The sequence below is a fragment of the Ananas comosus genome, linkage group 9 (genome assembly GCF_001540865.1).
Source record: "Ananas comosus cultivar F153 linkage group 9, ASM154086v1, whole genome shotgun sequence".
Taxonomy (NCBI): Eukaryota; Viridiplantae; Streptophyta; class Magnoliopsida; order Poales; family Bromeliaceae; genus Ananas; species Ananas comosus.
The window spans coordinates 1,862,150-1,933,751 of record NC_033629.1 but is presented as its reverse complement, the minus strand read 5'-3'; the positions used below and the strand labels follow the sequence as shown (position 1 = coordinate 1,933,751).

The following is a 71,602-nucleotide window of genomic DNA, read 5'->3' as shown; positions in this document are numbered from 1 at the left end:
GATAAGAGAGATTTTTATTACTGACCGTTCCTAGAGTAAGTGGCAAAAAGGGTGGTGGTTGATATCCGAGATCACAAGTTCGAATTCTAGTTGATTCACATTTCCAACTAAGTTTATTTCTTAATGAAATAAACGAAGCAGGTAACGTGCTACCTATCTCTCTCTCAAAAAAAAGAGAAGAAAGAGAGATCTTTATTAAAGTGATGCAATTCATGAGCAAAATGATAATTATAATAGGCGCAAATTAAGAAACTAATAAAATACTTTATATATATATAGTGTGGAGCTACCGTGCTATTGAAAGTATAGAAAATTTGATATTTTCGACTTTTTGACCCTTAGATTAAAAATTAGACGGTTGGAATGATTACGGTCTCCCCTAGGGTTAAATAGTACTCTTAGAATTGAGTGGTCCCCACAGGGTAATAGTATTAATCTAAAAGTTAGAAATGACGAAAGGGATTGATCTAAGACCTAAAAATCCGAAAGCACCAGATCCTCTATGCTTCCGATAGCATAATAGCTCTACTCTCTCTCTCTCTCTCTCTCTCTCTCTCTCTCTCTCTCTCTCTCTCTCTATATATATATATATATAGAGAGAGAGAGAGAGAGAGTTGAGCTGGAATGCTATCGGTAGCAATCTAGCTCCGTTGCCACCCATTTGTTTTTTATGATGGAGCTTTTAAATTGACGATCGGCACTGTTGAACATGATCTATACCACTTGAAGTATGTAGAAACCAAATTTCAAATCATTTCGATATCATTGGCCTAATGATCAAAGGGTTTTAAATTTATAATTTTAATGGTAGATATAAGGCGTTTTCTCGTTTAACGGTGTAAAGTTATCCAAATCAATAGAATTTTGGTTAGAAAATTCTTTAAACTATTTAGAATATGATCTATACTTTCGATCTTAATTACAAAATTCCTATCATCACTTTTCAGAGGATATTTATTTTCAGCCGTTCATTTTAACGCTCACTTGATGGACAAGAGAACAATATCAAAAAAGCATGAAATTTGATTTCTAAATACTTCAAGTGGTATAGATCATATTCAACATTCCGATCATCGATTTGGAGGCTCCATCATCGAAAACAAATGGGTGGTAACGGAGCCCGTTTGCTACCGATAGTATTCTAGCTCAACTATATATATATATATATATATATATATATTATATGATCCAATATTTGAGGACTTTTTACCGACCGTTCCTAACGCAAGCGGCAAAGGGCTTGGTTGGTACCTGAGGTCCTAAGTTCGAATCCTAATTGATTCACATTTTCAGTTAAGTTTATTTATAAAAGAAATAAATAAACCGGATAGCATGTTACCTATTTCTTAAATTAAAAAAATTTGAGGTCTTTTTCTCTTTGGCCCCATAAATATTTGTGCTATATTTATCTAAGTAAAAATGCTCTACAAGGATAAGAATCTCGTCCCATTGGACGAGATAATTCACTAATCCAATGAGAATCAAGGCTATTCACGAAATTTTCCAAACACTTACATTGTTTTGCCTAGCACGATATTTAAAGTTCACCGCATTAATTTTTGGTGCTCGTGCACCAATGTGAAAGGGACCGTGGGCTCCACGTGTCCACGTGACACATGGCCCACAAGATCTTCTGCTTCAATAAATTCTACCTTAAATTTTGGGCTCTCATGTCCATATTACTGTTACGTGGTCCACAATATGGATTTAAGCTTATAATTTATTTATTTTATTTTCTTTGATATTAATATATAATTCTAGGCTCTCCACATGACTCATTTCAGTATTCATCCGTAACAGAATAAATTTAGATAACTCAATATGGACGGTTCGAATTGATACTGCTATGAGCAGTAGGGCTGGCAAATGAGCGAGCCGGCTCGCGTTCGACTCGCGTTCGACTCGATATTTGGCTCGCTCGAGCTCGACTCGAAACTAAATGAGCCGAGCTTGAACAAAAAAAAGGCTCGAAATTCATTTCAAGCCGAACTTGAGTATTACTCGGCTCGTTCGAATTAGGCTCGAAAAGCTCGAAAATACTCAATATCATTGATATTAATATATATATATTACTATATATATTATATATATATACTATATATATATAGTAATATGCTATCTATATTGGCTATCGAAAGTATAGAGGATATGGTGTTTTCATTTTTTGATTCTTAGATCAATGCCCTTTATACTAATTTTTTGAATATAATACTAGGGATATTATTAATCTGGGGGAATCGCAATCATCCCAATCATTACAATTCTTAATTCAAGAGGTCAAAATTAAACTCAAATCCTCTATATTTTAAAATACATAGTAGTTTACACTATATATTATAATATATAATATATAAGTATATTAAATATATATATATATTAAAAATATAGTAAATATAATATATTTAATATATATAGCTGAGGAATAAGTTCTGAGTTTAGTTACTTTGCCGCATAAAAAAAAGCAATAGACAAATAAGAGCTAAATTTCACTAAATTTATAAATTTTTCTTTCTTTCTTTCACAGAACCCTAAATTTTCAATTTGCTTTCTCTCTTTCTCTTTTTCCTGTCTCTCACCCTAAGCGGCCAGCCAAAAGCCCTCAAAGTTACCAAGTAACAGCATATATTTGCCCGTTGGCTACCTTGCTATTAATTGTATGCTTGAGAAATATTATAGAATATTTAAGCTAAAAAAATATATTATCTAGTATAAAATTTTAAATTTTGTTTATATATGTTGAGGTTTAATCCAATATTTATCTATATAATTTATTTATTTTTGACTGCATAAATGAAAATGAATAATATGGAGATTGAAGGCGGAAGAAAAGACATGTGAGGCTGAAAAGATTAGATATTTAACTCATAAATTATTATTTTCATATTATAATACTATATTTTATATAATTATTTTGTGCTTATAACTATTAGACATATTTTTGTATCAAATTATAGATAATGTTCTATACAAATTAAACTATTGATCGTATGATGTTGAGAATTTCAAGCGGCTCGTTTAGGGCTCGAGCTCGCTCGATTCGAAATTAGACTCGCTCGAGCTCGGCTCGAATTAATTTCAATCCAAGCTTGAGCTTAAATTTAAGCTCGAAATAAATTTCAAGCCGAATTTGAGCCGAGGTAAGCTCGCTCGAGCTCGGCTCGTTTCCACCCCTAATGAGCAGTTCAATAATTTGTGTACATAAAAATTCTGCGCATAAAATTATATAAAATATAATATTTTTTTTTCTTTTAAAGGAATGGCCAAATGGATTTCTTGGTTTTATTTTTCTTTTTTTAACTATGCTTTACCCATTTATTACCTGTTGTCTTGCAGCTAAGTACTAATTTATCTTAATTTAAGGCAAAGTATTTTTTTGGGAAAAACTTTATGCAAAGTTCCAATGTATATATCCAAATATTCTCTTGAACAACTCTTTTTGGTAGGACTCATATGCACACCCAAAATTTATTACCTTGTTTCCTATATTTTTATATCGGGTGAAAAAGAAATTTTGATTGGATATACGAGGATAAGAAACTTTATTAGCAAAATTGGGCTTAAGGTTTTCGGGCTGGTTGTTTAGGCCCAATAGTTTTTAGTGTAAAATGAGTTAGATCATTAAATTTGAAATTTAAAATCGGTTTGTCAGTCAAAATTGTAAAGTGAATCCTATATTTTCTGATAATTTTAGCTTAAGGAATGGCTAGAAAATTTGATTTGATGACTACAAACATGTAAAAACTCATTATTTTATTAATAATAACTGAATTTAAGTATTTAGGACCAATAGTTTGAGTCTAACAAGTCATTAGTACTAGCAATCGTTACACTTTATCATAAAAATTACTCTACATGCACCTGCATGATCGTATAAGGTTATAACCTGTAAGTACATTCTCAAAAATAGTATATAATTTTCGACACGGATAAGGTTTCGTATCCTAAATGTTGTAATATGTCAGTTTTATACATATCGCAATTACTCGCCGGTTAATTTACTTTCTAAAATTTCAAACACGAAAATGAGTTACGATGTAAGCTGTGTTCCAATAGGTCTAACTAAGATGCATCAAATTGATGTTACCTTTGAGTCGACTTCGCATTTTCCGAGAATAGACCTGCATTTTCCCAACTTGGCAAGCTTGATGTGGATTGAATAATGCAAGTAGGGAAGTGAATGGAACTGCAATTCATCTTCAGCAAAAGTCAAAATGATGAGTGAAAGGGCTCACAAGTAGTGTTTGGCCATGATGCTTAGTTAATAGTTGAAGAAAAGGAAAATTAGTGTGGGAAGTTGACCTTCATTTCAATAGATATGTAGAGCACAGTGGATAATATCTTATTTATTAATTATTATATTGTGCCTTGGTCCCTTGAAGCTATGTTAATGGATGCTATATGTGTTTGCACTAACCCAGGAGTGCCTTTTTGGGTGCTCGAAAAAGGACCGGTGAACGTGTTTACGGATAGAATCAAGTTACATTGTGTTGCTAATAAAATAGAATACTGATTGACTGGATATTAGTTGGATGGCAGTTTGACGTCAGAAGAGCGCTCTTATGTGATGGCTTGTTTGTTCCCGTCGAACAAGTTGGGGGACAACAATTTGCAAGTTGTGTTAGTTCGATCGTGACGATTTTGTGATGATGGGGCTAAAATGCGTCTCGCTTCCATGCTTCGACTTCCACTAGTTGAAGTCCTTAGTTTCGATTGAACTTTGGCATCCCGAAAGCCGCGATTTCACGTGGCTCCACTTCGTAGTGAAGTGAGACATGTCCTTTTCTTCCATTTAGAGTGCACTTCATTTGCGGAACACCCTGCAGTGCTGTGCCCACAAGCATCGACTGAGATGCTCCTGCAGGACGGTACGTTTTTCGCAATTGCGGGCTGTCATAGCCGTTTACATCAACCTAGTGTTAAACTCGTGTCGTGATGCTGCAAAAGCGGAGCTAAACAGGCCCACTGTCGTATTGCAGCCAAATATGTGATGCGTTAACACCTCGTAAACTTTTCGCACATTCGCAAAAATCAAATCCTTAAGTTGTTAATTGACTCTTACAATGTTTTTCAGCAACTTGAGGCCAAGAGGAGAAGCCTCAACCAGTAAACAACATAACTTCAAGGGGCAATAAATCTGTAATAACAAGACACAATAGAAAAAAAGAGAGGATAATATATATTATACCCTTTAAAAATTCACAAATATCTAATATACTCCTAGTTGACCAAAATATCCTTCTTAATTTTCACAAATTCTTTCAAATATTCTCAAATCCCAAAGGTTTACTAATGGAATTGTTACTTTATAAAGCCATGTCACTGTGTAAAGTGTGGGACAATCTCAACATAGTAAGCTTACAAGTATAAATGTTTGTAATAAGTGCAAAAGTATAAATAGTCCTATATCAGATAATTATAAGCAAGTAAAATAGTTGATACACACTGGTGAGCTCAGATCCAATAAGCTTAAGTTTTTAAATTGAATGAGCTCCATTGTATATATCATATTTTTGCACTCATGTGGATTTGGCTGGATTCAGGACTGGCTAACCAGTATTATTAAAGCCGATAATTTGATGATTCTAGGCTATTTGTCTAAATTGTGTAGTGCAATCAAGTTAGTAGCTCTTATGAACATGATTGAGTTACGACGGTTTGGCGCACAGGCTATGATTTATTTATTTATTTTTTTTTTTGGGTAGCATAAGTTAAAGCCCATAGTCGGGCCCGAGAGGCACAAGATTAGATGCATGGACTCATAAAATTTTCTAGTGGTGTGGGTTAAAGTGCAAAGTCTCAGAAGAGTGAGTTCGTAGTAAATTATGAAGAAGAGCCGAAAAGTGATTCACTGCATTGGTAAGAGAGTAACATACGAGAAAAGAGAGAAGAGTTGAATGATTCACATAGAAAAAGAGAAAAAGGATAAGAGTTCATATATGAATAATCCCATAATACACGAATTGTCTCACTTCGAACAATTATAAGAGGGTAAAAGGATATGATATAATCATCTTACCCACATGGGTCTCGAACTCCCAAAGAAGAACATGCTGGTGCCTACATCGCAATCTTCATTGGTGCACTTAATTAGTTTGTGTAGTAATTTGATATTATCACTTTGCCCTGTTTATTAGTTGCCTCTTCAAGTGCTTACTTATTTGAGTTCAGTGATCAAATATATTCCCTTTTGAACAATTTACCATGGATTCTTGGAATATTTGATTATTTTTTTTGAGAGAGATAGGTAGCATGCTACCCGTTTTGTTTATTTTATTTAGAAATAAATTTAGCTAGAAATGTGAATCAACTAGGATATTTGATTATTAGGAAAAACAATAAAATGTTTCAAGTCCTTCACAGAAGCCCAAACTCTATTCACTCTGTTTAGGTGTTGGAGAGGAAGCACTTCACACGAACTTAGAAAAGAAGAGGAAAAAATGGGCACCATCATACATAAGAATTATGTAATGTAAAATAATAATAGTAACTTGTTATTCTGAGTAGTATCAGAAGAAAAAAGAGAAGCTTCGGGGATGGGCCCCCTACACTTCATTACACACGACACAGAAAACAAAAAAAAAAAAAGGAAAATAAAAGAAGAAGAAGAAAGCCAACGATAGATGGAAAAATAAATGTAAATACAAAAACCATCTATCATGGTCCGTATCAAACTCGTCTCCTGAAATACAAAAAAAAAAAAAAAAAAAAAGAAAAAGAAAAGCAAAAGACAAAACCATATGACTGCTATAATTGTAAAAACCCCAAATAGCAAGGGGTAAAATGCAAAAAAAGAAACGGAAAAATCCAACTGAAACCAAGAAACAGGGGAGGCCCCCTATTGGTGTACCCTGCCCTGCAAAAAGGTCGTAGGTCGGAATAAACAGCGGTATTGACTGAGCCATAGACAGATCAGATATACTAAATCTTATAAAACCAGCCGAGTGGATAGAGACTAGATTTAGTAAATCTGTCTACCTGTCTGACTGTCAATAATAAAATTAGCTCTGTCTATGGCGAGGCTGGCTTATTAGGCCTGCGACGCCAAGTCCTTGGCGTCGATGAATGTGCCGTGGAACCCGTAGGGGACGCGCGACGGGAGCTTGACGGTGGCCTCGAGCCGCATGTCGGCAGCATTGACGATGACGAGCTCGGACACGCCGGCGCGCTCGTCGTGCACGAAGGACAGCACGTAGCCGTCGTCCTCCCGCGGGGCGGCGGCGTCCCTGGGCACGAAGCAGGGCTCCCCGCCGAAGCGCCCCTCTCCGTAGAGATAGTTGACGGTCTTTCCGGTGAGCAGGTCGACCTTGGCGAAGCCGGACACCTTGGGCCAGGGCTCGGCGATGGCCAGGTAGGCGAACCGGGTCTTTCTGCCGAGGCGGTGCTTGTTGACCATTCCGGCCTCCAGGTTCATCTGGTCCTGGGGGCTCTGGATGTGCCGGCGGCTGGACTTTCCCGTGCGTAGATTCAGCCGAATTTCCGTCAGCGCGCTTTTCAGGCTCTCCCCGGAGTCGTTGAACACGGCGTCGGGCGGCGTCATGCAGGAGCCGATCACCACCACCTCGCCGGCCGCCGGCTCCTCCCACGCGTTCCACAGATGGAAGCAGAAGCAGTCCGGCACGTCGACCCACCGCATCTGCGAGGCGTCGGCGGCGTGCTTGGGCAGGACGCCGAACCGCGGGGTTTTGGAGCGGTCGTAGACGACCGGCGATCCGCCACGGATCATCTCCGGGAGGCGGAACACGACCTGCTGGTCGGGCACGACGATGAAGTTGTGCGTGATGGCGAAGTCGTGCATCATGGTGGGCTGGTCGAGGGGGATGTCGACGTCGGGGGACTTGACCCCGTCGGGGGAGAAGCGGAAGTACTTGAGGTAGGGCTCGGCGAGGATGCTGTAGCTGAGGGCGAAGAGCTCGCCGGAGACGGGGTCGAGCTTGGGGTGGGCGATCATGGGGGAGCTGAGCTGCCCGGAGAAGTCGTACCTCCCGACGGTCTCGAGATCGCCGGCGGCGGTGATTCGGACGTGGTAGGGGAGGTCGTCCTCGGACATGGCGAGGAGGCGGGAGTCGAAGAAGGCGAGCCCGGCGTTGGCGACGCCGCAGCCGCGGGAGGGGTCGACGAGGCCGAGCAGGGCGCGCGCGCGGAAGAGGAGGAGGCGGGCGAGGCCGGAGTGGCCGTGCAGCTCGCCGATGGCTTTCGGGAACAGCGGGCGCCCGGCCGCCTGCTCCTGCGCGAGCCGCGCGGTCTCGGTGTGGCGGCACGCGTAGGACGCGGCGGCGCCGTGGCGGAGGCGCACGGCGTGGACCATGCCGTCGCCGTCGAAGAGGTGGTGCCCCGCCGCCGGCGGGAGCAGCGGGTTCGCGCCGTTGCGCGCGTAGACGCCGTTCAGGAAGGGCGGGATGCGCCCCGCCACCGGCAGGTCGCGGCGCGGCGGCTGCTCCCCCACCGGCGCGAAGTTCCCGCAAATCTGCACCGCCGGGTCGGCCGTCTTCGGCAGCGGGCGCGGCCGCTCCAGCAGCCCGGAGATCAGCGCCCCCTCCGCCGCGTCCAATGCGGCGGCCGCAGCCCGCTGCAGCGCGTTCCATTTTGGGGGATGGAACCTGCGACCTCTGCACTCGTCGAGATTGTCATTGCTTCTGTTCGTCAAGATTGGCGCTGACGACTCTTCATCGGCGTCGACGTAAGAAGAAGAAGAAGAAGGGGGATAGTAAGCGCCACTCGCCGTATCGGTATCGGTATCGGTATCGGTGTTGGCGGCGGAAACGAGGGAGCGAGAGGAGGCAGAGCAGCGGACGGCCGCAGCCGCACGACTGAGCGAATTCTTTGGAAATTGGACGGAATTGGGCCGGCTGGGGCCGAGGAGGAGGAGAATATTCGATTTGCGAGTTTTGGTACTTGGTGGTGAAATGGCGCTGTTGGAAACAGCAGTAGCCATAGATATCCTTATTCTTTTCCCTATAGTTACTTGCAGTGACTATGTATGATTGATTTATTTGAAAAGGAGTCGAAGTGGAAAAGGGCGCTAGAGAGAGAGAGAGAGAGAGAGTGAGAGGGGTAGGGGGTTGGTGGGAGCAAATTTACTCCTCCTTGTGTTGAATTTGGTTTTGTCGGGTAGTGGAAGGAGCAGCTGCTGTTGGGAGAAGCGCCNTTTGGTAGTTGGTGGTGAAATGGCGCTGTTGGAAACAGCAGTAGCCATAGATATCTTTATTCTTTTCCCTATAGTTACTTGCAGTGACTATGTATGATTGATTTATTTAAAAAGGAGTGGAAGTGGAAAAGGGCGCTAGAGAGAGAGAGAGAGAGTGAGAGGGGAAGGGGGTTGGTGGGAGCAAATTTACTCCTCCTCCTCCTTGTGTTGAATTTGGTTTTGTCGGGTAGTGGAAGGAGCAGCTGCTGTTGGGAGAAGCGCTTCTGAGTTGAAGCCTTGAAGGGGAATGGTGTGGGGGAGGAGCGGGAATTTATAGGGTGCGGAAGTGGGGAGAGAGAGAGAGAGAGAGAGAGTGGGGCGGTTTGAATGGGGTAGTCCACCTCGCCATCTTGGAGAAGCACACGTGGCGGAATAGGTAGGAGCGGAAACGAGCCGAGCTCGAACCAGCTTATTTCGGCTCAAATTCGGTTTAAAATTAATTTCGAGTCTAAATTTAAGCTCAAGCTTGAATTGAAATTAGCGAGCCTAATTTCGAGTCAAGCGAGCTCGAGTCCTAAACGAGCCGTTTGAAATTCTCAACACCATAAGATCAATAGTTTAATTTGTATAGAGCATTATCTATAATTTGATACAAAAATATGTCTAGTAGTTCAAAGTACAAAATAATTATATAAAATATAGTATTATAATATGAAGAAAAAAAATTTATGAGTTGAATATCTAATCTTTTCAGCATGACATGTTTTTTTTTTCCGCCTTCAATCTCCATATTATTTATTTTCATTTATGCAGTCAAAAATAAATAAATTATATAGATAAATATTGGATTAAACTATCCAATCATATATAACTAAAATTAAAATTTTATATGAATAATAATTTTTTACTTTAAAAATATTCTGTATATTTTCTCAAGCATACAATTAATAGCAAGGTAGTCAACGGCGGGCATATGCTGTTAGTTGGTAACTTGGAGAGCTTCTGGCTTGGCCACTTAGGGTGAGAAACAGAAAAAGAGAAAGNCCTAAACGAGCCGTTTGAAATTCTCAACACCATACGATCAATAGTTTAATTTGTATAGAACATTATTTATAATTTGATACAAAAATATGTCTAGTAGTTCAAAATACAAAATAATTATATAAAATATAGTATTATAATATGAAAAAAAATAATTTGTATATTTTCTCAAGTATATATTACTAACTTTCAAATCCTTAATATATTACTAACTTTTAAATAGTATATATTACTAACTTTCAAATCCTTAAATAAATATATAGAATTTATTATTTAGCTGGAGAGTTCAAAAATCCATAACATATATATTCATATGCTATCATAAGCATCTAAGATGGACTCTTTATATCATATCATAAAAAAAATTAGAAAAATATGATTTGTACACTGTGTAAATTATAAATCTTATGCTCATCTATTTAAAAAATATTTTTTAGAACTTCAAGTAATAAAAAAATGATTAGATTAGTGAGAAAATATTAGTCTTAGTGTGATTATCATTCCAGTGAAAAAATAACAGCAAAAGAAAACTTAGTGAGTGTAATGTGAGAAAACATGATTTTAAATGAATCTAACTTTTCTAGAGATTAGAATTTTTATTCATAAAAAGAGAAGTCATAATAAACATCAGTAGGGTAGTGTTTATTTTATTTTAGAAATACTAATAAGCATGATAATAAAGTGCTATATATTATAAATCACAAATGAGCAAAATACGATTCTGCAGTCCATAAATTCTTACACTTTTGTGTACTCTAATTTAATTTAAGGCATGTCTTTATAGTCCAGGAAAGATCATTTAATAAAGCAATCAAGTAAAACTAAATATTAATTCATTAAACACATTGATACTAATAATATACAAGCCCATAAGCCCTCGAGAAAGATAGTATGTTATACATTTCATTTATTTCTTAAAAATTGCTATAATTTTTGTTTTGACTTTTGAATTATTATAATCAAATTTTATAATTCAATTTGGTTGATTAAATATTACTGCATCACTAATATAAAAATAATACAGGATATTAATTATTGGGGAATCATTAATAACAAAACGGCCACGCCATTTCTCATTAATGTTGGCTAATTGGATTGTGAATTTTGATTGCAATAATTCTAAAATTCAAGTATGTAATTATAGTAAATTAAAAGTTAAAGGCTAAATTGTCGCTCCTCACATAATTTGAGAACCAAAACTTGCAATTTACCTAAATTTAGCAAAAAATATATGAAATAATTATACATTGAGCTTAAAATCTTTTTCTTTGAGAGAGAAAAATAGCATATTATCTATTTTGTTTAATTTTTAAAAAATAAATTTAGCGAAAAATGTAAAGCAACTAGATTTTAAATTTGAGACTTTGAATATCCACCATTAAGTTATTTGCCACTTGCGCTAGCAACGATCGGTTACGAACTCAAAATCTTAATTACCAATTATCAAAATTTTTATCAATTATGAATATTCGATTTATTAATTATTATTAATTAATGGTTTAAAATATCAACCAACTGCGTTAAGCATCGTACGTCAGTAACATATGATTTCTTGTAGTACGGTTGTTGACCAGCTAAGTGGCGTGGACTTATGTGGCAGTGATGGGCGTGTTGTGCTCTGGTGCCTCGAGATGGTTCGAACACATTCCGAGTGTTGTCCACTACCCCTCCGACCGTGATGTGTCACTGCTTACGACTCCACACGCCGCCACGCGGGTAGGGTAGGTTTTTAGGCCCTCACCCTTTTCATGGTTTTTGGACGAAAAATGCTATCAGTATGTCTATCTATAATAGAACCAGGCTAAAATATTATTATTGGAGAATATGAATAAAAATTAAGTAAATCATGATCTTAAAATATATAAGTTTATTGAATAAAAATTAAGTAAATCATGATCTTAAAATATATAAGTTTATTTTCTTTAAGTTAATATTTATTTTCGCTCGAATGTATGCTGTCAGATTACCAGCAAATCACCTTCAGAATATAACAAGATCGTCGAAAGACTGCAAACAACACTTTTGAAAACTTTCTCTTAAGAATTTTACTATTAAGAATCAATATAAAAAAATTAGGAAAAAGAAAGATTAATTGTATTACGTACCCTTAAAGCCTTCAAATATCTCTTATTTATAGGAGGTACATGGTTATGATAAAAGCACATAACTTTTAAAGTTATATTTTTTTACAAAAGGACACGTCCTTTGAAAAATAGTGAAAAGACATAATTTTTCATAAAAGGTTCACCTTTTCGTAAAGAAACGCGTCTCTTTGTAAAAAGATATATCTCTTTGCGTCAAATGAAAAGGCGTATCTTGTCATAACTAATTTATCAAAGAGATGACTTACACGCCTCAAAACCATAATTTATTTGATCTCCATTCATATTCCTCAATAATTTTAAGGTGATATTTGTCCCCACTCGAATGTATGCTGTCGGGTTACCAGTAAATCACCTTCAGCATACAACAAAACCGTCGAAAGACTGCAAACATCATTTTTGAAGACTTTTCCTTAAAAACTTCTCTCTTAATAATCAATATAAAAAAATTAGAAAGAAGAAAGATTAATTGTGTTATCCTTCAAGTTTTCAAATATCTCCTATTCATAGGAGGTGAATGGTTACGATGAAAGGACATAATTTTTAAAATTATATTTTTTCACAAAAGGACACGCTATTTCAAAAATAATGAAAAAACATATTCTTTCATAAAAGAGATATCTCTTTGCATTAAATGAAAAGGTCTATCTTTCCCCAAGGAGAATAGGCAGGGAAGATTGCTCCCCCAATCTTCCCTGTAGTGAGCTTAAAGCGTGTAAGCGCACGGGTGTGTGCTTGCACGTTTTCGTAAGTAATTTATCAAAGAGACACGACCATTCATATGATATCAATTTTAATTTTTCAAGTTATTTTCTCACATCCATTATTACAATCTATATTAACAACTATTAACAGCATAAGTCATTGGTGCGATTAAAGTTTTAGCCCTTAGATGAAGCGATATACAGTTAAGATGATAGCAGTCCCCTGGGGTTGAGTGGTTGGTTGATTGAATAATATGATCTAACAGAGAAAAATGGTTAAAGGAGTTAATCTAACGACAGAAAATGTGATAGAACTAAGTGTTTGATGCTATCAATAGTATCGTAGTCGGACTCCTATAATAATAAATATAAGATAAATTTGTGCAAAATTTATCCGAGATATAAATCATTTTGAATTGAATATTCGATCTTCCAAAATTTGATTTTACTTTGCAATTGTTCACTTTATTTGATTTTGATTAGTCAATGGTATTTTAGCTTTAAAATATAAACTAATTTTTTATTTTTAAAAATTTATATTTACAAAAATTGTATAGTTCAGCGCTAAAAATCAAAATTGGAAAGGTCGGATAGTCAAATCAAAATAGCCTATAATTTAAATTTTTGTTTAAATTTTTATCGAAATGTAAATCTTGGTTACCACTCCGACCGTGACGTGTCACCTTGACTACTTGACACGCTTAATAAATATACTCTTATGAGTACGATCACAATAATATTTATAAATCGTTTTTGATGATTAAACTTCTGAATCAACCATCCATACTATTAAACATAATTTAAAATATTTAAAATTTTTAGAAATCAAATTTTATAATTTTTTGACATCATTTATCTTATAGTCAAAAGATAAGGATATTAGCTAGTTTAACAATATAAAAGAATCAAAATTTATTGAATTTTTAATAAAAAATTCTATTCACTATCTAAATAAAGTTCAATAACTCCGATCTTAAATTAAAGAATTTAATCATCCATTTTTAGGATGTCGTACAATTTTGACTATTCATTTTATGCTGGTTTGATGAATTTTATTATAATTTTAAAAAATTACAAAATTTAATTTTTAAAAATTTTAAATACTTTAAATCATATTTAACAGCATGAATCGTTGATTCGGAAACCACATAATTACAAATAATTTATAAGTACAAAAAGCTCTACACTTATAAAAGTATAGTAGCCTCTACTCTATAAATTTATCAAAACTATCCTTGTCCTTGTACTTAACTTTTCTACAGCCCAAGTTTTTATCTCCAGCAAAAATTAATCCGATCCGAGGACTAATCAATCACAGAGGATTAAACAAACAACATCTGAAAAATAAAGGGGTAAATTTGTTGTTTTAAAAATTTAGGAAACATAAAGTGATGATATGTTTCTATTTATTTTTTCTCTCCCCTTACATATATGGTGTTTCTATTTTGTTTCTTTGTTTTTTTTAATCTTCTTTATATACTTTGCGTGAAATTTATAACTTGTTTAGCTGTCGATGGTTACATCTCTCCTTAATTTTTCTTTTTACTTGAAATGTGGTTACAGCTCTTGGTTAGCTGGGGCATAGATTAAGACGACCTTGTGATATGATGCTTCTAAAAAAAATAATATAAATGTTAATAAAAATAGTGATAATAATGCTAAGATGGATTCATTTGTGCTCCAAAGTGTACACGGAATTGTAAAAATGTGGGGAGCCCTAGTTTTCAACAATCGACGTGGAACGTAAAAGCGAAAAGTGTCAATTTTTTAATGAGCAATACTTTCTTTGGAAAAAATATCTTGCCAAATTTCTAATGAGCAATAATTTTGTTAAAAATATCATATTACAGCTCAGAATTTGAATATATTTAGTACTCTCATTCACCTACACAGTAAATATAAAAAGTATAATAAATTAACCTATTAAATATAATGTAAAATTTTAACTTATTATATATGCGTCATGAAAATAAGAAAAATTAGAAGAGTCCACTTTAATTAGTGGACCATATATATATATATATATATATATATATATATAGAGTAGGGCTAGAATACTTGTAAAAGTATCATGGGGGTGATACTTGTGTGTTTTTAGCCCTTGGATGGAGAGATGTGAGGTTGAGATGATGGTGGTAGGTGATGGTAGGTGGAATATGTGTTTAATTCCAAAGGCTATTAATAATCAAAAAGTAGATCCAATGGCTTAAACCTAATAGCACCATGATGGTGATACTTGTAAAAGTATCATAGCTCAACCTCTCTCTCTCTCTCTCTCTCTCTCTCTCTCTCTCTCTCTCGTCTCTCTCTCTCTCTCTCTCTCCTCTCCGTCTCTCTCTAATATTATATATATATATATATATATGTCTTCTATATTTTCGAAAGTACGGAGGCTTCGAGTTCGTAAGTTGTTTTCGATGGTGAGACATTTGATTTGGGAATCGGCTTCGTTAAACATGATCTATACTATTGGAACTATCTAGAAAACAAATTTCATAATTTTTGAACTTTATTTGCCAAGTAAACGAATAGTCTCAAAATAAACGGTTGAAAATAAAAATCTCATAAAAATAGCGATAAAAGACTCAAATTTTAAATTGGAAGTGTTGTTCTTATTCTTGATGTTAGTAGAATTTAAAGTTTCATGGAATTTAGATACTTCTACACAATTGAACTTAAAAACATGCTATGTCGCCGTTAAAATAGTCATTTTTGAGACCCTGTGATCAATTGGTAAATGATGTCAAAAAATTATGAAATTTGGTTTTTATACGGTTCCAATAACATAGATTATATTTAACGGAACCAATCGTCAAATCGAATGTCTTATCATCAAAAACAACTTATAAGTGCGGAGGCATCCGCACTTTCGAAAATATAGAAGTCAAGTTTTCTCTCTCTCTCTCTCTTTTATATATATATATATATATATATATATATAGGCTGGGGCTACTATATTCTTATGAGTATAGATCCTCTTGTACTCATAAATTTTTAACCGTTGATTGATGGGATGTGTGGTTAGAATGATGGTGGTTCCGACTTATAATGATAGTGGTCCATTAGGGTTGAGTGGGTAGTTGGTTGAATAGTATGATCTAACTGATAAAAATGATCAATGAAATAAATCCAATGGCCGAAAACTTAAGAGTATGAGAAAGCCAATACTCATAAATGATGTCGAAAAATTATGAAATTTAGTTTCCAAATACTTTTAATAGTGTAAATCAAGTCTAACGGAGCCGATCGTCGATTTGGAAGCCGCATCATTGAGAACAACTCGGTAGCATAGAGGCCTCCGTGCTACCGATAGTATACCCGCCTAGCTCTATACATGTATATATATACATATATATATATATATATCGCTAGCAATTTTAACTCCAACACTGCATTTTGTTTTTGAATGATAACTTTTTTTCCAAAAAAAAAAAAAAATGATAACTTTTTTTTTCGTAGTGTGTTTGAGGCCATTGATTTTCACTAATGGTGCATTAAAATTTAAATAAAAAAATATTTAACTCCTGAAAAATGCTCTAATATTTGAAAAGAGTCAAGCCAACTCCGCGTTGACGAAGTCGGACTCCGAGCTAGTCACATCTTGATTCGTGGCAGTGCAATTTGTCTCCTTTTTGATCCTTTGTAGGTCCCTCGGGCTCCTAATTTATGTGGTTATTCTTATTAAAAGTTTGGACTTAATTAATTCAAACACCGACAACTTATTGGAAAAGTTTCCTACCAAATTAAGCCAATAATCAAAACACTAATTTTAAAAAGCTTAATCAAGTGTAGAATAAAAAGAAATAAAACAAAAAGTTATTTCTCAATAATTCATAATTGGCGGCCAGAAACTTCAAATTCATAATTTTTCTTTTGCGATTTATTTATAATTTCAAATATTTTTATTATGCGAAGACTCCTAGAGGTTGTTCGTTCAATTCTAATTAACTGCTAATTAATTGTAAAGTTAAAAAAAAAGAGAATATTATTTGCTACTGAAACAAAAATTTTTCATTAATTATATAGAGAAATACTTTCATACACCGGCCAATTTAAATCCGACCATTCAATTTTTGAGGTTAAGATTGACTTTTACACAATGGTAACCTGCTGGACAGGTTACCAATCAATCATAAAGATAATATTTGAAAGTATGCATTAGCTAATTACCAAATTTGATAATATCCAACAAATCTTCATTTCCTAATTTAATTTTGTTACTTACCAACTTAGATAATGGCTAATTTCATAAGTGATAAATCTTCATAAATTCGAATTCAAAATTTAACTTGAGTTTAAACTTTGTATTTATAATTGTATAAATTAAATTTAAATTTTAGAAAGAAAAATTTATATTTAAACGAGTAAACATTTCAATTCAAATTATCAATTCAATATTAAACTAACATGAAAGTTCAAAAATTAATGTTACTATCTTTAAAATTGTAATTTAAGTTATAGTGTATTTATAAACTTTTATTATTTATTTAAATAAAAGATTTCTACATTTTAAAGTAAGTTGAAATTGTTAATTCAATATTGAAAAACAACATTAAATTTCAAAAATATTGATCAAATTTAAATTATAAATTTAGATTTAATTTATATTATACTTAAAAAAAAATTTTGTTAACTATTTAAACATAAAGTTTCGATGTTTGAAAATTAATTTTAAATTATAAATTACTAAATTTATGACTCAAATGCGATCATAAATTATTATTAAAATCGGCTTTAAAAATGGATAATTTAATTAAAAATTTATTCTCTCCATGATTTAAGGGTAGTATGCAAAACTTTCCAATATTAGTTATTTAATTTTTTAATATTAGCTCTTTTTTTTCCAAAAACACTCCTAAATCACATACCTGGTGACCGGTACTTCTTGTGCAATAGCAGGTCATCTTTTTTTATGCATAAATCTTAATCCTTCATTGATTAAAAATAAACGGCTAAGATTACAACGGAGTATTGAAGCATTGCTCAATTATATATACTCATTAAACTTTATAACTATTTAATGCTGTAGTTATCGAGTCTCAGTAAGACACATTATTTTATTTATTTAATATAATAGAAAAATGACACACACACACACACACACACACACACACATATATATATATATATATATATAGAGAGAGAGAGAGAGAGAGAGAGAGAGAGAGAGAGAGAGAGAGGTTGCCACTATAGCATATAGGGATCATGGCGAGGTGTAACGCTTACATTGGCCGCAGTTCTTAATATCACTTTAATAACATCTTTAATAACATCTCACGTTCCGTGTGATTAGTTTTTAAAAGCACTTCTCTTCGAATTTAAAAGTGCTTTTCGATCCACTCGTTCATCGAGTGTAGTATGACCATGTACTAGATTGTTCCTCCATTAGGAAAGTGAAGTTTAACGAGCACTACTAATTATAATCGTAATACTTAATAAAAAAAAACTACTTGTCCTCAGAGCAAGTGGCAAAAGGCTTGGTGGTTGGTATCCGAGACCCAAGTTTGAATTCTAGTTGATTCACATTTCCAACTAAGTTTATTTTTTAATAAAATAAACGAAGCGGATAGCGTGCTACCTATCTCTAAAAAGAATACTTAATAAAAATAATTTTTTTTTAAAAAATGGAAAGCGCTTTTCTTAGAAGCCCTTGGCCTACAACTAGTTACTATTACAATGATTCGTTCGTATTATTTCGATTTTGATTGTACCTACCAATGTACTATACATTCACCTAATTTTGGCCAAAAATTGGTACGAAGTTTTCGCATGAAAAGACATTAAAATTAAGTGGTTTTTTTTTTTGGCATAAAAAAAGTCTAATTCAAATCTCATATCTCTAACTTTTGCGCAGGAAAATTTGATTTTTCCGGAAGTTTTATTAATTTGACCTCCTAGATCGAGCTTTCGTAAATGTATTGCTAAAGTAACTCTATCTTGAAAAGCAAGAATAATGTTGTTTGAACCTAAAATTTCATTTTAATTTTTTACTAATTTGCCAAATGTCGTATTCAAAAACATTTTTGGAGAGAATCAATCGATCAGTGATCACACGCAGATGTTAAGTCAAAAATATACATAAACTTTGACTATACGCTTCCTAATGATTGATCTTATACATAATACGATATCAGACTCAATTTTAAGCGTTCTTAGTTTTAAAAATTAAGTTCAGTATTCGGTGCCTTCAGATCCGCCTGTCTTTGTCTTTCTACTATCTTCTAATAGAAAGATTCTTAGATCTACGAAGCGAAATTAATAATAAATGTGATCTAAGCATAAGTTAATCAGAGTAAACACATCCTTGATTATTCAATCCATGCGAATGTCACCCCTCACGCATTGCTTCACCTGAGTCATCATTTGTGGAACAACAAAGTCATAATTAAATCTCATATTCTCTCCTACCACGTAATTGTGTATACTTATTAGTACTATTTTTAGTTTTTTTTTACATGTTTTTGCTTTCCACGCTACTAATTTTGGAAAGCATTGTAAACCCTCACGTGTCCCATAGATAGAGGAAGGTCAATAGATTTTCTAATTTTAATTAAGTGGCCAATCATTAGTGGGCAAGTGTTACCTTTTTTTAAAATTCACTCATCTCCCATTTATTATTTGTTTACTATGGGCAACTCAAAAAAGTGCCCAAAAATGAAGTGGCCTTCTTTATACGTAAAATAAGCTGGAATGCTATTAGTACCAAACAGACTTTAATTTTGTTATTCATTTTTTTTGATGATGTAGCTTTCAAATCGACGATCGATAACGTTGAATATGATCTATACTACTCGAAGCATCTAGAAACTAAATTTCATATTTTTTCGATATTAAATCGACACAAAAATGAACAGTTAAAAATAAATATTCTTTAAAAATTTATGATAGGAATTTTGTAATCAAGATCAAAAGTATAGATCTTAGTTTAAATAGTTTAAAAAATTTTCTAACTAAAATTTAATTAATTTGGATATCTCTACACCATTAAATTAGAAAATGCATCATATTGACTATTAAAATTATATTTTTTTGTATCCTTTTGATTATTACGTCAATAATGTCGAAAGATTTAAAATTTGATTTCAAGATATTTCAAATAGTATAAATCATGTTCGACGGTGCTGATCATCGATTTGGAGACTTTATCATCGAAAATTAATGGATAGCAACGAAATCCGTTTGTTATTTATAGTATTTCAGCTCAACTTAGTATATATATATATATAGAGAGAGAGAGAGAGAGAGAGAGAATTAGGCCGGAATATTATTAATAGTAAAACACACTTTTTGCTATCAAGTTTTTAACCCTTGGATAAAAAATTGTAGTATCAGGATGATATTAGTCGGTTAGAGTTGAGTGGTTCCCCTAGGGTTGAGTGGTCCCCACTCGGTTATAGTATTTAATCCAATGGTTAGAAATAATAAAAAGAGTTGATCCAAAGGCTAAAAAACTGGTAGCAACAATGAAATTTTGCTACTAATAATAGCACAGTCCAACTCTCTCTCTCTCTCTCTCTCTCTCTATATATATATATATATATATATATATATATATATATATAACTAGGCGAAAAGGTATATAAAACTAAGTTATCAAAGATATATAAAATTAACTTATCAACTGTATATGGTACCATTATGAAACGCGCGCATCATTATTTTTATTCTTATTACATTAATGGTTTTTTCCCTTGGGCATTAGTTCTAGTACCATCGAAACTATCCACGTGGCGTCGCGAGGTAAGATACACCTGGTAATTGCCTATTTAAAATATTTCAACTTGTGGATTTCTTTTTTGGTTATTTTATTTTCGCTTTTCGGCACTTGTCTATTTCCTATTGGTCGAGTTCCTTAGATTTTTCTCCTTCCTAATCTAAGAAGGAACAAGCATAGGAGGATGTTAACTATGTCATGTTCTTCCTTATTTTGAGGGTCAAACCTTCTAATTAATATGATTGGGATGTGGTGTACGTGCCTTGTGTACTACCATGATGTGTCACTTAGATTATGATGATCGCATCTTAGGCGCGCACTCTAAACTATTGTCAATAATAAATAATTAAGGAGAAATAATTAATCTGTAGTACGTTTTAGATTCTACGCATGAAACTGCACGCATAAAACACATGAATAAACAAAATGGATAGAACAATTAATGTGGTTTTGTTTATTATTATTATTATTATTTTTAGATTTATTTTATTTCAAGAACAAAGAATCATGGGATCACGATATGGAGCGCAAGTTGGACTCTAAGTACTACTCACGTAAATGCAATTTAGAAATTGCGTCGAAATCTTTATATTTTGTGGTAAATGCTCAAGTGGATAATCTGTTTGATAATATGCTATATTTTTTTCAAGTTATACAAATTCATATATCTTGCACTAATTTTGAGTCTTTCTTAGTAATGTTTATCAGTTTGCGTCGTGAATCGTTGCTTTTGTTAAAGAGAGTGCTTTGCCATGCGTACCAAAACGGCACAATCCAAGCCATTAACCTCCTATTTTATTTGTATATTAGTCGTCGATGTGGTGATTAATGGTGTGATTAGTTAGAATATCACCTCAATCTTATGATCCCTACACACTGATCAGTTCATTTTAGGTACATCAAGTGAGAAGTCAAAAGAATGACTTAGTCTAGATATGCTTTTAAGCCTAATAATGTATCAATTTTATACTTAGTACTTATGTACTGTTCTATATATGTGGCTTAAACCTGGAACATGTGAACACCTTTAACTTTAGTCATACAAAAAGCAAATTAGAGATCACTATATATACGTTTTTAAAAGCTATTTGTTGCACTTTCGTTTCCATTAGGATCGTTAATTACTTCAACTTGTGCGTTGTCACTTGTTTCGACGTATATCAAATGTTTTAGATTGTCTTAATAAACAAATGCACTAGGATTTGCGTGGCCTCACTTTTATTTTTCGCTATCAAGTTCATTCAGTAGCGCACTTGGCTAGGAGAAATATGTAAAGTGCTTGTGAGCCACAAAAGTCGTAGCGTAGGCATTAAATAATGTAGTGATGTTCATTTTGCCTTAAAAGAAAACTATTAAGAATGTTTAATTTAATACTTCTCTAATGGTATCATTTAAACAAAACTTTCTCAAATGTCGCTGCTTCGTTAAACATGGGTTTGATTTGGTGTTGTATGGCTTGCGAAAAGATATTATAAAAAGTGAAAATCCAATATCCATTGTTTCATATAAAAGGCACCAAATCTAGACAAATTGCATACTTAATTATCAAATGAGAACATAGATCATTTTTTCCCTTTCTTTTAAGAAAAAGAAAGCCATTTTGTTTTAGATAACAAATTAACATGCAATTATACAATTAATGTAAGCTTCCAAATTAACTTTTCAAATGAGTTCCAATATACCTATATAGTGTTTAATGAGCTCCTAAAACAACAATTAAGCTCTATCTTATTCCTACATTTGCTAATTGGTTTTATAATTAGGTGGAACTTACCTTCCTATGACCTAACCATTTGACTCTTAAGCCATCACTAGGTAGAATATAGCTAGAGACTTTTGCTCTTCATTTTTTTTTCCATGCATGCTTGCCTTTATTTGTTCATGGATTCTTTCTTTTTTCTTTTTTTTTTCTTTACTCTTTTTGAATTATGCATCCTCTTATCATATTCTCAATGAATCTATCTAGACCCAAAGAAGAAAAAGATCAACCATAGTTTAACATTAATAAACGATTAACTTCAACGATTCGGCGGAAAGAGGTCAAGCAACTTGGATTAGGAAATATGATATAAGGAGAATCTCTTTTTAATATTAAGGATATTGTGTTTTAGATGAGGTTGGAGTGGTTGGTTAATTTTAATTAATTAGGTCCTTGTTAATGCTAAACAAAGAACACTTAGGGCTCTAATTTGTTGTAAAGTGTGAAATTTGTTAAGTGTGAGCAAATAAGACCATTCTTAGCCGTTACCTAAACTATAGTATATTTTGAAATGAATGCCCGAAATTTAAAAATTTTAAATTTTAGCTTTTTAATCTTATATTTCTTTTGAGATCTAAATATATTTCAAAAAACTTTGTCAAATTCTACTAAAATTTATTACTTTCTATCAAAAGATTTATAAACTATACTGTCAAACAGCGGAAAATTCAAAAAGTTTAGATGCCAAAATTCAAAATGCGCCAAAATTCGGGCAATGTGCACACTTTTTTATATTTTGCCTTTGTAGGACCATTTATATTTTACAACTACAAAAAAGAAGAAGAACAATAAGAAGAGTTCGTGCTCGGCCATTACTTAAATTTTTTTTGGGTCGGATCTGAGCCTCTGCTCAAATTACGTGTACTAAATCCGGCCCATTATCTTTGACCTGGACCTTAATGGGCTTTTACTGAAATTGGGCCCAGTGTTTCGTCTTTTATTTTTATTTTTATTTTTTGGGACAAATCTAATCAACTTCTGAACTCTCGCCAAACATATCTAAGGACGGAAAGGTCATAAATTCTATGTTATTCCGAGCACAATTCGGATCAAACCCACAATATATAGCTTCACACTGAGATATTTTACCATCATAACATAGATTAGAAACTAGGTTGTTACATCTCTAGAGTCCCTTGTGGAGTACATAACTCCTGCAGCCATAAACTGTGTCTTTTTTAGGCTCAGCTCCCTCCGCAAGCGTGCAACTAATGGCTAGTTTAAAAGTATGATTTCAAAACGTTTCGAAGTTCTAGTGTAAAGATAGGATTACATATTGAATTTCATTTGGTAGGACCGACCGTCCCTAGTACAAGTGGCAAAAGGATTGCTGGTTGGTATCTGAGCTCCGAAGTTCGAATCCTACTTGATTCACATTTTCAGCTAAATTTATTTTTAAATGAAATAAACAAAACGGGTAACATGCTACCTATCTCTCAAAAAAAAAAAAAAAAAATCATAAAACGTTGATATTGAGAGACAGGAGTTTCATTCCTGCGTGACAAGTTCTATATTACACCAGTACAAAGAGGCAAATTCAGTGGAATACAATAGATATGTTTAGAGCAGTGCTCCTATGTAGTGCGCTAATAATAAACAAATTTACTTCATATATTTAGCCTTTCCAATATCACTCAGCATGCTCAAATAGATATATATCTTACATAAATTCAAATATTTCTGCTTTAAATTAAAAAAAAAATTTTAATTTAAATATGGATTTTGAATTTAGATTTGTAATTTACATTACCAACTAAAATGTTGACATCAATTGTTTAAAAAAGTCTAGCATTTTGGTACAATCTTATGACTGAATTTAAAAACCATTCCAAATTTTTTAGGTCTCACTTAAAAAAAAAAAAAAAAAAAAAAATTGCAACCTGCTGGTTGAAACGTGAAATGGTTATCAAAAGCAAAAAGTTCATGTAAAGGTTGAGTTTGTTGGGAGTAAGGTGGTTTGGTGTTAGTTTTGATTTCTTATTTCTATTTTAAATTTTTATTTTCAACTTTTTGTAATTTCAATTTTATGTTTTTAGCTTTAATTGTGAACTCTAGAAATTTAAATTTAAGTTTAAATTTTAAGTGTACGCTGAAAATGTTAATTTGAATTCAAGAATTAAGTTTTTAAGTTCATATTTGGACGTAAATCTAAGTTTGTTTGCAAAATTAAGTGTCAACTTGAACTTCAATTTTTAATAATTTATTCAAATTATGAATTCAAGCTATTTATTCAAATTACAGAAAATCTCCCTATCAATACCTACTTTTTCACTTTAGCCTCCTATCATTTAAAAATTTGTACTTTATCCGTTAAAAAATAAAAAATGTTCACAGGGAAATATGCTGTGATAAAATGATCAAATTGTCCCTCATTTTTTTCACGGTGGCGTGGATGGAGAGATGGGCGAGGACGAGGGTGAGGCGGCAGAGGCGGACGTGGGCGTGTGTGTGGGGGTATGGATAGAGAGGTGGGCGAGGCGGCACCGCGGCAGTGGGCGAGGCGGCGCAGCCAAGGATGAGGAAGAAAGCGGGTTTCAGGAATAATTTTGGTGTTAAAAATGGGATATAAATAGAACTCTAACAGAACATTGACGGCGGGGGTCAAAGTGAACATTTTTAATTTTTTAAGGGGGCAAAGTGAAGGTTTTTGAATGACAGGAAAAAAAAAAAAAAAAAGCAGGTATTAACAGAAATTTTTTTTATAATTGAACCTTTTTAATTTAAATTAATTTTTTTCATTCACTGAATTTTACTTAAGTAGGCTTTAACTTCAATTCCAAATTTCAATTATGAATCCAGTCGTACATTTTCAATAAAAGTTTACATCTCAATAAAGATTTAATCTTTTTCATACAAGTAAGGTAATTAACACTATTTTATGGTGGTAACATGCTTAACTAGTTTTACTGACAGGCCCTAGCACAAGTGGCAAAGGGCTTAATGGTTGGTATCTGAAGTTTCAAGTTCGAATCCTAATTGATTCATATTTTCAGCTAAGTTTATTTCTAAATGAAATAAACGAAACGAATAGCATGCTACATATCTCTCTCTCAAAAAAAAAAAAAAATGTTTAACCAGTTTTTATTTTATTGTGCCCTTTGCTAGATACACCTACTTGTATCGGAGCAAGTGTCGAATTCTTACTAGGTGCTTGTTTGATCCTAATCTCTCTTAATAGGACTAATCAATAATTTAGCCATATAGAGACAATCTCTGTGCTATGCCTGTTGGCATGGGGGCAAATTCAATGGATTTACTGTAGGACACTACTTTTTTTTTTTTCTTTTTTTTTTTTTTTTCAGATGCCATGTTCAATCCCTTTCTCTTAGTTGGATTAATCAATAATTTCAGCCACATAAGACATTCTCCGTCTCTTCCACACTCTACTCTCCTTGCTAAACTCTCTCTCTCTCTCTCTCTCTCTCTTTTGGTGGATCTGTTTTGATCGAAGCCGGAGTTGAAGTGGCCGAGTTTTTGTAACCAATGCTACAGCTACAGGTGTTTGGACAGAATTGTGGAGCTCGACTTTTGTCGGGCCTACGCGACCTGCTCACGCGAATCCGTTTCAGGGGACGGCGGGTTTCGTCGGCACGGCTTGGACTCCCAACTTCGACCTCCGCCGTGCCGACCTCGTCGAATTCCATTGGGTGTAGTTCCAACATAAGTACAGTTCAAGTGAAGTGAACTTTAGGTTGAATTAGAGCTCAGGTGAAAAATTACTTCACTTTTGCTGCTTGTTTGTATAGTTGTGAAATTGAAATTCTGCCAATTCTACTCTTTGTTTGGCAGAAAGTGAATAACGTAAAAAGTACAGTTCTCCGTTTTTTCTGTTTGTTTTACCGAAAATTATTTAATTCTCGTACCCTTCATAAACTTATCTCCTACATGATATTATTATCTATTTTATAATTTAATAAATTATAAATTATAAAAAAATAAATAAAAAATAATATAATTATATTTCTATACATATAAAAATAAAATTAAAAATAATTATATTAATTTTTTGTATATAAATTATAATAATGCAATAAATAAAACTCTTAAGTTAAAGAATTGTTATCATTTAACAACTTAGTTTTCATCGTATTTTAAATGTGAAAATTAAATAAAAGATATATTGAAACTTAAGTAATCAAACTTCATCATATTTTAAATATACAATCTAAATAAAAAATTAAGAACAATCATAATTAAATATATTTGGATGAAATATAATTAAAGAAAGAGTAATTCAAAACAAGTCACTAGATACTTGGGAAATTACCTACTGGATACTTGGGTCTACCTTTGATGTTTAGGAAGCTTAAAAAAGAAGATTGGGTAAGTGTCATTAAAAATTTCTAGAGAAGGATTGACAGTTGGCAGGCTAAACTTCTTTCGAGAGGTGACATATTAACATTGGTTAATTTAGTTCTTTCTAACCTGTCGTTGCATTTTTTCTCTAATTTTAAAACACCAAAATGGGTTTTAAAACGTGTGGAGACGTTATGCAAGAATTTTTTTTGGAACGGACGGGCGAGCTATAAAGGGGTTGTCCATTTGGTTGTTTGGAAAAACGTGTGCATTAGTTGGAATGAAAGAGGCTTAAGCGTTAAGGATTTGGCCACCATAAACGATGCACTGGTAACTAAATGGTGGTGGCATTTTTTTACTGATAGGGACTATAATGGACTAAGTTGATTAAGGGCTTATATTATAACAGAAGGCGACCACTGTTTCATAGTAGAATCTTTTTGACCAGTCTCGCAATGGTGGAAGAACATGTTAGAATTGAAGGAAGTTTTCAAAATAGACTTGAGTTACGGGCTGGAAGAAGGACTACTCATTGATTTCTGAAACGATAGATGGTGTGGTGACGCACCCCTTAAGTCATACTTTCTAGATATTTATTCTCGCATTGACCTTAAATAAGTGCGAGGGAGTGATTGTTTCTCTGCCTCCAGATGGAGGTGGAGAAAGATTTTGAGAGTGAGAAGAAACACACAACTCAGTAGATGGAGTATTAGGGAGCTGAAGAGCACTCTCACTAACTTTCGAGTTAATGATCAACCTAATGGCATCCACTCGAGATAGAACTCTGGCAATAAATATACGGTCAAATCAGTGTACTCGCTCATCAGGATTGGGGGTGTCAAAGATGTCGCGACTCCTGCCATCTAGAAACTGAAAATTCCAATAAAAGTTAAAATTTTTCTTTGGTTAGCCTTAAAAAAAAGACTACCAACTACGGATAATCTTATCAAAAGGGAATGGTCAGGAAATAACAGGTGTGTCCTGTGCGCCGTTGATCTAGAGACAGTAGATCACTTGCTGGTGGACTGTGTTGTTAGCAAGTTCTTCTTGATTTCGCTTCTCGACGACCCCCACATCTTCCCCTACATTGAGGACGTCAACATCATCTGGGAGGAGTTGTCAGGGAAAGGGTCACAGGTTGATGATCTGGTACGAAAGAAAAAACGCTATTTTTCAGAACCTATATATGAACGCTATTTCTACTGCCCACCGTATTAGAGTACTGGCGAAAAAGTGAGCTGATTTTTGTAGAACTGGGTGAGGGCAGCGTTTGTTACGCCCTTCGTTTTTTATGCTTTTTTTTTTTTGTTTTTACTCTGCTCGACTTTTTTGTTTTCTTCTTTTTTGTTCTTTTTTCTTCTTTTTTGTGCTGACTCTCTGTCTTCTTGAGGCCCTAGCTGCTTTACTCAATATAGCTAAATTCATTTACTTACTGAATGAAACAAGTAGCGTGCTACCCTTCTCTATCTCACAAAATAATACTAAACAAGTCACTATAATTAAGTTCTCCACTGTGTTTGTTTCCCCTTTCTCCACTCTAGCGGAATAGACTTCGTCCCATGCGAGAGCGACGAAAATTTTGATATTTTGGATGACCTGAACTTTCGACCGTACTAACATTACGGTAAATCAAATAGCGAAAATAATCAATATTTATCGAAAATTACTTTCCTTCTCTCCACTTAGGGTGTATTTGAATGCCTGTAAAACTATTTGGAAAAAAAAAATTTGCTTGAAAAGTGGTTTTCCCTTATTTGATTACTCAATATTTATCGAAAATTACTTTCCCAACAATTTTTTTGTACAAATTCTCGAAAAAAACCAACTTTTTGAATTTCGCCCACCACTGGCAGAAAACGAAAACTTGCTCCCAAAACGCGCCCCGCTCAAAAAAAATGCGGTCCACGAGAAAGCCTGGTTTTTGTGGACCACATGAGTGGTCCAAATGTGGACCAATCACCCACTCCTCACACTAGCGACATAAAACTATTTTTCTACCCAAATTTTTTTTAACTAAATTTTTTTATTTTTTATTTTTTTATAATTTTACTGAAATCAAATACACTTTTATAGTGAAACAAACGAAAAACACCTGCTCTCTCTCAATCTCTCTCTCTCTCTCTCTCTCTCTCTCTCGTGCCCACACTTTCTCGCTCACTCATTGGACATTGGCATATTGCCCTTGTGTTTGCAGGAGGACTAAAAAAGGGATTGTGCACCCAGGCTTTTTGACTCTGTCACCCCCGTAATGTTCTTCAGAATAAAAAATAAAAAAAAAGCTCCATTGACTGTTTTTTCAGTCTAGGACGCCGCAATTTTTTTTTTTTCTTAAAAAAAAAAGCTGTTCCGGTAGAGATTTTATTATAAAAAGTAATATATATATATATATATATATATATATATATATGCTAATTTGTATAAAGAATTTACTAGTTTTGCGCTTTTGCAAAAGTGGATCATCTTTTTCGATTTTACAGATTGGACCGGATTTTCAACCGTCTAACCAAAATGCCATCATCTACATCTGCCTCTTTTGTATTCGGTGAGATATGTATATCCTAACGTACAGTCCTGACGAATCTTAAATGCACCTCTTGGTCAACGGAAAATCTTCGTTCGAATCTGCAAATATCGAAAAAAGACGCTATTTATTCCAAAACCCGAAAAATTATTGAATTTTATATAAATGCATAATCTATAATATATTATTAATATATTTCACTACCTACTCATCATCCTCAACTCCGCTGCTCCCAGCCAAGGGCCTAAAAACTCTACAGCAAGCCACCGATGGCTTTGAGTAGCAGTCTCCACTCTATAATTAAATATATATATATATATATATATATAATATATTAATATATTATTAATATATATAATAATATAAATATATATATATAATAAAGCCCGGCCCCTTTTCAGGCTGCTGAAAATTCGCGTCTGAATCTGCAAATCGAAAAAGACGGCCTATTTTACAAAGCGAAAATTAGTTAATTTTTTATATAAATTGGCATATATATATATATATATATATATATATAACATTATTCCACCTACATCATCATCTCAACCTCCCATCTCTTCGGCCAAAGGCTAAAAATCTAAAGCACCACACTTGGTGCTTTGGAGTATTCTAGCTCCACTCTAATATACTATAATATATATATATATATATATATATATATATATATATATATATATATATATATATATATATTTATATATAGTAGGGCTACCTTTTACTCATATATTATTCTTGTTGTAATTTTCGAATTGACGATCCAACTGTTAAACATGATCTAGAGTATTTGAAACTTTTAGAAATAAGTTTCGTAATTTTTCAAAATCATTATAAAGTCCATCAAATGGGTATAAATGACGTCAAAATGAACAACATCCTAAAAATGATGACTCGGATCCTTCAATTTAAGATCGAGTTATTGATCTTTTATCTTAGTTAGTGAATAGGAAATTTCTATCAAAATTCAACTGATTTCATTTTTTTACACTGTTATACTACTAAATATTTCATACGGCCGATAAAAATTGACAATTTTGTGATACTTGATCGTAAGGTAATGATGTCGAAAAATTATAAAATTTGATTTCTATACGTTTTAAATGCTCTAGATAACGTTTAACGGTGTGGATCGTCGATTCGGAAGCTCTATCATCGAAAACAACTTATGAGTAAATGTGATTGTACTCATAAAGTATAGTGGCGCACACTCTCTCTTCTCTCTCTCTCTCTCTCTCTCTCCTCTCTCTCTCTCTTATATATATAGTATTATATATATATATATATATATATATATATATAGAGTTGGACTGGGCTACTATTAGTAGCAAAATTCCATTGTTGCTACCAGTTTTTTAACCTTTGGATCAACTCTTTTCATTATTTCTAACCATTGGATTAAATAGTATAACCCAGTAAGAACCACTCAATCTTAGGGGGACCACTCAACTCTAACCGACTAATATCATTCTGACCTTATAATTTTTCATTCAAAAGTTAAAATTTTGATAGCAAAAAGAACATTTTACTATTAATATATATATATAATCATTATAAAGTTTCAGGTAAAGTTTTATACATCCAATTCAAATGTCCTAAGCTCATCATGGGTGATAATGTGTAGCTCCTGTTCCCACCCATCTTTTTGAGCGATGCCCCAGTCCTTTCGCACTTCCAATCCTGTTTACACCCTCTGGTGTCCGGCGCACTAGCTACTTTTGAGCACGATATATAGCTAGGTTCAATCATTTTTAGGCCGACCACTTTTTTTTTTTTTTTGGATAAACTTTAAATACTATCATTCTGGTTTCATGCTTTCTCAATTTTGTATTCCGTACTTTTTTACTTTAGTATTATCTGATTTAAAGTGTATTAAGTTAGTGTTCTTTGATTTTATTTTTATCTTTTCATCAGCTTCTTTGTTGATATTTCGTTGAATTATATACAAAAAGAACTTCAGATACTCTACCTATATTTATCGAATATTCACTTTAGCACCCTTTAGTTTTAATTTTGCCACTAATTTAATGAAAAAATTAATAAAAACGATAATAAAAAAATAAAATCACAGGATATTATATTGATATACTTTAAATCACATGATACTAAAGTGAGAAAGTGTGAAATCACAGGATGGTATTTAAAATTTTTTCTTTTTTTTTTTCATGTCACTGGGAGAAATAGATAGAAGTAGAATATGAAGCACAAAAGCCTTAAATCAATAGAAATCATCAACGAGCATTGGGCTAATCTGTTTACTGAGATCACCCCTGTAGTGCGCGATCACTGTATTAATTGTAAATTCATTTTTTTGAGGTTAGAATATTTTGTGCGGTTTAGGGCTTGCTTATTTTACCGTAAGTGGGGAGCGAAAAATTAATTTTCAGCGAAAATTGATCACTTTCGCTATCCAGTTCACCCAAAATATCGAAATTGACTTTACTCTTCTATAGGATGAAGTCAATACCGATGAAGTGAAAGAAGAGAGAAAAATTATAAAATATTAGTGAAGAACTTAATTATGGTGACTTGTAGGGTTACTCTCTCTCTTTCTCTCTCTTTCTAATTATATTCTATTCAAACATATTTAATTATGGTAGTGATTAATTTTTTATTTAGATTGTATGTTTAAAATATGATGAAGTTTGGTTAGTTAAGTTTCAATATACTTTTTATTTAATTTGCACGTTTAAATTTTAAACGATGAAATTAATTTATTAAATGTTAATTATTTTTTAACTTCAGAATTTTATTTGTTGTATTATTATCATTTATATACAAAAAAATAATAAAATTATTTTAAATTTTATTTTTATAATTGTATAGAAATATAATTATATTACTTATTAATTTTTTATAATTTATTATTTATTAAGTTAAATGAGAGAGAAGAATATCACAGTAGAGTAGAGGTAAGTTTATCAAGAATACAGAAAATAAAATAATTTTATAATTTATTATTTATTACGTTATTCACTTTCTGCGGTGCGGAACAAACAGTAGAGCCGGTAAAACTCAACTTCTATAGCTGTAGAAACAAACGGCGAAGATACAGTAAATTCTTTATCTGAAATCTAACTCAGCCAAAAATAAATTTGATTCAATCCAAAGAAATCAAATCTGCTTGGGTTGGAACAAATAGATCTGTAGAATACACTCTTATATGGTCCCGCAGCTGCTGGAATGAATGGTCCCCCCCTTAAAATTTTCCTACTGTAGATGAGGCCTAAATGCTTCTTGACAACGAAGAGCAGGGAAATAATAAAACAATTATATACGCTGTCCAGAAAACTAGTAAATCACTCCTCCTGCAAAGTATATTCGCGCACATAAATACATAGAGTTGCTAATAATAGAAACCCTAAACCCAGAAAAATGGAACCACCACCAGCACCAGCACCACCTTCCGCCCCCAGCCTCTCTCTCGCCTTGTCTGCTGCGGGCTCTCCGACAGCGGCGGAGGAGGAGAAGGAGGATCATCGCGGGGCGGACGTGAAGCTGTTCCCCTGCCTGTTCTGCAACAAGAAGTTCCTGAAATCGCAGGCGCTGGGGGGACACCAGAACGCGCACAAGAAGGAGAGGAGCGTCGGCGGCCTGCAGTCCGACCTCGACCTCTACCTCCCTCCTGCATACCCGACGGCCGGGCCGACCGCCTTCCAGCTCGCCTCCCATTCGTGCCGATCGGCGCCGCCCGCGTACGACGGCGGCAGCTCGTGCTTCTGGGGCTACGCCAACAGCTCCTACGCCGCCGCCGGCGGCACCGCCCGCTTCGCCGCCCACCTGCCGCTGCTCGCCTCCGTCAGCTCCAACCGCGCAATGTCCGCCGCCGCCGACCCCCCCGTCGGCCCCGACGAGCTCTTCGATCTCCTCAACTGGCAACGCGGCTCCCACCACCACCACCACCACCCCCACCACTCCAACGTCGACCCATCCCTCCCACCACCACGCCAAAACCAACACCAACACCAACAAAATAGTAGTGAGGATGAGCCCGAGCTCGATCTCACATTAAGACTCTAATAATATATAAGCTAGCTAAGTTGTTTTCCTTTTGTTTGTTTTTTTGTTTTGTTTTGTTTTTTGGTTTGGTGGGGATGGGGAGGAGAGGGGGTTCTGTTGTATGATTAGTTGCTTGTGTGGGAGATAGATTTGGATCTGGGGGCGAGGAGGAGGAGGACGAGGAGGATGAGGACAAATGCATGTGATGGCGAGTCCCCTTTTGTGCTTTGCAGGTGTTGGGTAGTGCCCGGTGGTGGGGGTGTCGCCGAGTCGCTGATGCATGCTCCTTTTTGGGGGTTGTTACATCAATGCTCCCCTGCAGTGCGCCTGCACAGAGTTTCTTTTGGAAAGGGCGAATGCTTAGGGTATCCCCCTAGTACGTTCTATATTTGGCATCCTTTGTGCTACTTTGTAATATTGTACAACTCTTTTTTTAATTATTATATATATATATATCTATTTTAGTAGATTGTGCGGCTTAACTAAAGTCTACGCTCACAAAAATAAAAAAAAAAAATTGGTCATTCCTAGAGCAAATGGCAAAAAATTTAGTGGTTGATATCCGAGACCCAAGTTCGAATCCTAGTTGATTCATATTTCTAGCTAAATTTATTTCTAAATGAAATAAACGAGACGGGTAGTGTGCTACCTATCTCTCTCTCAAAAAAAAAAAAAAGTATTTCCATCCATCGTTTCTAACGCAAGTGATAAAAAATTTAGTGGTTGATATTTGAGGTCTCAAATTCGAATTCTAATTGATTCGAATTTCCAACTAAATTTATTTTTAAATAAAATATACGAAACAGATAGCATGCTGCCTATATATCTCTAAGAAAAAAAGTATTCCCTTATCTTGATCTAGAGTCAAAGGTTCTATATATCTTACAGCGAAATTAGTAAAATTAAAAGTGAGATGAGCGAATGGAATTGAACCATCACCGAGTAATTTACCAGTCTCTTTCGTGTACAAGACTTTCTCATTCTAGCACTGATAGTGGCATGTAAGATAAATTACGCATTTGGCCCTCAAACTATAATCACGGAAACTTCAGAACTATTGCAATCAAGTTCTATAACTGAATTTAGTTGGCTAAATATTGATCTCTGGCTGATGTAGAAATGGCGTAGTGCTAATGTTATCTAAGATGACATAAGGCTTTTATATCAACGATGTATTAAAATTTAGTTAACTAAATTGAAGTGTGAAATTTAATTATAATAATTCTTAAAATTCAAGCTAAAAATTATAATAAATTAAAATAAAAGGATTTAAATATTATGTGTCACGTAGTTTGAGCACGTAATCGCAGAAGCTTTGAAAGTAATTAAGTAGTTTTGTTTGCAGTTCAGAGCATATGCATCGAATTAATGTTCCGAGCAATTATTGCACCATGTGGGTCGTGCACAGTGCAGGTCATTATCTTTGTCATGTTTTATACTTGGCTCACTATTGGCCAATAATTTAATTTTTTTTTATTTCAAATTATATTTACAAAAAAATAAAAATAATTGAAATAAGATTATTGTGTACTATCATATGTTGCATTGGATGCATGCAATATTATCTCAAACACAGTCGATAAATCGATTTAGATACTATATTTTGAAACAAAAGATAATTGGAGAAGAATCTGATTTTATAAATTACAAAAGACCTCTTTATATAATAGAAGTCAAGCGAATACATAGTAAATCATATATGAATTATAGAATACAATAATATAAGGAATGTCTATTATCCTATAAAAAGAAAGATACAATGAAAATTAGGTAACCAAATATTTATATAAGGTAACCCCCGCCGCAAGCTCAAGGTGGAATAAATACTGAGAGTTTAGATAGAAGGTATTGATGACGTTGAATAGTTTGAGATTTGGTAAAAAAAAAGGGCAAGTTGTTGAGCAGAGGGAACGAATGGCAAAGATATTGTTCCATTAATATAATGATAGTGCACAAACTGACAATCAATTTCGATATGTTTAGTACGTTCATAAAAGACAAGATTATTCATAATTTTGATCGCACTTTGATTGTCACAATATAAAGGTATTGAAGTACAGCACTGGACACCTAGGTCACCGAGGAGTCCACGAAGCCATAAAATTTCTGCGGCGGCAAAGGACGTAGCACGATATTCAGCTTTTGTACTAGATTTGGCAACAATATCATATTTCTTTGACGGCCAGGAAATTAGAGAATCTCCAAAGAAAATACAATAGCCAGTCGTAGACTGACGATCAGTAGGATCTCCAACCCAATCAGTATCACAATAGGCATGAAGTTGAGGCTTGGAAAAGGAAGAAAATACTAAACTTTGACTAATACTTTCTCGCAAATAGCACAAGATGCGTAAAAGAGCAGCATAGTGAACAGAAGTAGGTGCTTGCATAAATTGGCTAACAATATGGACCGCATAAGCAATATCTGGGTGAGATATAGTGAGATATACTAACGCACCAACTAGCTCACGATAACGGGTAGGATTAGTGAAAGGTTCGCCCATATTTGTTAGTTTTTGGTGGAGCTGCATAGGAGTATGCACAGTGTCGATGTCGGTGAGCCTAGCACGAGATATCAAGTCAGCAATGTATTTTTGTTGAGACAATATATATCCTCGAACATTATAAGCCACTTCAATTCTCAAAAAATATCGAAGAGGGCCAAGATCTTTCATGTCTAATTATTGCTGAAGATAGGATTTAACAGAATAAATACAATCAAGATTATCATTGGTAATTATCATATCATCAACTTACAATAGTAAGGCAGTGAGCCCATGAGCAAAAGTGTGAATAAATAAGACAATCATTTTTTTCTTTGATGAAATACAAAAGAAATAATAGCAGACTGAAATTTTTCAAACCAAGCTCAAGGAGTTTATTTAAGACCGTATAAAGCCTTTTCGAAGTCGACAAACATGACTGGATGGATGGGAAAGACCAAGAGGTGGTTGCATATAAACTTCTTCATAAAGATTGCCATGTAAGAAGGCATTTTTAACATCAAGTTAGTAAAGAGGTCAACTACGAGAAGCAGCAATAGCAATAAGGACATGAACAGAGATCATCTTAGCAATAGGGACAAACATCTCCTCATATTCAATGCCATATTCTTGAGAGAACCCTCGAGCAACTAAACGAGTCTTATAGCGATCAATTGAACCATCAGAATTTGTCTTGACTTTATATATTGACTTACAACAAATCAGAGTCTTGCCAGGCGGGAGGGGAACTAGTTCCCAAATACCAGTACGATGAAGAGCAGTAAGTTCTATGGTCATTGGGTCCCGCCATTCAGGAATGGAGACGGCTTGACAGTACGTACGTGGTTCTTGGATATTAGAAATAGCCACAAGAAAAGTATGATATCGTGGAGAAAAGGAAGGAGAGGTAAGACAACCAAAACATTTCGCGGGGTGATTAGTACACAATGGATAGTGACGCTCAGCCGTCGTCAAATCGTCGAATGGAACAGTAACTGGTGGGTCGTACGTCATGAGGTACCGGTATTATAGGAAGTTCTGCAGAAGATGAAGACGTAGTAGGCTCAGAGTCAATAGGTTGGGGCTCTTCAGGAGAAAATGTGGTGGCCGAGGAAGAATAACAAGGAAGGAAAGATCAACAACAGAAGGTGATAAAACGACAAAGGGATCAACACTTAACTTGGATTGAGCATAATATGGTAATTGTTCAAGAAAAATGACATTTCGAGAGATTCGCATACAACGAGCAGTAGGATCATAACATTTGTATCCTTTATGCTAAATACTATGTCCTAAGAAAACACAAATTAATAGAGGATTTTTGAGTTAGTTTGGCTTGTTTATGCAGGGGCAGGAGAACAACGCAAGTACATCCAAAAACATGCAAAATGAGTAAGATGGTGAATTAGCATACAATCTCTCACTAGGGGAAATGCCAGAGAACATACCAAAGGGCATAATATTAATCAAATAAATTGTGAAAGAAATAGCATCAGCCCAAAATTGTTTAGGCACAGGCCCATCAATTAGAAGAGAGCGAGCAGTTTCAAGGACATGTCGATATTTACACTCAGCAACACCACTCTATTAAGGCGTATAAGGACAAGAAAGTTGCGGCAAAGTACCATATTTAGCAAAAAGTTTGACGAAATTCATTCGAAAGACACTCACCACCAGAATCAGAGCAAGAAGTTTTAATAGTGACACCAAATTGAGTTTGAAACATGTTAGAGAAATTTTGATACAATTGAAAAGGTTCAGATTTGTTATGTATAAAATAAATCCAGGTAAAACATGAGTAATCATCAATGAAAATAACATAATATTTATTTCCAACACGGGTTGATATAGGTGCCGGTCCCCAAATATCAAAGTGAATAAGATCAAATAGTGCACTTGAAACGGAATTGCTAACAAGAAAAGGTTTAATGGAAGGTTTAGCAAGTTTGCATCCAATGCAAGAAATAGATTAAGAATTAAAAACAGAGCCTAATCCACCACGACGAACTAAAACACTAAACTTATCAAAAGAGATATGACCGAGACAACGATGCCGAAGATTGGAAGTTGGAGTTGTAGCAATATTCGCATAGTTAATTTTAGAAGGAAGGTACAAATAGTCCATATAATACAGACCGTCACGTCTATGGTCCTGTCCAATCAAAGTCCCGGTCCGACGATCCTGCACATGACAATAAGATGAATCAAAGGTCACTGTGCAGTTATGATTAGTAATTTGGCTAATAAATAATAAATTAAGAGAGAGTCGTGATATATGTATGATAGAGGGAATAATAAAGCATCTTGAAGTATCAATTTTAGGTGAAATAGTGCCACTATGATTGACAGAAAGAGAGGTACCATCAACAGTAAAAATATGTGAAGGTGAATTAAATTGAGAAGGTGAAGAAACTAAAAAAACATGTGGTGTTATATGAAATGATGCGACTGAATCTAAAATCAAGGAATGCTCCAAAGTACCTCCAAGATCAGTCATACCAAAGCTTGATGGCGTAGACGGAAAGACAAAGGACTGTCCTAACGAAGTAGATGGTGTTAATTGGGATTGCTGAAACATCTGCAATAGTTGAGGAAGACTCAATTGAATAGTCGAAGGTTGCTGCTCTGTAGATAACGCATTGTTGACCAGAGGAATAGAAGGAGCAGATGCAACAGTAGGCATACCATAAGAGGATCGCAAATGCTGATCTACCTATTTCTTTTAACGGCAATCTTGAATTAAGTGGCCCCAAAGATGACAATAACGACAATGAATGCTCCGCTTGTCTTTTCTAGTACCAAGATTTGGGATGTAATTAGAAGATGGTTGATGATGAGAAGTAGGCGCCGGCATAGGAGGTGGAGTAGCAGGACCATGAGCAGCAAGAATATTAGGCATTACAGAAACAGAGGAACTCAAAACTCGAAGACGTGTCTCTTCGGCAATCAAGTCCACGAAAGCTACATCAATAGTAAGAAAAGGAGTTCGATGGAGTAGTTGGTCATGTAACACTTCAAACTCAGGTCATAGGTGCATAAGAAACTAGAACAATCATTGTTGATCACGCACCTGCTTTTGCTTGACAGTATACTGACAAGCTAAGCAAGTGCGACACATGGGTTCATCCATGGTCGCTAGTTGATGTCAACGAGCCTGCATAAAACTGTAAAACTCTTGAATACTACACTCACCTTGGTGCACCATGGAGATCTCTTGAAACTCAGTATAGCATAGCTGGATTGCTCATACATCTGCCGAAAAAGAGACAACATTTGGTGAGCGGTGGACAGATTGATAAGCTGCATCCGAATGTCTATGTTTACTGATGTAGAAATAATTCCACAAGCACGTCGATCAGCAACAAGCTAGTCTTTGAGTTTAGAATCATCGGTTGGTGGACCAGCATCATCAATATGTCTAGTTAGATCGAGAGCATCAAACAAGAGTTGAATGGACACCGACCATGCACGATAATTAGGCTCAGAGAGTTTAACATCGAGCTAATTAGCAATAGTCGGTGTAGGAAACTGTGTAGGCAGTACAGGCGGCATCGATGGAGGTGCGGATATGATGACAGAACTAGATAGGGAGATACCTACGGTGAGCTTGTGACGACCAGCTTTTGTAGATCAAGCTAGTGATCAAGCTAGTCACGCTCTGAAACCATGAAACAAAAGATAATTGGAGAAGAAATATAATTTCTCTTTGATTTTATAAATTACAAAATACCTCTTTGTATAAAGAGAGGTCAAGCAAATACATGGTAAATAATGAATTATAGTATACAATAATATAAGGAATGTCTATTATTCTATAAAAGAAAAGATATAATGAAATTAAGGTAACCAAATATTTATATAAGATAACTGTTATATTTGGTTTAGATTTGTAGTTATCTAAATTGGAGTTAAATCCTAATCTAATTGGGATTAGATATTATTTAGATTTAATTTGGCATATATGGATTTTAATTAGGAGTGTAATTCTAATTGAATTAGAATTAGACTCTAATTAGGAGACATGTATTATATATACATGCTACGGCCAAGTTAATGACGCCGCAACCAAAAATTAAGAAGTCGCGACTCGAATTAAGCTTGAGAGTTCTTGGTTCTGTACGGTCAAGGAGCTGGCCTTATGATGCCATGCTAATTAATTAAAGTTGAGGTTGCTTGCTTCCGCGGAGGAGTTGTGATGCACTAATTAATTAAGTGGCTTGTGATGGTGTACGGTGGCAGCAACACCATCAGCCAATGTGCATGGTGCCGTACTTTCTTGTTTTGGTGAGCCGAGCCAAGATATATTGTCAGGACGTGCTAAGAAGATGCCGTATATGGTAACGCGCGTCGAATATATATTTACTTTGGTTTCCGGGTTTCTTCGAGAGATCTTCTTTGTACTTCGCCTTTTCGACATTAATAAATTATTTGCTCCGTCTTCGCCCGTGGACGTAGGCCGTTGGCCGAACCACGTAAATATCGGTGTGTTCTTTCCTTATCTTTTCTTTTCTTGCATTAATTTATTTTCTGGATCTATTTTTCGTCGTTTCGATTTTAACAATAACATATTTAACTTTCCATGATTAACCGTACAATGCGGCATAAACACATGTGAATAAGTATACATATTTTTTAATAGAACAATAATTTATAAAATATTTTTAAAAAAAAATTCATAAATTTTTGTAAAATTGGATGAAATATTTGAACGTAAAGATTCTGTCAGTCATGTAACTCTTCTTTTCTTTTTTCTTTGTGCTTCTAAAAATCACTTTAAATAAATCATATGAACACCATCAATACTTTCAATCTCAAATACATTATTTAAAAGAAAGATATACTTACCAACTAGTGATCATAACAGTGTCCTGCTAACCCGTAAAAAGTTTTAAAGTTGATGAAATGAATAAAATTGGCCCTGTACCTCCAGATCTCTTGTCGTACAATAATAGCTTTCTGGAATCCTGCCAAATTAACTTCTGACCTGCTGCACCAAGTAGGGACCTTCTTACAGTTTTGGTGTACGTCAGGTGTGAGAACTGATAAGTGAACTTCTGTTGCAAGTCCACAGTTTGCGCGTTCCGTTTACAACGGGAGCTGGCTCGTTAAAATAGTTAATGTAATATCAGATGCATTATAGACCGTTGTTATTAAATTTTAACTTTCTCCGCTTGACCCACAATATAGTATCATCTGGTGCCCTTAAAAGATCCTTACAGCTTCAAATAACTCAATGATGAAATTGTTGAGCACCTGCATAGGAATTAATAGCAGTAATTACATATATATGTGCGGCGGTGTTCGAATTTGACGTTCATTGCTTTACTGAGAGGATTTGTAAATTATTACTACTGTGCGCTCGGTATAAAAAATCTGGGCTTGACGACGATATTGGGCCTATTTTTGTTTTTGGTTTCGTAGTTTTTCAGGCCGTATAGCTTTTTACGGAGATTGCGAAAACTGAGTTTGCGCCAGATTAATTGGTAATGATTTGATGACCAATTTGTTTAGTACTAAAAATTTGGTAAATCTTAAAAATAGTTAAAAGTTTAGTAACTTACATTGAAACCCTTTCTTCTTGTCTTAAATCGGTTAGTAATTTGTGTCAAGTTCTATTGTATGTAGGATTATTAATTGCATACAACTTTCTATAAATACATCAAATTGTGAGAGTATATTCCTTCAAAGTTCAAGTGCTGATATTTATATTTGAATCTGCTGTTAGAATCTACTGGTTAAATTTGCTTAACTAGTTTAATCATAGCTAATTGATATGAACAAATAAGCAAATTTATAAGGATATATTTGATCACTTAACCTTTTGGAGGACAATGTAACCCTTAATATGAAATATATCTAATTGTTCATAGGCTTTTTTTAAAAAAAAAAAATATTCCATCAATAAATACTTTATATATAGCACGAAAAATTACAAATAACTAATCCTTGAGCAGTTGATTTGTATCTACTACCCGCTTCGTTTATTTCATTTAGAAATAAATTTAGCTGACAATGTGAATTAATCAACTACAATTCGAATTCAGAATCTCTGATACCAACCACCAAATTCGTTGTCACTTGCGTTAGGAACGGTCGGTAAAAAAAGTAACCAATAGTTGAAACATACTTTATGGCTGAGATATTTATCGGGACGGTTTCATGTACAAATTTTTTTTTTGTGCATGAGACTGTAAAATAAAAAATTATAGAATGTACCAGTTATATTAGTGACGTGACGTTATTCATCAATCAAATAAATTTTTTGGGATTAATATACCACAACATCATGATTATAAAATAAAATATTTTTATTATATTTTTTTTAAATAAGAAATATGATTAATTTGTCATTATTGATATGGTGTAAGTACGGCACACTACACTTCCTCCTCCTAGTATGACTAACTAGAGTACATGTGCTTTATAGTTTATATACGAAATTACTTTTCGTGGACCAAGTTCACCACGTCATCCGCGGACCGCCCAACTACACTAGACGCGCATCTATCTTCTTCGTTTCGCAGCATGATGTACGCATCTGCACTGGACCTACTGCACCACGTCATCCATGGACCGCCCAATTACGTGTGGCTCGTGCGTCTCTTCATACCACACACACGGATACGAAGACGACGCTGGTGAGGAGGACGAAGAAGAAGAGGGAGAGGATAACAATGGAGGCGCTCTACCTCCTCTTCTCCATCGCCTCCACCGTCGCCACCTCCTCCCTCTTCTCCCTCGCCCTCTCCCTCCGATCCCTTGTCTCCCTCCTCCTCCCCAACCTCTCCTCCGCCGCCGCCGACGAGGGCGGCGCCGCCGAGGAGCTCTCGCCGCCGCCGCCGCCGCAGCGGATCCGGCTCTACGAGGGCCGCGTGCGCCACGAGCGGCGCCGACCCGTCGCCCACGCCTTCGACTACCCCGTCCGCTACGCCCTCGTCGACCTCGACCACGCCCCCGGCGTCGTCTCCTCCTCTTACTCGCACCTCCACCCCGATCGCGCTCGCGAGGTCGCGGGCTCCAATGGACCTGTGTATCGCCCCTCCCCCCTCTCTCTCCCTCTCCCCTTCCTCCTTCCTCTTCTCCTCGTTTGATGATTAGAGCTCTCTTTTCATGTATGTACATTGGAGATCCCTCAACTTTATTTGAGTAATTTTACTCTATTGAAGTAAGATTTTATGGATTAGTAAGCGATTTGGCCAAATTCGATAGTATGAATTGTTACTAATTTGTGACCAATATGCAACAAAACCATACATTTCAATAATATTATCCATTCGATCTACTAAAATTACTTAAATCTAGAAAAATGCCAATAAGAAAAAAAAAAGAAAAAGTTTGCTCATATTGTTTAGCTGTTGACATTTTACCTTTTTTTTTTTTTTTGTTCTCATAGCTGATAGTGAAGGTTTGGGTTTATATAGGTATCTTTTGACGATACCGGAGAGCGTAGGTTATGAGCAGAATCCTCTGAGCATCTACTATTGCTATGATTTGGAAGAAGAGAAGGAAGATGGAGGAGGAAGAGGAGATGCGCGGCGGTGTTCTATTCTCCTCAAGATGTGCATTGCCGAGGTGAATGGTTTTTGAATGATCATCTTCTTCTTTTCTAACTTAAAAAAAGGATTGACATTAAAGATCACGAAAAATGGTTTTTGTGATTTGAATTTAGGTGACGAACACTCCGTGGGGAGAGAAGGTGTTCTTTACATTTCGGCCAGGCTCTGATCTGGTGGCGAAACCCCTGCATGTTAGTCCATTCATGGTATGTTGTTAACAAGAGAAGAGTTTGTAGTTCAATAAGTATTGGTAGTTTGTGTTGATTTCAGTGTTACCGTTCTTCTGTTTATGATGCCAATTTTAATCGAAAATATTTTTGGATAATGAAGTAATTGTTGACACTCAGGTGATTTGAGGCTTAACATGTTATGGGAAAAATAATTAGAAAAGTTTAGTAGTATGCAAACTACTTTGTAGAATTGTATCCTGTTTTGCCTACAGTTCTAAATTCCTTGTCACTGCTCTTCGAATAGCCTTCTTCATTATTCTTGACAAATTGAGGTGAAAGTCGTGATAGTGTGCATTGGCAGCTGCATAACATTGGTGGCGCAAGGGTTAATGTAGGATTAAGTGGCATGAAGATCATGATACCTCTTTCAAATTAATTACCGAACAATGGTGACATTTTTAATTTAGTTGCACAGGGCCCTTAATTTGTATTAAGTAGTAGGAAACAACTGTTATTCTTCAAAAAGCTTAAATTAGTCCATGGACTTAATTAAATGGGAGGAAGTTAAATAATGTTAGGAGCCTAACATAACTCAAATTCAGGACCTTCTCTGGTACCATATTAAATACTACGAAATACCGTTAACCTCTAAAAATTTAAGTTATTAGAGGATGGTGCTTTTATATTTTTTATATTCAACTATTTGGTATTCACTTTTTTGTAGTCCATTTTATGACTGTTCCTCAGCCTTATATTTAATAATTCCTACCTACCATAGCTCAAATTCTTAACCTATTTTCTTGTTAATTTCTCTCGCCATCATGTTTCACTTAGTTGTCTATTTTCTAGTACATTGTAGGATATGCAAGGAAATTGGAGTATCCATGCGGATGAACCAGGCGAGGATCTTTCTGTTGTAATTTCGGTTCAACATCCCACACTTGGGAATTATTTTACTGCTACTTTACGTGCCAAAGAAATATGCCATTCCACAAATTCAGTTACTCTGGCAAAATACTTCTGGTTAATGCCGCATAAGGTTGCAATGTGGATATACTGGGAGGTGAAGTGATTTTGTTTCTTGGCTGCTTATTCTTGCTTTTTCATGGTTGTGTGCACGTAAGCATGGTGATTTCTACTTATGTACTGTTAAAAAAAGAAGCGGTTATATCTTTTTGATGCACTGGTCAATAAGGTGAAAAGGAAGAAGAAATTTCAGAGCGAAGCGGAGATGATTCGAAACTCCAGATTTTAGTTATAGCGAAGTCTGAAAAGAAGTTGCCTATTAACTAGGAGCAGTCAACCAATCTTTTCTGACTAATTCATTGTTCCATTGAGTAGCAATCTTCAAGTAGAATCATGGTGATTGTACCCTTACACTTGATCTATGTTAGGTAATATGGCATGGAAGCATTTTTAGAATCGTTTTGGTTTTGGAATATTCTGGCCTTATGCTCTTACCACTTGTTATTCTTAAATTTTTGACAAGTAAAATGACTTGAAATCATATGATACATTTTCTAACCAGTAAAATTAGATTCTTTCAGATGATTCTAATGTCAGAAGCACGGAGTTTATAGTTACTTAAGGGGTGGGGTTTCTTATATTTTCGAATCAGCAGCAGTGTATTTACCTCGACTAAGTTTTCATTAAATATATGAGCTTGATTTTTCAGTAGCTAAAGCTTGTTATGGCCATCCAACGAATGGGAAATTAATGAAATGTGGCAAAAATAAGCGAGTGCTTTTTCCGTGAACTCTCTGTAATAAATGACATGTATGTGCTTTTAATCTTTAACAGTCATTCTTAATGTTTCTGTAGCTTTTTCATCTACTAAAGATTCTGATCTTCTTGCTCTTTTCATTGGTTCAGGCCCTAAGACTCTGGTTGAAAAACGTCAAGTTTTTAGGCCATCCCAAGTATCGCAACCCAAACTACCGGGCCGAAGCTTTACTCCGTGATCAGGAGCTCAGCTGCAATAAAAATTTGAACAATTCAAATAGCACAAGCACTGAGGGTGACAAAAAACGGTGGTGTGTGTGGAGAGATGCGCAATGGCCATGGTCATGATGCTATCTCGGGATTACACAGGTAGCCCCTATTTCATTTTTGTAATGTGCTATTCATTGCATGAATAATCAATTTGTCTTCCATATTTTTCGATGCATTTTCCTTTTAAGCTCATTCATTACTTGTCAAATGAAAATATTTTGCTGGCACTATGACAACCTCTTTCTTTTAGCTATCTTTTCCGTCGGATGCTGACTGTGCTTCGAACAATTCTAGTCAAATAGCACTTATTCAAAAGTTGGAAGGATCAGACACACCGTGCGAACCAATCTGGGCCACCCAAATTGGACTCTGCGCATATGGTTGGTTGTTGTTCTGAACTACGACGATGCATATCTGGCTTGGTTGGAGCTTCAGTAGTGTTGATTCGAAAAACAGTAAGCCCTAAGGCACTAGCAGTTTTTCGTTGAATCTTTTGAGTAACTTTCGTCTGAATCGCAAAGGTTACAGAAACCTTTTTTTTGGCTTTCAGCCGCGGCTTGGCCATTGCTTTTCTCCGTAGAGAAGCCGTTGCAGAAGTTAGGCCAAATAATCTTTCGACATGTAGACTGAACTAGAAAAACAGCTTACTAAATGTCTTCTACATAATAGCTATTTCATGTTTGATAGGTAGTAGATCAGTTCCATTGCACATTAAGGTCAAAAAGATCATTAGATATATCACAAGTATTATAATGATTTCGAGGGAAATATAGTAAAAATATTTTAATGATATATTTTGATAAAAATTGATAGTTGGATTGGATTGGATTGGATTGGATTGGATTGGTATCTAATCATACCAAACAAGGGTGAAACGTTTTGGGTAGTTCATAAAATGTCCGGAAAATGAAAAAAGAAAAACATAATTTCTCTTATAAAATAACAATTTTACTCTTCTATCATAACTTGTTAGCTTATTTAAATTCAAATATTTTTCAAGAATCAGCATAAAAACATTATATTTAAAGTCAAATATTTAATTAAAAGTATAAAAACTTGGTTTTTTTGTCTTGGAGAAGGTTGTTAGTACTAGTACTAAGACTAATTCTGGTCGTTTTTTTTAGAAATCACGGTGTTTCTATTCTAGGCGTGGTACGGTTAATTCTAGATTATCTTCCACCAAATCCAACTTTTAAGTAAAAGTAGATTTATTCTGACCCCATAAAAGAAGATCAATGAACTTGTCGAACGAAAACAACGCAGAGACTCTCGGTTTATTTTGCCCAATAAAAATCTCAAATATTTATGTAAATATATGGGGGTGAAATTATCTCTAATATAGTAACGAAATTTTTTCTTTTCATGAGCCGGATAGCTTGCTATTTTTATTTCAAAAAAAATTGTTTAAAAATTGATGAGGATGTCAAACTTATCTTTTTGTTTAATGTGGCTAATTTAGTCATATTTCTGACCGCTATAGTTGGACCTCTCTATATAATTTTAACTGCAGTCGTTGAATTTGAATCTGTGTATAATTACAAGTACTGTATTATAATTACACTACTTGAAAGCAAACAACTCCTAAATACATCTAGCATAGAGAAATAATATAACTGTTCTACACTTTTTCTGAACGCAGGTTTGTACGGATGTATTTCGCATAAAAGTACATAGCCGTATGAACAATAGATAGAACGGTCTTGTACTAGAGACTGTGCCCCACCAATTTTTTTTTTTTTTTTTCTTTTTCCTCGACTGGGACGCGACTCATTTTTAATGGGAAATAGTCGTGGAAAAGGATTACGTGTAGAGAAAAACACCACGTTTTTATCGTTCCCATCGAGGAGGATCAAAATCGAAAAAAAAAAAAAAAAAGCGACAATGCGGCGTAGTGTTTATTATTATATGGGCATGCATGCAACACACGCCGTCTTTGACTTCGGTGCGCCGCACGGCAGCGGCGATTCCTCTCTCTTTTTCTGGGCGGTGGTTCGATTTCCCACAGCAGACGGCCGAACGCCGCCGCAAATTAAACCGGTGGTGGCCCCCACCTTATACTTTTATTCTGGGATGCTTCCCACCGTTAGATTTANTAACCAGAGTCATTCTTTGATAAATGATCATTATGAGTCAGACTCAATAGAATTAGATCAGTTCATTTTTTCATCGTTAAGGTAGAGAACTGAACGAAAAATCTTCTTTCTCTATCATCAATCGAATCACTGTTCGCGACCCAGGATTCTATTTTATCATCAATCCAATCACCGTTCACGTTTTTTCTTTTTCTTATCAATGAATAGATATCTTTACTTGTACGACTTAGATGTCTCGTATTTTTCGAAAAAAGTGATTCGATTGATGGGATTTGATATAATACTTATGAGATCGATGAGATTGATATTCAAATATTTCTTCTTAGAACGTATTGATTTGACCCCATAAGCGGGACCACCACCCAATAGCATGTTGCCACCAGAAGCAGAACCCCGTATTTCTTTCAGAGAATCTCCTAATTGTTTCAGAGTAACTAGAAAGAGATTTTTTAACCATAAAAAATTCAGTTCAAATGTAGAATACCTATCAAGAAGTTTTTGCAACTCAATCATGTATGATAGAATCATCAAAGATTTTGATCTTTTCTAACTCTGTTTGTAACTCGCTAGAGGCGGGAAACGAAAAGAAGATGTATACGAACGAGACCTCAATTCACAGGAAACTTACAAGATATTTTATTACCTCCGTATCCAAGCATCAATGACTTGTGACCTTAATTCATAACTGGCTGCTTATCGTTCCAAACTTACAAAATATTTTATGACCTCTGTAAAATATTTTTATAATTTTTTTATTATTCAAATTGATTTTGCAAGAATAAATAGAATAAATAGAAAATTATTGTAAGGATAAATGAAAAGGTAGGAGCACCTTTTAAAGGCAAATAAAAATNAAAAAAAAAAAAAAAAAAAAAAAAAAGCGACAATGCGCCGTAGTGTTTACTATTATATGGGCATGCAACACACGCCGTCTTTGACTTCCGTGCGCCGCACGGCAGCGGCGATTTCTCTCTCTTTTTCTCGGCGCTGGTTCGATTTCCCACAGCAGACGGCCGAACGCCGCCGCAAATTAAACCGGTGGTGGCCCCCACCTTATACTTTTATTCTGGGATGCTTTCGACCGTTAGATTTATTTTTTTTTTTTGACCAATTTCGCTCCGCAATATATGCTATTTCACCCACATTCGTTGAGATCAGTTCGTTTTTTTATCTTAAGGTAGAGAACTGAACGAAGAATCTTCTTTCTCTATCATCAATCGAATCACTGTTCACAATCTAAGATTCTATTTTATTATCAATTCAATTACTGTTCATGTTTTTTTTTCTTTTTTCTTATCAATGAATAGATATCTTTACTTGTACGACTTAGATGTCTCGTATTTCTCGAAAAAAGTGATTCGATTGATGGGATTTGATATAATACTTATGAGATCGATGAGATTGATATTCAAATTTTTTTTCTTAGAACTTATCGATTTGACCCTATAAGCGGGACCACCATCCAATGACATGCTGCCGTCAGAAGCAGAACTTATATTTCTTTCAGAAAATCTCCTAATTGTTTCGGAGTAACTAGAAAGAGATTTTTTAACCAGAAAGAATTCAGTTCAAATGTAGAATACCTATCAAGAAGTTTTTGCAACTCAATCATGTATGATAGAATCATCAAAAATTATGATCTTTTCTAACTCTATTTGTAACTCACTAGAGGCGGGAAACGGAGAGAAGATGTATACGAACGAGACCTCAATTCACAGGAAACTTACAAGATATTTTATTACCTCCGTATCCAAGCATCAATGACTTGTGGCCTCAATTCATAACTGGCTGCTTATCGTTCCAAACTTACAAAATATTTTATGACCTCTGTAAAATATTTTTATAATTTTTTTATTATTCAAATTGATTTTGCAAGAATAAATAGAATAAATAGAAAATTATTTTAAGGATAAATGAAAAGGTAGGAGCACCTTTTAAAGGCAAATAAAAATGTAAGCAAAATAATATAATATATATATTTAAATAAGCAAAATAGTTATTTCACAGGAAATAACCTTTTTTTTAATGTTGCACTAATAAAGTCTAACTTTAGGGTTATATTTCGAAGAGTTTCAAATTTTATAAGGATATTTTTAGAATAGTAAAAATTAAAAAGGATAATTTTTTTAGAAGCAATTGCTTATATATTTCTGAAAAGTTCCTGACTTTATGATTTACCTCTCTTAAAAGGCTAATATTGAAAATATCCTTTTTACGTTTTAACCTATTTCCAATATACCTTAGAGTTAAAATATGTTAATGACCTCTGTTATCTCTATTAAATTACTATTTTGCCATTTTCAAATTTATCCTTCTACCATCATCGACTTTTTTTATTTGCCCTTAAGTTAGGGGCACAAAAAATATTTTGCTTTTTGATCTTTTCAAATATACTCTTCTACCATCACCAATATTTTCTTATTTGCCCTTAAGCTAAGGGGAAAAGTGGCATTTTAATTTTTTTTAACTGTGGTAGATATTTAACTCGCGTCTAACCCAAGTTAACTTAACGGGTGGTAACTGCATGGGTATTTTGAAATAACGGAGGAACATATAAGGGGTATATTGGAAAGAAAAAAAAAATGAATAAATAAGATATTTTTCAAATTTTGAGGGGTATATAGGCAATTATCCTTTTTTTTTATTATCCTTGTAAGATGGATAAATATGAAAATCGAGAACTTCATAAGGGCATAAAAGCAATTGCCCTTTTATTTTATTTTATTTTATTTTATTCCAGTAGGTGGCGGCACCCAAACATACATTTTTTAGTTTTAGTAAAAAATGTTAATTTTTACGACAAATAATAGTTTTAGCCTCCGTTTGGTTAGGGGTTAAGGGGTGGAATAACCCTTAACCCCCATTTTATCCCCAAACACTTCCCTATTTTATCCCCAAACACTTCTAAAAATGGGTGGGGTTAGCTAACCCCATCTTAAATGGGTTATCCCGGATTAGCTAACCCCACCTAACCCCACCAAACCCCAACCAAACACTATTTTCTATTCATAATAACCCACTATCCTTCTTATCCCACCTACTCCAACCAAACACTATTTTTCACTATCCTGGACTAACTCCAACCCCCCAACCAAACACAAAAATACTCTAACCCCACCTTAACCCTAAATTTAACCATATTTCTGGAATAACTAGTTTTTCCTTAACCCCGAACCAAACGGTAGCTTAGGGTCATCTAATTATACCACATGGCATCTCAAGTTATCTTTTTCTCATTTATTTATTTTTGATTAATCAGGTGATCTCACCTTATACATCTTTAGATCACAAATATTGAATGGTGACATTTTTTTTGTGCACAGAAAAAATCTACAAACATGCACAAAATAATGCCAAAATTGTGACTAGACAAATGCAAGATGAGTCAGCTAAGGAAATAGAAATAAAATTTCAGTAGAAAGCGTTCTAACGATTTTTGTCTGTGGCGATGTTTTTTCAGACGATACAGCAATTTAGTGAGCAGCCACATCGTTTCTTTATAATGAAATGAAGTGACAACTATACAACTATATATATATATTGATTGTCATGTTAATTTTTTTTTTATTAGAAAAATCAGAAGAGTTTTAGCAAAGTAACCTCATTGACATATAAATCGATCTCTAACAATTTGACTCAATTGCAACAACAACATAAAATAATGAAAAAAAAAAGAGAAAATTAGAGGCCCGAGAAAGTGAAACTTAGAAGATAAATTCAATAATGACCAGTGATCTTAACTAAACCTCTTGATCATTATGATTAATTCACCAGATATAATCAACCAATTAAGTAATTATTAATTTGGGAAAAGCTGATCAATTAAATCATCGTGCCTTCAAAACCTTAATAATTTAAAATTAAATCAGTATATATGGAGGACTTCAAAAAAAAAATTTGAGAGAAAAGCTTTTTTTTTTTTTATAACCCACCTCATACAAATGTTGACTTTTTAAGATTTGAAGAGGTGAAAATATAATTAATTAAGTAATAAATTAAGAAAAGTGTGATTGTTGACCACAATAACCTTAGATTTCAAACGTGACGCCCTAAAGAAAAAAATAAATAAATAAAAGTTAATAGTAGATGCTCTAATTTAAAGTTGTGCTTGTCTAAATATATGTCTCTTCCCTGATTGGTTAGTTTGTTCCCGCGGTTAAAACTTAAAATACATCTTTTTAGCTTCCATAGCGAAGCAACAATTATCAAAAAAAAAAGAAAAAAAAAGCGTAAAAAACTTATGTAAATTATAAACTATTTTTTTAAATTCGCTACTCAGCCTTTCAAAATTATAATTTTATTATTTAATTTTTTTGTTTATTTTATTTGAATTAGTCAACGATATTTTAATGTTAAATATAATCTAATTACTTTAGCAAATTTAGATTTAAGAAAATTACATAAAGTAGACTAACTAAATATATAAAAATAGATGACGAACTCAAATTTTAAAATCAAAGTGTCGCTAACTGATTCAAATCAGATAAATAAAATAAATAAATAATAAAATAAAATTTAAAAAAATTAAATAGCCAACTAAAAATAATTAATAATTCATATAAGTTTTCTACGTTTTAAAAAATAAAAATATTAAAAAAAAAAAAACGTGAGGCAACATTTATCATGTGTGATGATCCCCCTTTTAACCCAGAAAAAAAAAATAAAAATAAAAAAGAAAAGAAAATGTGCGGCAGCCACCACAGTCCAACTGGGGTCTATCCCCATCTGCTCAAAAAGAAAATATTACCTGCGCCTGGTGCACCCTACACGTGATCCACGACGCATATTAGATATAATCCTGTGCACAGAATATTTCTGTAATAAGCGCTATACAACTCCCTATCCGTAGCCTATTAGACCTCGACCGTCCGCATCCCGTAGCCCATCTCTATCTGGATGAATCTCGGCAATCAATATCGAGCGGCTGGAAGCCTGGAATTCATCTCATCGCGAGTTAGCCTTACGGATAATTTTACATATAATATTTTTCGACGCACAGAACTGTAATATAAGTAATACGTGCCCCCTTTACCACTTTCATAGAGCAATATCTCCATCACATGTATATTTGAAACTAATTATTTAATAAAAATAATTTTTTTTACAAATAATAGGATAGTTGAAATTAAAGCATCTGAAACCAAGTATATTTCAGAAAGCTTTTCACAACCCTAGAGCCTTATAATAGTGGGTTTCTTTCTTAATACAATTAATTAATACGTAAGATATGTCTTAAATTTTTTAAACAGTAAATATTTTTTATTTTTTTTTTTTTTTTTTCGATCTATATTTTAAATTTGATGTGATAAATAAGAGAAAGTATATATAATGGCCGAACAACATAATTTATTTTTTTATGTACTTTTATCTTTTGCTTTCTTCTTTTATTCTCTTTCACGCCGAACAAACTAAATTAAATATCCTTTCTTTTTTCGCCCTACAATATTTTTTTTCTCTTATGGGAAAGAAAAAGTAGTGCACGATATGTACGGATACACCGAATACAGACATTAATTACTTATTCTAGTGATCCACGTGCCATTCATGCCGACAAAAACCTCCCCCAAAAAAAAAGAAAAAAAATTGCAAATGATGACCGCGTTCTCCACGTTGCTTTGCCGCGCTGTCTCCCGCGTCTTTCACATACAACGCATATCGATATTGTATATATAAATATAAATACATTCTCATTCTTTCAAATTCCTCATATCTCCATTACCAATTCTCAACCAACATTCCAATAAGAACAAGGAGGAGAAAGAAAGAAAGAAAGAATGGGAGGGATATCGGATCACGATATTCCGGAGCTCAGCCTCCGACTCGGCAGCGGCAGCGGCAGCAGCGACAACAACGATAACAACTGTGTCAAAACTAGCAGGTATGTCATGCGCTTCAATCTCTTATTTCCTTTAATTGCTAATGCCCAGTGTAAAATTTTGATTTGTTTCTAATGAGGTTACGCATATTGAAATCATGTAGGGAGAAGAGATGGTCTCGCGAAAACAAAGTCGGATATCGGCAGTCGTCGCTGCCGCAGCAGCAGCAGCAGCAGCAGCAGCAGCAGCAACAGCAGCAGCAGCGGGCGGAGAATAAGATCACGATCTTCTACGACGGCCAGATTTGCGTCTGCGACGTGACGGAGATTCAGGTTTGCCCATCCATCCAGTTTCAGCTAGCTATATATGTTTACTTCTCTCTTTTTTTTTCAATATTTGTTTTATATATATATATATATATATATATATATATATATCTTTATATATATATATATATATATATATATATATATATATCTTGTGTTGCCACACATATAATTGGAAAATAAAGAAAAAGGGGAAAAAAAAATCCTCACTTAATCCTTTGTATAGCACATTTAAACCTTTTGAACACTGTATTGGGATGTTTATTTAGGGGATTCATGTAGGGATCTAACTAATGAAATATTATAAATGCTCATCAATAATTGTGGGAGAATATTGAATCCACAGTGTTTGAGGTATCTATAGTACTATTATATCTATTAATATGTTGATCTGTACCGTACAAATTAATCTATATGTAACACATTAATACATTTCATGTGAAACTTGGAGAATATCTTATTCATCAAAATTTTTTTTTTTTTTTTGTAAATCGCGTATTCTTTTTTTTTCTAAAAAAAAAAAATTGTCTACAAGGTGCATACTAAGTAAAAGGATAAATAGAATAAGGACAGGTGGCGGTTGGCGATTGGCCAATGGCTGATTTTGAAGTTTTCTTAGTGATTAATTAAAGAATTAGTAAACCTGCCAACGTGGACATATTCCGACCACTCTCCACCTTCTTTCTTTATCACCTCCAAAAAAAAAAAAATAATAAAAAGGCCCGAGTTGTATGTTTTTGACCTTGACTAGAACGAGTCAACACATCACGTAGAAAACACGCTTCAATTTACTAATTTTAATTATTAGTGCATGACATGTGTTTGATTTTTTTGTTATATATTAAAGTTTGAAATTGTTAGAGCTCTTGTCCAACTTGTTTTCTACTCAAGATCCACCTAAAATTGTAAACTTTAAAAACTAATGTAAACTTGAAAAAAAAAATCTAAATTCCCTAAGAGTGTTCTTGGTTTACTGTAAAATCACTTCGAAATTTTTTTATTGAAAATTTTTTTTCCAATATCTGCTTGCTTGTAAAAAAAAAAAAAAAAATTAAAAATTTTTTATAGATTCTCCGGATAAAAATCCCGTTTTCGTTTTCCATCATGCGTCCGCGGAAAGCAAAAATTGGTATAAAAAACACGCGGATCAGATAATATATAAAATAAGAAAAAAAATACATATATTAATTTTTTATTTATTTATATTTTTTTGCCTTTCAATCAAACAACCGTAATAAAAAAACTAATATTTTTTTCTACAAACTAAACATTAATTAAAGAGTGTAAAACTTTTTTTCCTCTGAAAATTTCTTTTGATGATTAAAATTTTACATGGAACCAAACACACCCTAAATATTTCAATTAATCAAATCAAGAAAACCTAAGATCACATAAAAAGTTGCCGTGCGAATCAATCAATTACTCTAATAGTTTAAAAGTATTTTACCTTCGACACCCTATACCATTTGAATCATTGATTTCATTTGATTCTCGTGAGATTGAATTCATCGTTTTATTTTACATAGTTTATTTAAATTTTTTACAATTCAGATGACAATCTATAGTAATTTCTACTTTTTATTTATATTAATGGTTTTGTTCTTTCTTTTTTTTTCTTTTTTTGAACAGGCGCGAGCTATTATATCGATGGCGAGACGAGAAATGGAGGAAAAAGAAAATAGAAATATCAGCAAAAGCAACTGCAACCAAATTCAACAATACCAACAACAATCACAGCTACAGCAAAGAAAAAATCTGGCTCCGAATCTGCAAAATTCACAGTTATCGAATTCGGGGCTTTCGATGAAGCGGTCGCTGCAACGGTTTCTTCAGAAGAGAAAAACAAGAATAAATGCAATCTCTCCCTATAACCATAGATAACAATGTTGCTTAGATTTTTTTTTCCCCCTCCTTTTTCTTTTTTTTGATTATTTTTGGGTTGTTTAGATACTTGTTTTAGCTGATTGTGATTTGATGAATATATACTAGAAATTAATAGAGTCAGGCATTAGTTAGTATCCTAAAATATCGTATGTAATTAGGGGTTGTTTGGAAACTTTGTAAAAACATAGTATTTTTGACAAAATATTTTGTTTTGAAGTAACAAAGTTTTCTTTTTTCCCCACTTGCAATGTTTGGATGCACTTTTTAGAGAATTTTATCGTTGGATTTATGTAAAACCATATTTCAAATCAATATTATGGTGAAAAAGTTAAAGACTTTTATGTTGTCACTATAACAGAATTAAGTTATAGAAACACATGACGAAATTAGGTTATAGAGACACATTTTAGGACACTTTTGTGTAAGTGTCTCATTTATATCAAATTTTTTTAAAAAAATCTACTAAGAACTAAATATAAAGCTAAATCCAATCAAAAACAAAAAGTTCATCTACTCAGCCAACCCCACCCAGTCTACTCGGCCCGATTAGAAATAGAAAAAAGGAAAAAAAAAAATTACCATCTCCTCTTCTCCTCCTCCGCCGCTACAGCCGACGATGTAGAGTTTCGACGGCTGGAGTTCGGCCACGAGAATCTCGTAGAGACCGTAGAGAGCTACGATCGCTACGTGTCTCTCTGCCACAAGTCGCTAGAAAAGTATGTGCCAAATATTAAGGCGATCTCACATATAGCAACACTTTTAAAAAGTGTCGGTAATTTAGCCAACAATATTTTTTGACCTATACCTATATTTAAAGGTGTCGCTATATATCATTTTTGTTGTAGTATGTGGATTAACCAGAGAACGCATTAAGAAGGTCTCATCCGTGAACGTTGCTAAGTTGACATATTGTTGGCCGAACTGTATAAATTATGTATTCTTATACACATTCTTTTCTACAAAAGATCTTATTTTAGCTGCGCTTGTGTACCGTGTAGGTTCGATATGTGCTCGGTAACTCCTTGGCCGGTCCCTTTATTTATATGCTCTATTATTGGCTTCAAAATGATCCTATTATTACTCCATTATTCTAATTTTATTAATTCCAATTGTTTGGGACTATTACTTATATGATTTGTGAGATTGAATTAAAAGATCTCATTTGGTGAAAATTTACTTGCTATTGGTAATTAACAATTTACTTGTTAAACCACAGTTACAATCAATTTATATATGATTCTTAAATGCCCTTCTTAATTAATTAGAATAGTATACAATTAGTTTTCTTGAGAAAAAATAAAATAAAATAAATTAGAAAAAAAAAAAAAAAAACATATCACTCAGATATGATCTCGTGTCTCTTTCTAATCAAGAAAATGAAAGCTAACTAATAAAATGTGCCTCTAATTTTCCAAAAAGTAGAAATAAATATAAATATCAAAAAGGTGGAATTAATTGTTGTGGAAAAGAATAAGTAATTGAGTGGTTTGGTCCAAAACACGTTGAACCACTAAACTAATTGGCCTTTGCCATTCACGTGTGCAATATTGTATATATGTTAGGTGGTGTGTTGTGTCCAAATTTAATACCATGTATTATATCACCCTAAACTTTAGAAAAAGTATAATGCGTGCACTTAATTACTAAACAGTTGAAGAACCCTACCCTTTACACGCCAAAGTAGAAGAAAAAAGGAGGAAAATTAAAAGAAAATAAACTACAAACAAAATTCGTCCTAACCAAAAAGAGTTGATAGTGTTACCCAAAAGTCGATTCGATCTAATAGAAAACAATTTAGAATTTGCTTACATTGTGTGATGAGATAATAATATCTAACGAGGTAATAAAAAAAGAATAACAAAATAATAGATGCAAATATATACGAATCGAATTTAGAAACTTTGCGAATAAAAGAGTTTTAGTACTAACTTTACTATATATGCACCATTGTTACCCAACAAGATCCAAATAGTAGAAAACAATCTTAGAATTTATCTAGAAATCTAAAGAATATTTCTTAATTTTTAAAAACTATATTGGTTTAAACTTTCCAAAAAAGAGTCTCCTTAATTTCTATATAGAGTGCATTTTTTCCTTTCTTTATGCATGTGGATCTAACTGGCTAAGATTCAAGAATGGGGCGAAGTATACTGATAATGTTACCTAATTCCACATATCCCAAATACGTTGAACATGTGAAATATATGACATCTTTCATTCTAAGATGTTCCAAATGGGAAATTTCATACATATGCTTCCAATTAATGTTGGGTTAGTGGAAGAGTAATCAATGTTTGGTGTTGACACTTGCAACTTAGGGCTTGATAAGCTACGTACATTGAAGCTTCTGTAGAAGAACTGTTACCAAACAAACTTAGTCGAAAATATAAAAACCATTAATTAATAATTTACCTTTCTTTTTTTTTTTTTTTTGGTCGAAACCTCTCTAATAATCTTTTATTGTAGCCGTAAGTAGAAGTTTTCAACTAAAACTTTGAGCTTGCAAATCCAAATACTCATTACAGCTTCTTGTGATAAAATAATCTTGAGATTTGTTTAAGAAATGAACTCAGGTAGAAATATTAAGCAACTAGGCTTGGAATTTGGAATCTCGAATACCAACAATCAAATACTTCACCATATGCTAGGAACGGTCGGTTTGTTTGTTACTATTAATTTAATTATTACTTTTCCACAGTGGAGAGAAATTTTTGAAGTTAATTATCCCAAATCAGGAGTTAATAGTACATGAATAGTATTTAATATCCACTTTTTAACCATTGCGTATGCAGGATTTAGTGAGGGTTTGGTGGAATAGTAATATGATCCGATGGTAAAAAAAAATGGATAGTAATTACAAGTCATATACTATTAATAGTATTCTAATTGAGTTGTCAAATCAGTACGAAATTTGTAGAAAAATTTGGGCTTTTTAAAGTTTTCGAAATATTTTTCAAATTTACAGTTTCTATGACACAACATATTCCAAAACTGGTAAAGAAGTGCTGCTACAGAATTTTTAGAGAATAGAAATTGAACACCAGCTTAATGTGGATGTCACATACATAACTTTCCAAAAGATATTGCTACCTATTTCTCAAAAAAAACTTTCCAAAAGATATGTCAACAAAAGAAACATGGTTTTGGAGGATTTAATTATTTTTGACTTTTAGGACTGGTGACAAGCACCACTAATTGACTTTGCCAATATTTCTAGATCCAACCCAAAATAATCTCTAGTTGATGTGGAGTCTAAGCATTAAACTCTATACTGAAGTTTGAAACCAAATGTCGTTTCTCCGTCGAACCACATGGTGGATTTTCTTTCTCTCTCACATGTTCTCTCCCTCACATGGACCCACATGGGCTATGTTCAAGTGACATGCATGGACTCACATGGGCTATGAGTAGAAAGAGTTGGGGGGGAAGATGCATGCATTGTAATAATAAGAAAGATAGCAAAAGTACAAAAAATATTCTATGTACTATGCAATTTTTTGTTTCATGAACCCTGTGTATGATGTTAAACAATATTGCTATATATAGAGAAAGTTAAGAAAAAAAGCAAGAGGGCAAGAAATATGCTGTGTAGTATGAAAAATTTTATAAGAGAAAAGTTTATGTTGTGCGTGAGATACTATTTTTATTGGAGTTAGCAAAGTAAAAGACAATTTACAAATAATTTATAGTATACTTGGAATCAAAACAGGAGATTTAGAATAATCATATTGCAAAGGAATTTAATAGTACGGCCACTTCTGAAAATCAACTTATTATACCTGTTAAAAATAGTGCTCAAGTGGAAAATACTATTGGCGAATATAGTCCTACCGAAAGCCAATCAAGATGTTCTGTCTGTGGGAAAAAAAATATAATAATTAATATTCTGCCTGTTCAAAAAAAAAAATTATTGACTTGCAGTATTTTGTCAAGGAACGATAGTGATTTGCCTATTGAAACATCTGCTGTAGCGAAAAAGCCACGTTTGTAAGTATTAATATTTTTAAAATATTATATATATATATATATATATATATATATATATATATATATATATATATATATATATATATATATATATATATATATATATATATTTGAGCTCCTATACTTTTAAAAGTACCAAGTCTTTGGTGCTTGTAAGATTTCGGCCCTTGGATTAAGGAATGCGTGGTTAGGATGATGTGAGCCCCCTAGGGTTGAGTGGGTTGTTGGTTGAATAGTATAATCTAACGGGTAAAAATGATCAAAGGCATAGATCTAACGGTAAAAAATTTACAAGCACAAAGTGCTTGGTGCTTTTACAAGCACCATAGCCGGACTATATATATATATATATATATGATTCATACCCGCAAGAAATCAAGTGGAACCGCTAGGCCATAATGATCTAAGAACTGTTTTATCAATTATATTTGCATTATCAAAGACATTACATCATATTAGATAATCTATAGTATATATTTAGTTATCTTACATAATGTGAATGTTATGTATATCTGTATGTTTCGTAATAAATAAATATAATTACAGTCATATTATTAGCTCTTAATGTTACGACCTCCCGCCGCGAAGCGTGGGTCATTACACTAGTTACTATTAAAGATGACCTCCCGCCGCGAAGCGCGGGTCATTACACTAGTTACTATTAAAGATGCGTGCAGTTGAAGATATGGTAGGTATATCTGCATTTAACTCGTGTAGCAATATGAACACGAAAAGTGATGCAATTAAAAAACTTTATTTGGTTGCTCGTAATTGAGAATTATGTTATAGATTTCATTACATTATATATGATATGATTAGGATTACCCCCTCAAAAATAAAAAGTTACTCTTTTTATTTAAAAAGCGAGCAGAGCAGGTAAAGTTACACTCTTCAAGTACTGCATCTCCAACTACGTCAGATTTGGACGTAGTTCACGATGTAGCAATTTGAGTCTTTTGATCACAAGTCAAACTACAGCATGTAGCTGTAATTACAGCAAAGCAAACAAAAATGTTTAAGTTTGCATGTAGTAAGTGCAAACAACCAAAAACACTCCAAGGTAAATAGACAATTCGAAAGAGAAATATATGTAAATCTTAAAATACAAAATTAAGCATCATATTTCAACAGAAGCTGACATTAACTTATGCATTTCAATATGTAATCAGAAGAATATACATCAAATTTCATGACTGATGCCAATCAGTTAATAAAAGTATGTTCCATTGTCATCAGTTGAAACTTGTAGATAGGGTCCCTGGAATCCACTCAATTTCCTTCACTCGAATAATTAAAGTCCATTCATAACCAAGAGATTATATGTAGCTCTTTTGTTACAGAGGAATGAATGGTGGTTATTTTGGTGGCTTAATTATAACCTGGATACGGTGCGGTACTTGTCGGACTCGGTGATAATGTGGTTGCGAGTGATATCTTTGAGCGAGGTGCATCCGCTTAACGCCATGGTGAGCTCGAACTCGTCGCGAAGCATCTGGAGGACCTTTCTCACACCGGCCTCGCCTTCGGCAGCCAAAGAGAACACCACAGGCCTCCCAATCTATAAATTTATAGCGAAATTGATCCTTATAATGCGCAGTATATGATCAGCAATCCTAGTTAACACAGTAGATTACAAATTTTGTCCGCAGAATTTGATCCCGGTTTCAGCTACATTCTCAGAGTTTCAGTCTTAACAATTTATCCTGAAGGTTGCTTTACGTCGCAAGGAATCCTTTCTTTCAGTCTACTGTCTAAAAAGAGTGCCAACTTCAGCATTATTGTTACAGTTGAAAGCTAAAAAACATTCATGAGGCATCCTCCTTCAATTTTCAGAAAAAGAGCTTCAAGGCAGCTAGATTGCTAAAACTGAAAATCTGATCAATAATGGTCATAATGTTCTTGCATTGATTTTATGGGGATTTTTGAATAAACTACTGAATTAAGGCATTCTAATTTCTACTTACAAATACGCCAGAAGCTCCCAAAGCTAGAGCCTTGAATACATCGGTCCCACGACGAACACCGCCATCGAGAAAAACAGGAATTCGTCCCTGAGCAGCTTTCACAACCTGAATATCCCACCACACATCAGTAACAAATCGCAAGTCCAACATTTAAATCTCAGAAAAAACACGCAGTTTTTCCAAACAAAACATCAATGCCATTTTACTTTCAAAACCAAGCCGTAATCAAAACGAAATCATACAACACATGTTGAGAGAAGCTTGCCTCTTCTAGAGCACTGATGGTAGCAGGAACGTAGTCGAGCTGACGAGCTCCATGGTTGGACACAATAATGCCAGCGGCACCAGATTGTACGGCCAGCCTAGCTGCAAATTCATGGATTAAGATGAAGTCACGGAGGAAATTGATTCGGCAAAGAAGGAAAACCAAAATGAGATTCTTACCGTCCTCCGCCGTGAGAACCCCTTTGACTAAAATCGGCATGGAAGTGATCGTCTGCAACCACTTCACGTCCTGCCAAATCCAAAACAATCATTCTATGTGAACAGCATAACCGACAATCCCTTCATAAGTGAGTAAGAGTGTTGTAATATAAAAGCTTGCTTTTATATTTGTTGTGGCAATAGTTTACGATAAATACATGAAAGGTATTTAGTGCAACACTATCGCGCGTGGTGAGTAAATAAGTTAACATACCTTCCAGCTCAACGAGCGATCGATTTGGCCAGCTACATAGGACGCCAACCCAGAGTCATTACTCTGTACACAAAATAAATATATAAAAACGTAAGAAGGGATGAGAAAGGATCAAATTGTATTTACAATAAATACTTACTTTATCCATCTTTCCGAGGTCCAAACCCTCAAAATTCTTCAGGGTCAAAAATGGTGGTAAAACAAATCTGTGTGACACAACTCATTTAGAGGTTCAAATCTCTGAAAAAAAAAAAAAAATACTAAAGAAAATACAATGCAGTAACATCTCAACTAAAAGTGGTGGTCGAATTAGCATGTAACCAAGAACAGCATAACTGAACTCGAAGAATTCTTTTGATTCAAATCATGGATAATATACTGAAAAGAACCATGTCTTTTTCACCGAATTGAGCCATGTAACTGTGGTATAAAGAAAAAAAAAAATTTACTTCTAAAAAAGAAGCAAAAGAGAAGAATCATATTGAGGGGATTTGGAAATCATTAACCTAACGAAAGGCATCACGCATTAAGCAGCCATTCATCCACGCACTTAAATACAAAAGCAGATACCTTCTGATAGACGCTCTGAGAGAAATGGAGTCATTGCATGCAAGAGTACATATATACCTGTTCTTAATGTCCGCTTCTCTGCGACCAAGTCTTGGAGTATCCACAGTAAGAGCTATTGCTTTGAACCCCGCCCTTTCGGCTCTTCTAACCAGCTGCGCGACTACATTCCGGTCTTTGTAGACCTAACAAGATGTAAATTAAACAATGAGTGATGATTATATAAATTCACATGGAAAGTGGTTTCATAGATATACCCAAAGAAGTACTTAAATGAATGCAAAAATATACTTACATATAGCTGGAAGAAGCGAATTCCTGGCCCGGTGGAGGCAACCTCTTCAACACTGGAAGTAGCCCATGATGAGAGTGTCTAGAAAGGAAACAGGAACCGATAGTAAGTACTTCAAAAGCTAAAACTGCAAAAAGATACTGGGAAAAGAATCTTAAGAGATTTAGATGTGGAACACCCTTCAATTAGCAAATTCCAGCAACTAATGGACTATTGCAGTGCTAACACAGAATCATCCTAAAGCGACTGAATTTTGAAAATCATAATATGCGACATCGTAGGGAGTAGAGAAAAGCGCTTCAGCAAGCCAATTTAGAAGTATGCAGATAACACCCAAAAAAAAAAAAAAATCCAAAATGGATATCTGTACACTCACACAAAAATGTGCTTGTGAGAGCTAAAATTCCATTGGGTCCTCAATGCTATTCTTGCAAAAGAGGTCTATAATAAGCAGTGAAGAATAAGGTACTTTTTTAAAAAAAAACCACTCAGCGAAGTTTGCATATGTTTATTAATAGCTCACGTTGGTGAAACAGCGAAACTTCAAAATATTAAGCCATAGGAAACATGAGATAGGATAATGGTGACGAACCATAATAGTGTTAGCTGCTGATGCTGCTCTTGCAGTTGCATACTCCCCTGAGGCAAAAATAAAAGGCTTGATCAAGTTAATATGGTCTAACACTTCTCGTTGGAAGCATAAGGGGGGTCAAAAAAAATTCTGAAATCTACCTAACCTTTAGCAATCAACATAAAGTAAGATCAAAGTTCTACAATTTGATTTGTGATTACAGGATAAGAGTCGGATATTCTGATAAACCAAGTTGAATTGGGCTACAAATACATGTTGGAACATTTAACATACCATCGGGGTGGGCCATTTTCTGCATGGCAGTAGGAGCAATCATAATCGGCATCGAAATCTTGAATCCCAAAACGGTCGTGGTCATGTCAATTTTGGAAACATCTATGAGAATGCGCGGGCGAAACCTGGTCAAAACTCGATGAATTAATAAGTATAATATTTTTCTCCAGGACCGACCACATAGCGCCTGATATTTTCTTGGTCTCAGTGGCTTCACAAGAACTTAAAAGAACTAATTGAGTAACCAAAACCACAATAGAAAAAATGTGCTTTACCTTTCCACCAAAAAACAAAAAGAAAGAAAAAGAACCACATGTTTTATTTGAATTAGCTACGTCATAAACAGCAACTAAAATTTGCACCAAGCTATACACAGGCAAAAAGCTAAATCCCCAGGAGTGAACAATTTCACCACTAGGAAGTAAAGAGGAATTGTGGTCAACTAGAAACATGCATCCACCACATCTACAAAGCAACGGCCAAACTTCACGGCCGAAACCGTAAAGGATATGGCTAAAGAATGAGAAAATCTAAAAGTATATTTCAGGCAAAGAGAAATAAATTGTTAGGAGATACATGACAAAGGACAAGATATGTAGCAATTCTTATGCTTTTTGTAGAAGTTAGAAACGAGATTCTCTTAAGGAACACTCCAAAGAACGAGAGCAAGATTTGTATTTGTGTCTGGTAAATTACAAGTGCAGTTCTTATAGGAATAATGACGAACATTTCGCATTCATATTTACAAGAATCTAATACTCAGTTGCCAAAGAAGATTCATGTAGCTTCTATTGGTAAAGTAAGCAACTTTTAAGCAGAGGAATCAGTTTGTTCAACTTATCCATCAAACGAAAAGGCGAAGAACCCAAAAGAGAAAGCACAAAAAAGGCAGTCCATGGGAAGCAGAAGCAGCACCAAATACAATCAAAGGCAGGAACTAAGCACTTTTTCTGTAAAAGCTTAACTTACTAGAGAACAGCGTTTGACTATTTTATATCTAACACTTTTTCTCACACGCAGCTGATTTCGACCACAAGCCAAATGCGCGAACTTTTTACCTGACACTACGAGCCCGATAATGCCTAAATAAAAGATCTCCTACTCTGACCCTTAAAAGATTCTTTTTCTTTATTTGAAAAGGAGATCCTAAAAATGTTTAAAAAACAGAATCTTTTACTCTGATACCATATGAAATAATCTGATCTCCTACATACAAACGGATTTTGACTACAATGGGAAAAAAATTACACAAAATTAGGATCCTAAAAAGATTCTTTTATCTTTCAAGAGAAACACAAAACATCTTGCTCTGATACTATGACAAACATACCGCTCCCGGTTAAAAACCAAAGCTATCAGATAACGGCGTGTCAGTAAGTTGTACATATGTAAGATAAGGTGTTGAATAAGAAGATGAGGAGCTTACAGAATCCTTGAAAAAGCCTCCCTGTTCTCCTTGAGAGTCCACTGGTCCTCAGCACCAGAGGCATAGTAGTCAAAGACCATCTTGGGCAACTTCTGCTTGGCTATGGCCTCATACTCCATAACATTGGTGACCTCCATGTTGGTTGATGAAGCTATGTATTATCCCACAATCCCAAATGCTCTACAGGAAATTCTGAAAAGCTAGATGATTAATAAATAGAATAAAGCTAATTTCAGGGTGACACAACAACATGAAAATTACTCAGCTGCATGCATGCATGCATGCTGCAGCATTAAATGACCAAAACCCAGATGGGAATTGTTAAAAAAAAAAGAAAATCGTGCGAAAATAATCTTAACACTTTCTCTCACGTGCATGACTTACAGTACAAAAATTTAATCTATGCGTCAATCTGCCTGTCTGACGTACCGTGTTTGTTAACAGATCGATCGGATAAAAATGACTCAGAAATAATTTTAATAGAAAATCAATAACCAAATTGAATAAAGAGAAAGAAGAGGATCATAATTAAGAGAAAAAATTAAAAAAAAAAATAATAGTATGAGAATGATACCCTGATTTCTTGGAGAAGGAGAAGTGAGGAGAGAGTGGGGGTGGATAAAGTGATTTATGCGTTTGGGAATGTGAGATGGTGGTGGTTTGTTGGAGAGAGGAGAGAGGAGAGAGAGAGAGAGGGTCGTACATGAAGACAAGGTAAAATTGCAAGGAGATCCCACAACTAATGGCGTTTCTGAAATACGCGCCTTAAAACCTTCGAGGACTGTTATTGATTTGTTTTGGTTTGCGTTATTTAAGTCAATCGAATTAAAAAAAAATATTATTAAGATTAATTGCTCAACTAATTATTAATAAAATAAATATTATTTAGCAAATAAAATAAATTAACTTGAAATTTGAAAAAAAAGATTCAAGTTAACTCACTAAAATAACTCAAATCAATGCAAATAAAGGCTGAGATATTTTTTAAAAAATAAATATGTACGGAGATGCTCCGTAACTTTAAATGCATCAAATTAATCAGTACATTCAGTATAATGGTTCAACTATTATTTAATTGGTAGAAATTTTGTTCAAACGCTTGATAGTTAATGAGGTTATTAATTTTGATAAAGATCTTTCCTAAAATGACCAAAAAAATAAAATCAAAATAATAATAAGTTACGAAGTGTTTACGGGTCATTTTCAAAATAGCCGATCGTGGAAGGGGTTCTCATATCCGAACAAAAAGATTTTTGGATCTAGTTCAAAATATTCTATAGGTGAGGGGCTCTGCATACATTTTCACACAAAAGACAAAGAAAGGTAACATGGATGTGGAAGTTTTTATATTTTTTTGGGTGGTTTTTGTTTTGGATGAGCTTTTGGAGGCTGAGGTGGAAAAATGGCTTTTCTCTAACAACTGCTTGCTCATCCACAAACGTCATCTAAATCCACTCCACATCCCAAAAATTCCAAAAAAAAATACAAAAAAAAGAAGTACCCAACACCATTACACCACCACAATAAAAAGTCTCCAATCATCAACACATGAGAGGAGAAAAAGATTAAAGAGAAGATGAATGATTACACAATAAAATTTTAAAAAGGAGAAAAGTATTAAATGGTACATACATCACCGAGGAAATAAACAGCCCCAGTATTATCTTATATATATATTTAAACTTAGGCCCTAAAGTTATCACTTGTGTGCAAAGAACTCAAACAAGATCTTTGTTTTTTTTTTGGGGGAGGGGGCAAAAAATTCATGTGGACAATATCAACTTAAAAAGCTATGAACATATGTTATTATGTTTTCAACTAAAAATGACAGAACAATTTTACAATCTTCTTGCAGAAAGAGGAGTAAAATGAGACGTCGTGACATTTCTTATTGAGATTTTAAGTTATTAATCAAAGTAATAGCCCTTACCCAAGCAATCTAGTGCGTAGAGATTTATGAAACATACATCAAGTATTTGAGATTGTCAAAGATAAAACATGTATGCATTTTCTTCCCTCCGTAACTGGCTCCGTCTCATAACAACAGTTATGCATGCATATGAGATCCGAGCAGAACTTCTCTCTTCTGATCAAGGGCAGAAAAGAGGACGAACTATTCCTGCATTTAGCTCTCTCTCTTAACATCACCACCCCAAACATTGTCCCACGAACCGCCATTGTCTTTCGGTGCCTCGATAAAGCGACCGCCTTGTCCCACGAAAGCTGGGACTTCACCGGGCCCCGGAACATGAGCCTTCCCGGGCTTTGTCTTCACCCCTAATATGCGTAAAACAAATCTTGCGAGCTCACCGTATAGTAAACCAGAACGATCGAAAAGCTGCATGAGTAAGAACGTCTAGCAGTTAGCGATGCATGTTCAGCCTGGCTTCCGAAAAGTTTTAATCCAAAAGGTACAGGCCTCCGAAAACCGAGAATTCAGGTAACACGAAGAAAAAAAAGCTTTTGCTGTGATAGAAAGAATAAATAAGCTTGGCCTAGCAAAAACTGAGGCGAAAATTTAGAGCTGCTGGTTTTGCTGCAGCAAGAAGCAGCTGAGGAGATTTTAACCCCCCAAAAAAAAAACAATAGTTGCTTGAACAGTTCCACTCGAACAGCACTTTTTCAAAAGCTCCAATTAGCCGAGCATAACCCCAAATGTTTCAAGTTAGGAGAAAAAATCATGATGTAATGAAAAAGTAGGAAAACAAGGAAGCTGGAAAGAGTACCTGTAGAAGAGCAGACATAAACATGTGAAATGCTTGGGTGTTCTGGTCTATAAGCATAGCAATTCGGCCAAAGAAATTAACAACACCATGCATCTGTAACCAACACCATAGATAAATTAAAATGGCACGAAAAATATGGAAAGATAAACTCAAAAACAAAAATAAAGAATCTTAAAAATGTTAACAGGGATCTTTGAGATTTACTTAACAACAGCAACTGATGACTTCTAGATACTTGTAGCTGAATGCAATATGGTCAGACACAGCACTCTAAAGATGCACAATCGATCTAAAAAATGCAGCAGCAAAAAAGGTGAAAACAGCTCGACATCATCCATAAGAATAAGAGAATACCTAGCAATCATACATTCACACCTTGAAGGACAAGGAAATGCAATCGTATGCCAGAAAAAAAAATTTAAAAAAAAAAACAGCAATATTGTTGGGAATAATAGGAGATCCCATCAACTATTGCACTTCTATAGATGGCCACCTGAGCTTTCAAAATTTCAAGGGGAAAAAAGAATCCCGCGAACAATCGATCATTTTCAATCAATCATCGACCATTGTTGCCATCAGTTGTGACAGCCATCAGTCAAATATAAATAATTTATTCAAATGCACCTAAACTCATCTAGTCGTTCAAAGGAAGAAGGGTAAAACATAACTCTAAAACGTCACATGGCAGCCACCTGCCAACCTCAAAAGAAAATCGACGAAAAAAGGGAATAGGTTGTAGGTTGAAGCCCCTAGTAATTTTCCAACTTGTGAAAATATGGACTGTCATCCGTTATAGCATGATACTTCAGAGGGCTACAGTACATTTCTCTTACAATGTATTAGGCTTGACCATTAATGCTAACTTAGAAGTCATTGATGGAATCAGCAGCAGAAAACTCAAAAATCTAAAAAATAAAATCAAAAGAAGAACAACAGAGTAGAGTGATAACAGGAGAATATCATCTTACCACACGTAGGAAGGACATCCAAAAGCCTGGGGGCGATGGAGGGCCTGGATTATTAGGATCCTGATTATTGTAGGGACCACCCATGCCCATCCCATAACCACCCATGGGACCTCCAAACCCACTGTTGTACATGCCCCCGCTATACATTCCAGTGTTCCCGTATAAACCCCCGTACCCTGAATACATGCTACTCCCATAGAGCCCACTGCCATATGATCCTCCTCCGTATCCGCCAGAACCATACATGCCAGATCCATAACCCCCATAACCTGCAAGTGGTGCTAGAATGTAAAGAGGATCTAAATATTAGAGAGGATTTTACATAAATATCTTGAAAAATCATCAAATAAAATAAATATATACTTAGGTCAAATATGTTTCTATCAAAAATAATCTTATACTAAATTGAGGAATCATCTGATTCATAGAGTGGAGTTGTCTTTGCATCAGCAAATGATTTCTTCAAAGAAAGATGCTAAGAACAACAATATATTTGTAAAAAATTAAGCTACTAAAGGGCATGTATGAAATGACAGGTTTTGCAGGAATATACATGCAATAGATAACTTTGCAGGGTTACATACTTAAATATCTCAATTTGAGAAGTGTTAAATGCAGAAGACACTCTTGAAAGTATCATAAATTTGCGACTTCACCCTTTGCAGCTTTGCCCCTACGAAAAGTAAAACATACGTTTGACTTGACCCACAGCATTTACCATATAGACTGTTGAAAGTTCACTCCCTTGTTATATTTTCCGTCCAAGAATTGCAGGAAAAATTTAGATATGAACGAACGTATCCATAAGACCTATTTCAGTGCTATAACCCGATTTTAAGTGGTAACAGTCTAAAAATTGTGGGGATTACATGTAGTTTTTTTAGCTCTTTTCAGGGAACAAAGTGCAAATCGCAATATTTTCGAGGTTTGATATTTTGCATTTAAGCCATTTAAGAAATTACCTCCATATGTATTTCCATAGTTTTGCTGCCAAGGCCTTGGCGGCACAGGTCTCACGACAGTGTTGTTTACATTCGAGACACTTCTCTCTGTAGTTGGAACAATTTCTCCGGGTTTTGCGGTTCCAGAGGCTTCAACAACATCACTAGTGCTGCCAGAAGACGGGGGTTTGAATAGTGTATTACCTGCAGGGCATAACATTCACTGAGCTTGGAATGCCTAAAATGGATAGAAGCACGCGGGGTATAAAATGATTAAATCGCAATGAAGCCCAAGAATAGGGAACGATTAATAGTCCGAGGGAAATAACACATGAATGTGCAAACAAACTATAACACTCGGATAGTTTCTAACACACGGCAAGCTAATTGCTGTCTAAATCTGCCATTTGTATAAACAAGAGAGACTACTGAATTATCATTTAGGAAGACCAAACCTGACCAGTAAATCATCGCTGGTCGCAAAATTACAACATGCATGGGAGGATATTGATATGATTGGTTTCAAGGAACTCAAACAGCAATTTAATCACAGCAGTTTGACTCAAATCAGCAACCTAAAGCACATTCTACCACGCCGATTTTTCCGAACACCTGATTTGCTTACACTTGTTGAAATCATTTCAAATCATCAAAAGTCGGTTGAAAGCACAGTAACTACTAATGTTTCCAAACAATCGACTTGCACGAGCTTCTGCGTTCAATTTGAGCTAACTAAACTCAAATTTCAGTGTTCTTTCCCCCGTCTAAAAGATCAAATTAAACTCAAATCTCTACAAATGTTGTTCCCCAATCGAAAGCAAGACACGGAAGATTACAAAACCGCGGCTCAAAAGCGTCGATCCAAATCCAGCTAACCCTAATAGTTACTCTGCGGCGATTTTGCGGCTCTGCCCATGTCCAACAACAGAGAACTCGCTCCCTAATCGAAACCCTAATCGATCGATTCTTACACTAACAAATCGTTCAGAGGGCCCAAAACCCACGGAATTGAAAGGAAGTTTCTAGGGTTCGGATTGAGAGGAAGGAGATCACGAACCTGGTGGTGGCGAATTCGTCGCCATATCCCCTCTCTCTCTCTCTCTCTCTCTCTCTCTCTCTCTCTTTGTTTTTTTGGTCTCCCTCTCTCTCTAGAGGAAGCCGCGGACGGGACGAAGCCGAAGCCGACCTTATTTAACGGGCCGAACACCAACTCTGACACGGCCCAAAAATTCCTAATTAATATATTTACATAATCTATTTTTATTTAAATAAATTATTTTTAAAAAAGAGTAAAATAAAATCTTTTCATATTATTTTTTATCATATTTTTTTACTTTTTTTGATGTACAAAACAGATTCATTTTTTTTTAATTTTTCTTAATTTTTTTTCTATTTTTTAAATCTGTTCGATTGAATGAGAAAAAGTACTAGTTGTAAATTTATACTGTTAGGGCGCAACTGAGTAGTCTAATGTTGTTCCGGGTTTGGTTCTAATGAACTTTGACATCGATTCGTTACAAATTTACAATCTCGGGGTATAAGAATAATATAATTTGCTTTTACTCTTTGTTCGATTAAATGAGAAAAAGAACT

At 34.6% G+C, this 71,602-nt stretch overlaps 7 protein-coding genes across 18 annotated transcripts; 3 read left to right on the top strand and 4 right to left on the bottom strand.

Annotated features, from left to right (window-relative positions):
* On the bottom strand, nt 6,686-9,124 carry LOC109715641 (9-cis-epoxycarotenoid dioxygenase 1, chloroplastic-like). The gene has a single exon (XM_020240753.1). It carries the CDS (start codon nt 8,930-8,932, stop codon nt 7,028-7,030), a length of 1,905 nt encoding a protein of 634 aa, XP_020096342.1. The 5' UTR covers nt 8,933-9,124; the 3' UTR covers nt 6,686-7,027.
* LOC109715626 (zinc finger protein 4-like) lies at nt 32,393-33,372 on the top strand. Its single transcript, XM_020240732.1, has one exon. It carries the CDS (start codon nt 32,634-32,636, stop codon nt 33,276-33,278), a length of 645 nt encoding a protein of 214 aa, XP_020096321.1. The 5' UTR covers nt 32,393-32,633; the 3' UTR covers nt 33,279-33,372.
* LOC109715384 (uncharacterized mitochondrial protein AtMg00820-like) lies at nt 36,277-36,753 on the bottom strand. Its single transcript, XM_020240361.1, has one exon. The coding sequence runs from the start codon at nt 36,751-36,753 to the stop codon at nt 36,277-36,279; it is 477 nt and encodes a 158-aa protein (XP_020095950.1).
* On the top strand, nt 42,354-46,249 carry LOC109714881. 7 transcript variants are annotated; one of them, XR_002217444.1, is made up of 7 exons: nt 42,358-42,769; nt 43,161-43,311; nt 43,409-43,501; nt 44,325-44,528; nt 45,338-45,556; nt 45,708-45,912; nt 46,008-46,249. XR_002217444.1 is itself a non-coding variant. In XM_020239606.1 (6 exons), exons 1-5 carry the CDS (start codon nt 42,414-42,416, stop codon nt 45,533-45,535), a joined length of 1,002 nt encoding a protein of 333 aa, XP_020095195.1. In that variant the 5' UTR covers nt 42,358-42,413; the 3' UTR covers nt 45,536-45,556; nt 45,752-46,249. The 7 variants fall into 7 exon arrangements, 5 of the variants coding, with proteins under 5 accessions (XP_020095196.1, XP_020095198.1, XP_020095197.1 ...); XR_002217445.1 differs by having other exon boundaries at nt 42,354-42,769; nt 44,325-44,364; nt 45,752-46,249; XM_020239606.1 differs by having other exon boundaries at nt 45,752-46,249.
* On the top strand, nt 53,165-55,707 carry LOC109715041 (protein TIFY 5A-like). Of its 2 annotated transcripts, none has more exons than XM_020239827.1 (3): nt 53,165-53,428; nt 53,530-53,783; nt 53,840-54,411. In XM_020239827.1, the coding sequence occupies exons 1-3, from the start codon at nt 53,325-53,327 to the stop codon at nt 53,959-53,961; spliced, it is 480 nt and encodes a 159-aa protein (XP_020095416.1). In that variant the 5' UTR covers nt 53,165-53,324; the 3' UTR covers nt 53,962-54,411. The 2 variants fall into 2 exon arrangements, with proteins under 2 accessions (XP_020095416.1, XP_020095415.1); XM_020239826.1 differs by lacking the exon at nt 53,840-54,411 and adding an exon at nt 55,322-55,707 and having other exon boundaries at nt 53,237-53,428; nt 53,530-53,698.
* LOC109715484 (peroxisomal (S)-2-hydroxy-acid oxidase GLO1) lies at nt 60,684-66,064 on the bottom strand. 4 transcript variants are annotated; one of them, XM_020240513.1, is made up of 12 exons: nt 65,949-66,064; nt 65,375-65,566; nt 63,949-64,073; nt 63,676-63,722; nt 63,087-63,164; nt 62,852-62,976; nt 62,364-62,430; nt 62,225-62,287; nt 61,972-62,041; nt 61,793-61,893; nt 61,528-61,632; nt 60,936-61,121 (listed from the first exon to the last, which is right to left on the bottom strand). In XM_020240513.1, the coding sequence occupies exons 2-12, from the start codon at nt 65,509-65,511 to the stop codon at nt 60,936-60,938; spliced, it is 1,104 nt and encodes a 367-aa protein (XP_020096102.1). In that variant the 5' UTR covers nt 65,512-65,566; nt 65,949-66,064. The 4 variants fall into 4 exon arrangements, with proteins under 4 accessions (XP_020096105.1, XP_020096102.1, XP_020096104.1 ...); XM_020240515.1 differs by having other exon boundaries at nt 65,375-65,554; nt 65,949-66,040; XM_020240514.1 differs by lacking the exon at nt 65,949-66,064 and adding an exon at nt 65,804-65,889.
* On the bottom strand, nt 67,157-71,210 carry LOC109715831 (peroxisomal membrane protein 13-like). Of its 2 annotated transcripts, none has more exons than XM_020241024.1 (5): nt 71,067-71,210; nt 70,031-70,213; nt 69,069-69,349; nt 68,101-68,193; nt 67,157-67,712 (listed from the first exon to the last, which is right to left on the bottom strand). In XM_020241024.1, the coding sequence occupies exons 1-5, from the start codon at nt 71,089-71,091 to the stop codon at nt 67,500-67,502; spliced, it is 795 nt and encodes a 264-aa protein (XP_020096613.1). In that variant the 5' UTR covers nt 71,092-71,210; the 3' UTR covers nt 67,157-67,499. The 2 variants fall into 2 exon arrangements, with proteins under 2 accessions (XP_020096613.1, XP_020096614.1); XM_020241025.1 differs by having other exon boundaries at nt 69,069-69,337; nt 71,067-71,209.

Coding starts and splice junctions, on each gene's coding strand:
- LOC109715641 (XM_020240753.1), bottom strand. CDS start 8,932: ATGGCTACTGCTGTTTCCAACAGCGCCATTTCACCACCAAGTACCAAA.
- LOC109715626 (XM_020240732.1), top strand. CDS start 32,634: ATGGAACCACCACCAGCACCAGCACCACCTTCCGCCCCCAGCCTCTCT.
- LOC109715384 (XM_020240361.1), bottom strand. CDS start 36,753: ATGACGTACGACCCACCAGTTACTGTTCCATTCGACGATTTGACGACG.
- LOC109714881 (XM_020239606.1), top strand. CDS start 42,414: ATGGAGGCGCTCTACCTCCTCTTCTCCATCGCCTCCACCGTCGCCACC. Junction 42,770..43,160: donor GCGGGCTCCAATGGACCTGT/GTATCGCCCCTC, acceptor GGGTTTATATAG/GTATCTTTTGACGATACCGG. Junction 43,502..44,324: donor TGCATGTTAGTCCATTCATG/GTATGTTGTTAA, acceptor AGTACATTGTAG/GATATGCAAGGAAATTGGAG.
- LOC109715041 (XM_020239826.1), top strand. CDS start 53,325: ATGGGAGGGATATCGGATCACGATATTCCGGAGCTCAGCCTCCGACTC. Junction 53,429..53,529: donor AACTGTGTCAAAACTAGCAG/GTATGTCATGCG, acceptor GAAATCATGTAG/GGAGAAGAGATGGTCTCGCG. Junction 53,699..55,321: donor GCGACGTGACGGAGATTCAG/GTTTGCCCATCC, acceptor TTTTTTGAACAG/GCGCGAGCTATTATATCGAT.
- LOC109715484 (XM_020240513.1), bottom strand. CDS start 65,511: ATGGAGGTCACCAATGTTATGGAGTATGAGGCCATAGCCAAGCAGAAG. Junction 63,165..63,675: donor CAGCAGCTAACACTATTATG/GTTCGTCACCAT, acceptor TTTCCTTTCTAG/ACACTCTCATCATGGGCTAC. Junction 61,894..61,971: donor GGTTCTCACGGCGGAGGACG/GTAAGAATCTCA, acceptor ATGAATTTGCAG/CTAGGCTGGCCGTACAATCT.
- LOC109715831 (XM_020241024.1), bottom strand. CDS start 71,091: ATGGCGACGAATTCGCCACCACCAG. Junction 70,214..71,066: donor GACGAATTCGCCACCACCAG/GTTCGTGATCTC, acceptor TATGCCCTGCAG/GTAATACACTATTCAAACCC. Junction 67,713..68,100: donor TTATGTCTGCTCTTCTACAG/GTACTCTTTCCA, acceptor TTACTCATGCAG/CTTTTCGATCGTTCTGGTTT.